This window comes from Coenobita brevimanus, chromosome 4 (genome assembly GCF_032717465.1).
Source record: "Coenobita brevimanus isolate Jiangsu-jjx chromosome 4, ASM3271746v2, whole genome shotgun sequence".
NCBI classification, from domain to species: domain Eukaryota; kingdom Metazoa; phylum Arthropoda; class Malacostraca; order Decapoda; family Coenobitidae; genus Coenobita; species Coenobita brevimanus.
Window position 1 is genome coordinate 9,160,944 of NC_136957.1, and position 72,089 is coordinate 9,233,032.

Genomic DNA, 72,089 nt, shown 5'->3' on the forward strand with positions numbered 1-72,089 from the left:
ATTATGTGTGGAGTGACGCGTATGGATCGAGTGAGATATGATGAAGTGCAAATGAGAACTGGATTTTTTTTTTATTTATGTGAGAAAGAAGGAAACAAGGGCCACGAGCCCGCAAAATTGCTCCTTCCAAGAGAAAAACAAAATACAAGAGAGAGCCAAATTCAAGATCCGATCATTTCGAAATGCCTGGACACACTGCGTTTGAAAGACTGGAGATCATAGGAACCAGGAAATACAGACAGAGGGAGACAGTTCCAGAGATGACTTGTTGCATAAATGAAGGACTGGGAGTAACGGTTAACTCTTGCATTGGGGAGTTGGACAGAAAAGATATGAGAGTTTGCTGCTAGACGGGTGCTACGCACCCCTCGTAGAGGTGGAGAAATGCATGCAGACAGTTCAGAATAGCGGTGACCATTGAAGTAGCGATAGAAAAGAGATAAAAATGCAATAGTGCAGTGAAGAGACAGAGATTGAAGGAAGTCGGTAAGAGGAGGAGAGTTAATGAGACGAAATGCCTTTGACTCCACCTTATTGAGAAGAGCTGTATGTGGGGAGCCTCCCCACACATGAGAGTTGTACTCCACACAGGGGCGGATAAAACCCCTGTATAGAGTCAACAATTGTGCTGGGGTAAAGAAGGAACGGAGTCGGTTTAGCACACCTTATCTCTTGAAAGCAGATTTTACAAGAGATGCAATATAATCTTTCCAAGATAAGTCCCGAGTAAATGAAACCCCATGCATGTTCAAGGATGTTGCAGCATTAAGCTGAATATTATTAAACATTAGTGGGTACTCCTGTGGAAGATTTTGACGGGTTGATAGGTGTAAAAACTGAGTCTTTGAAGCATTAAAAACAACAAGATTATTTTTACCCCAGTCAGAGATACGAACCAAGTCAGACATTAGGTGTGCCATAGCCTCATCCTTTGTTTGTTGAAGTAACTGCTGAGATGGACGTTGCGGGAACCGAATGGAAAGGTGAAGGGTGGAGTCATCAGCATATGAGTAGATAGGGTCAGATGTACAGCTTAGAAGGTCATTGATGAATAAAAGGAAGAGTTGGTGACAAGACAGAGCCCTGAGGAACACCACTCTACAACAGCAGCTATAGAATGACCAGAAAGGAAGCTAGAGATGAAGGCACAGGTAGTGGAATAGAAACCGTAAGAGGGCAGTTTGGAAATTAAAGATTTATGCCAGACTCGATCGAAAGCCTTTGTAATGTCAAGTGCAATGGCAAAGCCTTCGCCAAAGTCCCGAAAGGAGGATGACCAGGAGTCTGAAAGGTAGGTGAGAAGATCGTCACTGGAGCGTCCCTGACGGAACCCATACTGACGATCAGAGAGAAGGTTGTGATAGGAAAGATGCTTTAAAATTTTATTGTTAAGAATAGACTCGAAAACTTTTGAGATACAGGATGTTAAAGCAACTGGACGATACTTAGAGGGTTTGGAATGGTCACCCTTCTTTGGGACTGGCTGAATGAGAGCACACTTCCAGCAAGAAGGAAATGTACAAGTTGATAGACAAAGGCGAAAGAGTTTGCCTAGGTAGGGTGTAAGCACAGAAGCACAGTTTTTGAAAACAACAGGAGGGACTCCATCAGGCCCATACACCTTTTTAGTACTGAGGCCTGTGATGGCAAAAAATACATCAGCTGAAGAAATTTTAATGTCAGCCATGAGGGAGTCAGAGGGGGGAAGTGATGGAGGAACAGCACCGGAATCGTCTAAGGTGGAAGTGGAGGAGAAAGTCTGAGCGAAGAGATCTGCTTTATCAGTAGAAGAAATAGCTACAGAGCCATCAGAGTAGAAATGAAGAGAGAAGGATGATGAGGTAAAATTGTTAGAAATGTTTTTGGCAAGGTGCCAGAAGGAGCGGGAAGAATTCGAGTTAGAGAGTTGAGAGCATTTGGTATGGATGAAATTATATTTAGCAAAGAACAGAGTTAGCACGATTCCGGGCAGAAACCTATAAAAAATGTGATTCAGGGGTGGGTTGGCTCAGGATCCTTTTATAGGCCCTCTCCTTGTTGCGGACAGCATTAGAACAAGCGTGATTAAACCAAGGCTTTCAAAGGATATGAGAAAGGAATGTATGCTTCCATGCCTGAGAGAATAGCCTCCGTAATGTGCGGGAGATGGCTGGTCGAGTTGAGCAGCAGGTGTTGCAATGGTTTGGGTATATCGAGAGAATGGATAATGGACATTTGGTGAAAAATATAACTAGATCTGATGTGAGAGGTGTAAGGCTAAGAGGAAGACCAGAATAGGATAGATAGACAGTGTTAAGAGAGCGTTGGATGCGAGAGGGATGTCTGTTGAGCAAGGAAGAGTGGATGTGCGTGATAGAAATGACTGGAGAGAAAATGTGAATGAATAAATGATGACTCAGCCATGAGGGGATATTCTCCCTCATATGTCCCAATCAGCTGATCAGGTCAGGTGCGGGTATATATATATATATATATATATATATATATATATATATATATATATATATATATATATATATATATATATATATATATATATATGTTATACATACACAACTATGCTAGTACAATATACCACTGCAATATATTCCCGGTTATATTTCTACACAATTATTTCACAACAGCATTATGATGAATACCATGTATGTTTGTTTCGGATATTCATACCATTGTACCATGTTACTATATGCTTTGCAAAATTGTAATATAGACACACGTCATGGGTATGACAGTTTGGCGTGACCGAACGATATGTAGGCATTAATATGTAACTGTGTAACTATATAGTTATAGATAACAATGTGGAAAACAGGTAGTTATGTGTAGGAAGAGACAACTACACATCCCTTAGCCTAGACTAATGAAGAGTGCGAAACACCTGATCAGGTGCCAGAAACGTGACCAACACACACACACACACACACACACACGTATGCCCACACACTTTAACCGGAAGTAAGAGGGGGGATATAAGTCCGAAATCATATGTAAGAGTTTCAGAGAACCAGAGACAGCCAGGGAAGAAGGAAAGACAAGGAGAGTAAAAATTAGAGAGAGAGAGTGAGTGAGAGAGAGAGGGAAGGCATTAGCAAGCACAAACTGCTACTAACCATACTTGAGCCACGCCAAGCTCTAAACGTTTATTCAGGTAAATGTCTCACAGTAAACTCTATCGACCTCAATCTGCCTATTTCATCACCCTGCTTAAAATACCAAGAAGATAACGGATCAGAGAAGGCTTACGCTGACATCTCCTACAATGCCTCACCATTACTCTTTTTCCTGGTGTCACTCCCACCGGCAGTACACCCAGATAACCTTCTCTATCTAATTAAACCCCTCGGGTATGACTATCGACACTTTAATATAGAACATAAGTATAGACAATAACACATAATTCACTATAGGCATTCTTTCATTTTCGTGTTATTCTCATATGTTGTGGATAACAGCAGTCTTACATATTAAATACCGTTATATACTTACCCCTACTGGTTTCGATTGTCTATAAAAACAATATTGACACATTGTAGCATCACCAGCTTTAGCCGTTCCACATCTATCCAACAACGCTTACACTGAGGTTGAGGTAGGGGCCGTGGGTGTGGGGTGTTCGATCGCCCTGTAGTCTCTGGCCGCGAGTCCGGCAACTGTAGGGGAGGGGGGAGAAATTGGTGCTTTCGAGTGTACTTCATATTTACGATACCAAAGCTATATTAGTCTTCGTTTCATTTTTTTTTTTTTTTTTTCAGAATTTTAGTATGGCTACGGCTACCTGGGAGTCAAATGTCAAATATCCTATTGCCTTACCATGGGAAGGACCGAGATCTGACCTGGGGGTGGCGCTGTTTACCTCAAGGGAGCACCAGTTCCCAACCTGGTGTTTGTACTGTACTAGACATGAAGGACTGCACCACATAGGATGTTATTTTCTTGTGATCGACGGGTCTGCTCGGCTAGACAGACCGGGGTTATGTAACAACAAAAACAAATAGCAAAAATTGTATCTAAGTGCCTATCTATAGAATTATAGCTGTCAAATTTGCTGAGGGACAATGATAATCACCTCCATCTCTACTTAACACAAAATTACAGACATTTTTTAAAAAACACACACACACACACACATATATATATATAAATATATATATATATATATATATAAATATATATATATATATATATATATATATATATATATATATATATATATATATATATATATATATATATATATATATATATATATATATATATATATATATATATATATATATATATATATATATATATATATATATATATACACGTCTGCTGATTATCATCATTCTTTTCTCTTTGGAATATATCTCTTTATTTCATTAGCTTTCAATGACAGGATTTAAAACTATATTTTAGTTTTGCAATTTGCAGTACACAGCAGTATTTACCTTACACATTATTAACGCCACCTTATAGTAAATCTTTTGAAATCTTGTAGCTTGCCATCCCCCATATTTCTCTCTATCGATGCCGTCTCTTGAGTCCTTTTTAAAATGTGTTCTGGATGTATGCGTGGAAATATCGGTAAGCATTGGTGCCATATTTCTTGGTTGTCTGAGGTGCCGAGTCGCCTTGAAAATATTGCAGGTAAACATATTCTGGGCGTAGGATTATCCTCTTCTGATAAAACCCAGAAAATTTTTGTCAGCGCCTTAGGCTGTTCGACAGGTTTTGTATATTTTTCCTGGTTGAGACTATACAAGGGAATAAATGAGCTGTCGTTGATAAAGGATCAGAAGGCAAAGCTTAGAAGAAAAAAAATGATGAAGCAGGATACCCAGTAAAACTGAGGGTAATGTCAAACTTACCGTGTGCTTTGGGAGGATTTTCACAGTTCCCCGAGGCTGCTGTTAAGAAAAAAGTGTTACTAAAAATAGCTAAAAACTTTTTACCACGTTTTCCGTAATCATACGGATCAGTTACCCGGGGCAAATCTTGTTTCACTAAGCATCATCTTTCGCAGATAAGGACTGTGATTTTATACATACATCAAACAATTTTCTTCCCTTTCAGACGAAAAAACCTGTTTTTATGGTGGTCATCCCTGCTGTTTATTTACGCTATCTCACTTTTTTCTCTTGTGACAAGAGAAACGGAGGATCATTTGTCCTAATACATGGATGTGGGAAAGAAGAAGGAGTGTTAAAAAGAAAGAAAAGAGAGCGAGTTGCACCAAGAAAGGATGAGGAAAACAAGAGGGGAAATTGCGTGTGGGAGAGAGAGAGAGAGAGAGAGAGAGAGAGAGAATTGGAATAATTTTTTTTGTTGATTTGCTTCGGAAGAATAAATCAAAAGACATATTTGGACATAAATCATTCAAGTTATGACACATGTACTACAAATATTTATTCATCGTGTGCTCTTGACAGCTCAGTATGAGAGAGAGAGAGAGAGAGAGAGAGAGAGAGAGAGAGAGAGAGAGAGAGAGAGATTTTGACGCTAAAGGTTGTAATAAGCCGTAAAAGGAAAGAAATAATGATGAGCGAGAGAGAGAGAGAGAGAGAGAGGGGGGGGGAGGGAGCTGTAATAAATACAACAGATTGCAAATTAAAAAATATATATATAAGCGCTTTAGGATTTACGAACGTCTGGGCACAAGGGGACGGGGACCGAAGTGAGGGAAAGGAGGATCGTGAGACTGGGGAGAGACGATAGAGAGATGGAAGGTACAGTAAGCAAAGGGGAGGGCAGCAGAGAGAGAGATAAGGGAGTGAGGGGGGAAGAACGATGTGGAAATTAAGGAGAGATGACAGATAAGAGGTAGAATGTAACAGGGGAAACAAAAGTATGATCGGGATAAGGGATACAAAAAAAAAAAAAAATCCAAGGAGGAAAAATGAATAACTTAGCGAGAGGGATAATGGGAAAAAAAGGGAAATGAGAAACTGAGAAATGCGGATTTAGAGAAAGGAGAAGGAAGGAGGGACGATGAAAACTCGGAGGAATGGAAGAAATAAGGATGGGAAAAGGAGGGAAGGATGAAAACAAACTTGGAGGAATGGGAGCGATAGGGATGAGAAAGGGGACGGGGGAAGAGATGATGAACACTGGGCGGAATGGGAGGAATCGGGAACAGAGAGAGAGTGAGAGAACGAGAGAGAGATTGACGCTAAAGATTGTAATAAACCGTAGAAGGAAAGAAAAAAATAGTGAAATAGTGGGAGGGAGAGTGGCTGTAATTAAAACGACAGATTGCAAGTAAGAAAAATTATATATACAGCGCTTTAGGGCTAACGAATGTCTGGGCACAAGGGGACGGGGAGGAAGTGAGGGAAAGGTGGACGGTGAGACTGGGTAGATACGACAGAGAGATGAAGGAACAAATGTGGGAGAGACATAAGCAAAGGGGAGGACAATAGACAGAGAGGAGAGGGGGAAGAACGATGTGGAAAATAGGGAGATTAAAGAGAGATGACAGAGAAGAGGTAGAATGTAACAAGGAAGAAAAACAGTGACGGGGATGAGGTGTACAAAGAAAAAAAATATATAAGAAGGAACAATGAATAATATAGCGAGAGGGATGATGGGAAAAGAGGGAAATGAGAAGCTGGGAGAAATGGGGGATTTAGGGAAGGGAGAAGGAAGAAGGGACGATGGAAACTTGGAGGAATGGAAGAAATAGGGATGGGAGAAGAAGGGAAGGATAAAGACAAACTGAGAGGAATGGGAGAGACAGGGAAGTGAATGGATTGAGAGAGAGAGAGAGAGAGAGAGAGAGAGAGAGAGAGAGAGAGAGAGAGAGAGAGAGAGAGAGAGAGAGAGAGAGAGAGAGGTGATAAAAACTGTGCGGAATGGGAGAAATCGGTATTATGGAGAGAGAGAGAGAGAGAGAGAGAGAGAGAGAGAGAGAGAGAGAGAGAGAGAGGGTGATATAGGGAATGAAAAGTAACAAAAATAGATGAGAAAGAAAGAGAGAGAAGGATGGGAAAGACAGAAAGTGTGACGAAGAAAAGAAGGGAGGGAAGAGTTGGATGCTTAGGGAAAAGACAGAAAAACGAATGGGAGCGAGAGGAAAGTGCTGGATTGGGCAAGACAGGAAGGAACAGAAGTAAAATAAGAGAGAAAGAGCGGAGTGTCAGAAATGATAAAGCGAGAAAGAAAAAGAACAGAAAGTAGAATATAATAAAAATAATGGGAACAAATAGAACACAACAATAAATGACGCGAGGTAAAATTATGGAGAGAGAGAGAGAGAGAGAGAGAGAGAGAGAGAGAGAGAGAGAGAGAGAGAGAGAGAGAGAGAGAGAGAATGTTATTATTTTATGCGAGGAAGAAGGAACCAAAGGCTCAGCTCGAAAATAGTTCCTTCAAAAAAAAAAATAATAATAATAAAAATACAAAAGAGCCAAATTCAAGATCCATTCATTTCGAAATGCCTGGACACAGTGCTTTTGAGAAACTGAAGATCATAGGATGTAGGAAATACAGACGAAGGGAGACAGTCCCAGAGACGACCTGTTCCATAAATGAAGGACTGGGAGTAACGGTTAACTTTTGGATTAGAGAGTTGGACAGAAAAGGGATGAGAGTTTGTTGCTAGACGGGTGCTACGCACCCGTCGCAGAGATGGAGAGATCCAAGCAGACAGTTCAGAGGAGCAGTGATCAGTGAAGTAGCGATAGAAGAGAGATAAAGAGGCAACAATGCGACGAAGAGGCAGAGGTTGAAGGGAGCCATAAAGAGGAGCAGAGTTGATGAGACGAAAAGCCTTTGGTTCCACCCTATTGAGAAGAGCTGAATGTAGGGAGCCTTCTCACACATGAGAGTCGTACTCTAAACACGGGCGAATAAACCCGCTTATAAAGTCAACAACTGTGCAGGGGTAAAGAAGGTATGGAGTCGACTTAGCAAACCAAATCTCTTGGAAGCAAATTTTACAAGAGATCCAATATAATCTTTCCAAGATAAGTCCCGAGTGAATGAAACCCCAAGAATATTCAAGGATGATGCAGGATTGAGCTGGATATTATTATATATTAGTGGGTACTCCTGTGGAAGATTTTGACGGGTTGATAGGTGTAAAAACTGAGTCTTTAATGCATTAAAAACATCAAGATTATTTTTACCCCAGACAGAGATACGAGCCAAGTCAGACATTAGGTGTGCCATAGCCACATCCCTTGTTTTTTGAAGTAACTGCTGAGATGGATGTTGCAGAAACCAAATGGAAAGGTGAATGGTGGAATCATCAGCGTATGATTGGGTAGGGTTAGATGTACAGCTTAGAAGATCATTGACGAATAAAAGGAAGAGAGTTGGTGATAGGACAGAGTGCTGGGGAACACTACTGTTCATAGATCTATGAGAAAAACGATCCCGTCTACAACAGCAGCTATAGAACTACCAGAAAGGAAGCTATAGATGAAGGCACTGATAGAAGGATATAAACCGTAGGAGGGCAGTTTGGAAATTTAAGATTTATGCTAGACTCGAACGAAAGCCTTTGAGATGTCAAGTGCAATGTCAAAGCTTTCACCAAAGTCCCAAGAGGAGGATGACCAGGAGTCTGAAAGGTAGGTGAGAAGATCGCTAGTGGAGCCTCCCTAACGGAACCCATACTGACGATCAGAAAGAAGGTTGTGAAAGGAAAGATGCTTTAAAATTTTTCTGTTAAGAATAGACTCGAAAACTTTTGAGACACAGGATGTTAAAGCAACTGGACGATACTTAGAGGGTTGAGAATGGTCGCCCTTCTTTAGGACTTGCTGAATGAAAGCAAACTTCCAGCAAGAAGGAAATGTATAAATTAAAACACAAAGTTGAAAGAGTTTACCTAGGCAGGGTGTAAGCACACAAGCACGGTTCTTGAGGACTACATAGGGAATCCATCAGGCCCATATGGCTTATTAGTACTGAGGCCAGTGATGGCAGAAAATACATCAGGTGAAGAAATTTTAATGTCAGCCATGAGGAAGTTAGAGGGAGGAAGTGATGGAGGAACAGAACTGGAATCGTCTAAGATGGAATTGGAGGAGAAAGTCTGAGTAAAGAGATCTCCTTTATCAGTAGAAGAAATAGCTACTGAGACCATCAGAGCAGAAAAGAGGAGGGAAGGATGATGAGGTAAAGTTGTTAGAATGGTTTTTGGCAAGGTGCCAGAAGGAGAAGGAAAAAATCGAGTTGGAGAGTTGAGAGCATTTAGTACGGATGAAATTATTTTTAGCATAGCGAAAGAACAGACTTAGCACGATTCCTGGCAGAAACATAAACAAGATGTGATGCAAGGGTGGGTTGGCTCCGGTACCTTTTATAGGCCCTCTTCTTGTTGCAGACAGCATTAGAACAAGCGTGATTAAACCAAGTCTTTCTTGCATTAGTCAAAGGATATGAGAAAGGAATATATGCTAACATGCTCTAGAGGATAACCTCCGTAATGCACAAGGCACACTCAGATGGCTCCTGGCCATGGATGCAATAATCATTCCATGGAAAATCAAAGTACTGCCTGAGGGTCTCCCAATCCGCAGCTCCAAAGTGCCACAGACGACGTTTCTTTGGAGGGTCCACAGAGTGATAGGACAGGTTAGGGTAATAAGGTTATGATCAGAGAAGCACAAAGGAGAGAAAAGATTAATAGTGTAAGCAGAAGGATTAGTTGTAAGGTAGAGGTCAGGTATGTTGGAACTCTCCCCAAAGCGGTCAGGGATACGGGTAGGGTGCTGTACAAGCTGCTCTAGGTCATTAAGGTTAGAAAAAATGAAGGCTTGTTCACCAGGTGGATCAGTGAAAGGAGAGGAGAGCCAAAGGTGGTGGTGAACATTGAAATTTCCTGGAATGGAGATTTCAGTGAAAGAAGAAATGGATGGAATATGTTCCATCGTAGAAGTAAGATAGTCAAAGAATTTTTGATAGTCAGCAGAATTAGGGATAAGTAAACAGCGCAGATATACTTAGTCAGAGAGTGACAGGACAGCCGAAGCCAGAGAGTAGAGAATTCAAGAGAATCAAATTCAGGAACACGATAGCAAGATAGGGCATTGCGTACGTATACACAACAGCCACCTTTGGCTCTGAAATAAGTATTGAGAAAGTAGGAGGATACAGAAAAGAGTTTGCTGCCAGTTGCCTCAGACAGCTGAGTCTCGGTAAGGAAGAGAAGGTGAGGATTAGAGGAGGAGAGGTGGTGTTCAACAGATAGTTAGAGGAAAGGCCGCGAATGTTGCAGAAATGAAGAAGTGAGTCAGACAGCGGTTCCAGGCAGTTCATAGAGTCGTCACTGTCATGTAGGCTTTCATTTGGTACCAAGATCTTTGACCTTGAATGACCTTATAAAGCCAAACACAAGGCCACGGTTATTCAGAGGGCTAATCTCAATACTGGTTGCAGATAGATATTTACTATTATCAACATATACGAAGTCCCATATGGGCTTTTAATTGGTACTACGACTTTTGGCCTAAAGTGACCTAGAAAGGTCAAACTCAAGTTTTCACAGATATTCAGCGGGCTATAACTCGAAGCTGGTTGAAGGAGATCATCAAGATATGGGAAGTCTCAAATGGGCTTTCATTTGGCACCATGAATCTATGACATTGAGTGACCTTGAAAGGTGAAATGGAAGATCATGGATTTTCAGAGGGCTATAACTTGAAAACGGTTGAAAATAAAATAACCGCTGTCGGGCGAGGTTTGTTGTGCCTGGCACCACTTGCGGTTTTAATGATCTCCAAAAATAAATAGACATATATAGGTCATGTCAGTCAGACAAAAAGCACCCCCCCCTCACCTTCTGCCCCTCTCCCGGTGATGACTCAAGATGCCTGGAACCGCTGTCTGACTCACTTCTTCTTCATTTCTGCAACATTCGCGGCCTTTCCTCTAACTATCTGTTGAACACCACCTCTCCTCCTCTAATCCTCACCTCTTCCTTACCGAGACTCAGCTGTCTGAGGCAACTGACAGAAAACTCTTTTCTGTATCCTCCTACTTTCTCTATACTCGTTTCAGAGCCAAAGGTGGCTGTTGTGTATACGTACACAACGCCCTATCTAGCTATCGTGTTCCTGAATTTGATTCTCTTGAATTCTCTACTCTCTGGCTTCGGCTGTCCTGTCATTCTCTGACTAATTATATCTGCGCTGTTTACATAATTATCTCCTAATGCTGCTGACTATCAAAAAGTCTTTGACTACCTTACCTCTACGATGGAATACATTCCATCCATTTCTTCTTTCACTGAAATCTCCATTCCAGGAAATTTCAATGTTCACCACCACCTTTGGCTCTCCTCTCCTTTCACTGATCCACCTGGTGAACAAGCCTTCATCTTTTCTAACCTTAATGACCTAGAGCAGCTTGAACAGCACCCTACCCATATCCCTGACCGCCTTGGGGAGAGCTCCAACATACTTGACCTCTGCCTTACAACTAATCCTTCTGTTTACACTGTTAATCTTTTCTCTCCTTAGGGCTTCTCTGATCATAACCTTATTACCCTAACCTGTCCTATCATTCTGTGGAACCTCTAAAGAAACGTCGTCTGTGGGACTTTGGAGCTGCGGATTGGGAGGCCCTCAGGCAGTACTTTGATTTTCCATGGAATGATTACTGCTTCCATGGCCAGAAGCCATCTGAGTGTGCCTTGTGCATTACGGAGGTTATCCTCTCAAGCCTGTTAGCATATATTCCTTTCTCATATCCTTTGACTAATGCAAGAAAAACTTGGTTTAATCACGCTTGTTCTAATGCTGTCTGCAACAAGAAGAGGGCCTATAAAAGGTACCAGAGCCAACCCACCCTGGCATCACATCTTGTTTATGTTTCTGCCAGGAATCATGCTAAGTCTGTTCTTTCGCACTGCTAAAAAAAAATTCATCCGTACTAAATGCTCTCAATTCTCCAACTCGATTTTTTCCTTCTCCTTCTGGCACCTTGCCAAAAACCATTCTAACAATTTGACCTCATCATCCTTCTCTCGTCTTTTCTACTCTGATGGCTCAGTAGCTATTTCTTCTACTGATAAAGGATATCTCTTTACTCAGACTTTCTCCTCCAATTCCATCTTAGACGATTCCAGTTCTGTTCCTCCATCACTTCCCCCCTCTGACTACCTCATGGCTGACATTAAAATTTCTTCATCTGATGTATTTTCTGCCATCACTGGCCTCAATACTAATAAGGCATATGGGCATGATGGATTCCCTCCTGTAGTCCTCAAGAACCGTGCTTGTGTGCTTACACCCTGCCTAGGTAAACTCTTTCAACTTTGTGTTTAAATTTGTACATTTCCTTCTTGCTGGAAGTTTGCTTTCATTCAGCCAGTCCTAAAGAAGGGCGACCATTCTCAACCCTATAAGTATCGTCCAGTTGCTTTAACATCCTGTGTCTCAAAAGTTTTCGAGTCTATTCTTAACAGAAAAATTTTAAAGCATCTTTCCATTCACAACCTTCTTTCTGATCGTCAGTATGGGTTCCGTTAGGGAGGGTCCACTAGCGATCTTCTCACCTACCTTTCAGACTCCTGGTCATCCTCCTCTTGGGACTTTGGTGAAAGCTCTGCCATTGCACTCGACATCTCAAAGGCTTTCGATCAAGTCTAGCATAAATCTTAAATTTCCAAACTGCCCTCCTACGGTTTATATCCTTCTATCAGTGCCTTCATCTGTAGCTTCCATTCTGGTCGTTCTATAGCTGCTGTTGTAGACGGGATCGTTTTTCTCATAGATCTATCAAAAGTGGTGTTCCTCAGCACTCTGTCCTATCACCAACTCTCTTCCTTTTATTCGGCAATGATCTTCTAAGCTGTACATCTAACCCTATCCAATCGTACGCTGATGATTCCACCATTCACCTTTCCATTTGGTTTCTGCAACATCCATCTCAGCAGTTACTTCAAAAAACAAGGGATGTGGCTATGGCACACCTAATTTCTGACTTGGCTCGTATCTCTGTCTGGGGTAAAAATAATCTTGTTGTTTTTAATACATCAAAAACTCAGTTTTTACACCTATCAACCCGTCAAAATCTTCCACAGGAGTACCCACTAATGTTTAATAATATCCAGCTCAATCCTGCATCATCCTTGAATATTCTTGGGGTTTCATTCACTCGGGACTTATCTTGGAAAGATCATATTGGATCTCTTGTAAAATTTGCTTCCAAGAGATTTGGTTTGCTAAGTCGACTCCATACCTTCTTTACCCCTGCACAGTTGTTGACTTTATAAGAGGGTTTTATTCGCCCGTGTTTAGAGTATGACCCTCATGTGTGAGAAGGCTCCCTACATACAGCTCTTCTCAATAGGGTGGAGCCAAAGGCTTTTCGTCTCATCAACTCTGCTCCTCTTTATGGCTCCCTTCAACCTCTGCCTCTTCGTCGCATTGTTGCCTCTTTATCTCTCTTCTATCGCTACTTCACTGATCACTGCTCCTCTGAACTGTCTGCTTGGATCTCTCCATCTCTGCGACGGGTGCGTAGCACCCGTCTAGCAACAAACTCTCATCCCTTTTCTGTCCAACTCTCTAATCCAAAAGTTAACCGTTACTCCCAGTCCTTCATTTATGGAACAGGTCGTCTCTGGGACTGTCTCCCTTCGTCTGTATTTCCTACATCCTATGATCTTCAGTTTCTCAAAAGCACTGTGTCCAGGCATTTCGAAATGAATGGATCTTGAATTTGGCTCTTTTGTATTTTTATTATTATTTTTTTTTTGAAGGAACTGTTTTCGGGCTGAGCCTTTGGTTCCTTCTTCCTCGCATAAAATAATAACATTCTCTCTCTCTCTCTCTCTCTCTCTCTCTCTCTCTCTCTCTCTCTCTCTCTCCATAATTTTACCTCGCGTCATTTATTGTTGTGTTCTATTTGTTCCCATTATTTTTATTATATTCTACTTTCTGTTCTTTTTCTTTCTCGCTTTATCATTTCTGACACTCCGCTCTTTCTCTCTTATTTTACTTCTGTTCCTTCCTGTCTTGCCCAATCCAGCACTTTCCTCTCGCTCCCATTCGTTTTTCTGTCTTTTCCCTAAGCATCCAACTCTTCCCTCCCTTCTTTTCTTCGTCACACTTCCTGTCTTTCCCATCCTTCTCTCTCTTTCTTTCTCATCTATTTTTGTTACTTTTCATTCCCTATATCACCCTCTCTCTCTCTCTCTCTCTCTCTCTCTCTCTCTCTCTCTCTCTCCATAGTACCGATTTCTCCGATTCCGCACAGTTTTTATCACCTCTCTCTCTCTCTCTCTCTCTCTCTCTCTCTCTCTCTCTCTCTCTCTCTCCATTCACTTCCCTGTCTCTCCCATTCCTCTCAGTTTGTCTTTATCCTTCCCTTCTTCTCCCATCCCTATTTCTTTCATTCCTCCAAGTTTCCATCGTCCCTTCTTCCTTCTCCCTTCCCTAAATCCCCCATTTCTCCCAGCTTCTCATTTCCCTCTTTTCCCATCATCCCTCTCGCTATGTTATTCATTGTTCCTTCTTATATATTTTTTTCTTTGTACACCTCATCCCCGTCACTGTTTTTTCTTCCTTGTTACATTCTACCTCTTCTCTGTCATCTCTCTTTAATCTCCCTAATTTCCACATCGTTCTTCCCCCTCTCCTCTCTGTCTATTGTCCTCCCCTTTGCTTATGTCTCTCCCACATTTGTTCCTTCCATCTCTTTGTCGTATCTACCCTGTCTCACCGTCCACCTTTCCCTCACTTCCTCCCCGTCCCCTTGTGCCCAGACATTCGTTAGCCCTAAAGCGCTGTATATATAATTTTTCTTACTTGCAATCTGTCGTTTTAATTACAGCCACTCTCCCTCCCACTATTATACTATGTTTTTCTTTCCTTCTACGGTTTATTACAACCTTTAGCGTCAATCTCTCTCTCGTTCTCTCTCTCTCTCTCTGTTCCCGATTCCTCCCATTCCGCCCAGTGTTCATCATGTCTCCCTCCGTCTCCTTTCACATCCATATCGCTCCCATTCCTCCAAGTTTGTTTTCATCCTTCCCTCCTATTCCCATCCTTATTTCTTCCATTCCTCCGAGTTTTCATAGTCCCTTCTTCCTTCTCCTTTCCCTAAATCCCCCATTTCTCAGTTTCTCATTTCCCTTTCTTTCCTATCATCCCTCTAGCTAAGTTATTTATTTTTCCTCCTTGTAGTGTTTCTTTTTTTATTATTCTTTATATCCCTTATCCATATCATACTTTTGCGTCTCCTGTTACATTCTACCTCTTATCTGTCATCTCTCCTTAATTTCCACATCGTTCTTCCCCCTCACTCCCTTATCTCTCTCTCTGCTGCCCTCCCCTTTCCTTAATTGTACCTTCCATCTCTCTATCGTCTCTCCCAAGTCTCACGGTCCTCCTTTCCCTCACTTCGGTCCCCGTCCCCCTTGTGCCCAGATGTTCGTAAATCCTAAAGCGCTTATATATATATATTTTTTAATTGCAATCTGTTGTATTTATTACAGTTCCCTCCCCTCGCCCCCCCCCCTCTCTCTCTCTCTCTCTCTTTCTCTCTCTCTCTCTCACACCATTCTTTCTTTCCTTCTACGGCTTATTACAACCTTTAGCGTCAATCTCTCTCTCTCTCTCTCTCATACTGAGCTGTCAAGAGCACACAATGAAGAAATATTTATAGTACATGTGTCATAACTTGAATGCTTTATGTCCATCTATGTCTTTTGATTTATTCTTCCAAAGCAAATCAACAAAAAAAATTACTCCAATTCTCTCTCTCTCTCTCTCCCACACGCAATTTGCCCTCTGTTTTCCTCATCCTTTCTTGGTGCAACTCTCTCTCTTTTCTTTCTTTCTAACACTCCTTCATCTTTCCCACATCCTTGTATTAGGACAAATGATCCTCCGTTTCTCTTGTCACAAGAGAAAAAAATGAGATAGCGTAAATAAACAGCAGGGATGACCACCATAAAAACAGGTTCTTTCGCCTGAAATGAAAGAAAATTGTTTGATGTATGTATAAAATCACAGTCCTTATCTGCGAAAGATGATGCTTAGTGATACAAGATTTGCCGCGGGTAACTGATCCGTATGATTACGGAAAACGTGGTAAAAAGTTTTTAGCTAATTTTAATAACGCTTTTTTCTTAACAGCAGCCTTAGGGAACTGTGAAAACACTCCCAAAGCACACGGTAAGTTTGACATTACCTTCAGTTTTTGCTGGGTATCCTGCTTCATTTTTTTTCTTCTAAGCTTTGCCTTCTGATCCCATTCCTCCTTTATCAACGACAGCTCATTTATTCCCTTGCATAGTCTCAACCAGGAAAAATATACAAAACAGCCTAAGGCGCTGACAAAAATTTTCTGGGTTTTATCAGAAGAGGCTAATCCTACGCCCAGAATATGTTTACCTGCAATATTTTCAGGGAGACTCGGTACCTCAGACAACCGAGAAATATGGCACCAATGCTTTCCGATTTTTCCACGCATACATCCAGAACACATTTTAAAAAGGACTCAAGAGACGGCATCGATAGAGAGAAATATGGGGGATGGCAAGCTACAAGGTTTCAAAAGATTTACTATAAGGTGGCATTAATTATGTGTAAGGTAAATACTGCTGTATACTGCAAACTGCAAAACTAAAATATAGTTTTAAAACCTGTCATTGAAAGCTAATGAAATAAAGAGATATATTCAAAAGAGAAAAGAATGATGATAATCAGCAGACGTATATACTGTATATCTATCTATCTATCTATCTATATATATATTTCCAGATGCCTCAATCCCGTTCGGGGTGGCCACAACCAAATCGCCTACAAGTCGCCCTGTCCCCCGCCATTTCACTGCCCCACTCCCAACTCACACCCCTCTCTCTCATATACCTCTCCACCCCATCCCTCCATTTCATCCTCGGCCTCTCCCTCCCTCTTTCCCCCTCCACCTCACTCACATACACTCTCTTCATTAGTCTTTCACCCACCATCCTCTCCACATGGGCAAACCACCTCAGTGTATTCCTCCTAACGCTTCCTGTCACATCCACATCCACACCACAAAGCTCCTGTATATCCTCATTTGTCAGCCTGTCTCTCCAGGTGACTTCACAGGCTCCTCTTAAATAACTGATTTCCATTGCTCTCACTCTTGACTTGTGTCCTTCCAGCAACGTTCAAGGTTCACTTCCATACGGTAGAGTTGGTATCACAATACTGTCATGTAGTAACTTTTTCACTTCCATGCTCACTTCCCTGCTTCTTATCACTGCTTTCAAGGAACCAGTAACCTGTCTTCCCTGCTGTACCCTTTCAAGCGCTTCACCCTCCAAACCTCCATCCTTACTCATCACACTACCCAAGTACTTAAACTTACTCACATTTTCCAATTCCTCACCATCCAACCTCGCTGTACATTCACTAACTTCACCTCTCTCAAAGACAATCACTTTACTCTTCCCTCCATTCACCGTTAGATTCCGTTTCTTACACACTCTCCCAAACTCATCCTTGCAGCTCTCCTTCGTCTTCACTCAACAACACAGTATCATCTGCAAACAACAGTACAGGGAGTTTCCAAACACTACCCTCTCTCACCAGGGCCACTCCAACATCCACTACCCTACCTTCTACCTCGTTTATTACCCCATCGATGTACAGATTGAACAACCATGGAGACATGACACATCCCTGTTTCAACCCAACCTTCAAAGAGAAAAATTCACACAGTTCACCATCCACACGCACTGCAGCCTTAGCACCATTATGCATACTCTTCACAGCATTCAACAACTTCCCATCTACTCCATATGTTCTTAATACTTTCCACAATCCTTGTCTATCCACCCCGTAATATGCTTTCTCCAAATCCATGAAAGCCGCATACAACTTCTTTCTCTTCTCTAGAAATTTTTCCACTAAAGATCTAAGAATCAATATCTGATCTACACAACCTCTTCCCTTCCTAAAGCCTCCCTGTTCTTCTCCAACTAATTCCTCTGTTCTTTCTCTATCTCTGTCAATAAGTGTCCTACCATACACTTTTCCTATTATACGAAGAAGACAAATGCCCTTATGATTACCACACACTGTCTTCTACCCCTTTCCCTTGTACAAGGGAATAATTATACCTGATTTCCGATCCTCCGGGACTCTACCTTCCTCCCAGGCCAATCTGCACATTTTCCACATCCATTCTACTACTATCTCTCCCCCATGCTTCAGCATTTCACCATACATTCCATCAATTCCTGAGGCTTTCCCCAATTTAACTTTCTTCATTGCTTTCACAACTTCTAACTTACTGATTTCTTCCTGTCTTCTCTCCTCCCTCCTTCTCCCAGCCATTCCCCATCCACATATACTCGCATTACTTCCATCCTCTATGTTCAACAATTTTGAAGTGTTCTCTCCATCTGCTCACTTTTTCTCCCTTCTCCACTAGTAATCTACCATTCTTATCTTTCACTCCCCTGCCAACTTCACTTCCACCCTGTCTTACTCTTTTCACCTCTTTCCAGAACATTTTCTTACAGTCCCTCCACTTTACATTCAAGTTCCTTCCAAATTCCTCATCCACTCCCTTCTTACTCTCTTTTACTAATCTTTTCACCTCTCTCTTTCTTTCTACATATAACTCTCTCTTCCGCCTCTCAATTTCTTCCATGCCCCTATTTCTCATCGATTTATTGTATGCTTTCTTCTTTTGTGCCACAGCCTGTCTCACCTCTTCATTCCACCACGCTGTTCCTTGCACACCCCTCCGTCTTCTCTTCATCCCACACACCACATCACATGCTGCACATATTTCTTCTGTGAATATCCTGCACACACCTTCCACGTCCCCCATCTGCTCCAATTCATATTTGCCCAATTGTTCCTCCACTTCTCTCTTATACTCTGCCTTTTTCTCATCCTCTTGTAACCTTTCTACTCTCTTTACAAATACTCCTTCTTCCCGTCCTTCCCTTCGTCTATTTCTCCATCTTAATTGGATCTTGATTCTGGCCATCACCAAGTAGTGGTCAGAAAGTCCACTCCCCCAACCTCTATAAGCTCTTGCATCCATTACACATTTTCGCATCCTTTCATCCAGACACACGTAATCAATCATTGCCTTCCTTTCATTCAGTTCACCACCAACCCTTCTCATCACTCGCCATGTATACCTGTGGATCATTTTGTGCCTGAAGAGGGTATTGGCTATCACCAACCCCCTCCCAGCACAAATGTCCACTAACGCACTGCCATTCTCATCTATCTCAGCAGGCATACCCCACTCACCAACTATTCCATCCACCTTCACATTCCCTACTTTATCATTCATATCACCGATCAAAAACACTCTCTCATTCCTTCCAAACTTTTCCATGCACACTTCCACATTTGTCCAGAACTCTTCTCTCACTCTGCTTTCACGATCTTGCGTTGGTGCATACAGACACACAATCGCCGACCTCATTGTCGTTGAGTGTTAACTGTGAGCAGTGGTGGCCTCTTTAAATCATTTTCATTTGTCATCTACTTGCATGGTTTTGAACACATATATTTGTCCCATTGCTACTTTTCTGTTCCCTGACTTTTAAGGAAGAGGATACACCCACACAACTTTAAGAAGAATTAAGCTGCAAGGTCAGACAAAAAAGCAACATCATACATTCTTATTCTGTCCATCTATCTATTGCCAGACGCCTTAATCCCTTATACAGGGTGGCCACAAACAAATCGCCTCCACGTCACCCTGTCCCCCGCCATTAGACTGCCCTGCTCCCAATTCACCTCCTCCCCTCTCTCATATACCTCTCCACTCTACCCCTCCATCTCATCCTTGCCCTTCCCCTCCCTCTCTCCCTCTCCACCTCTCTCATATACACTCTCCTCGTCAGTCTCTCACACTCCATCCTCTCCGCATGGCCAAACAACCTCAATGTGTTTCTCCTAATGCTTCCTGTCACATCCACATCCACATCACAACGCTCCTTAACCTCCTCATTTGTCAGTCTGTCTCTCCATGTGACTCCACAGGCTTCGCTCAAATAACTCATTTCCACTGCTCTCACTCTTGACTTGTGTCCCTCCAACAACGTCCAATCTTCACTTCCATAAGTCAGAGGTGGTATCACAATACTGTCATATAATAACTTTTTCACATCCACGCTCACTTCCCTGTTTCTTATCACTGCATTCCAGGAACCAGCAACCTTTCTTCCTTGTTGTACCCTTCCAAGCACTTCACCCTCCAAACTTCCATCCTTACTCATCACACTATCAAAGTACTTAAACGTACTCACATTTTCCATTTCCTCATCATCCAGTTTCACTGTACATTCACTGGCTTCACCTCTTTCGAAGACCATAACTTTACTCTTCCCTAGATTCATCTATAAATTCCGTTTCTTACTCACTCTCCCAAACTCATCCACCAAGCCTTGCAGCTCTCCTTCGTCTTCACTTAATAACACAGTATCATCTGCAAACAACAGTACAGGGAGTTTCTAAACACTATCTTCTCTCACCAGGGCCTCTCCAACATCCACTGCCCTACCTTGTACCTCTTTTATTACCCCATCCATATACAGATTGAACAGCCATGGAGACATGACACATCCCTGGTTCAGCCCTACCTTCAAATAGAAAAATTCACTCAGTTCACTATCCACACGCGCTGCAGCCTTAACACCATCAAACATACTCTTCACAGCATTGAACAACTTCCCATCTACTCCATATATTCTTAATACTTTCTACAATTCTTGCCTATCCACCCTGTCATATGGTTTCTCCAAATCCATGAAGGCCACTTGCAGCTTCTTTCCCTTCTCTAAACACTTTTCCACTAAAGATATAAGAATAAATATCTGATCTATACAGCCCCTTCCCTTCGTAAAGCCTCCCTGTTCTTCTCCAACTGATTCCTCTGTTATTTCCCTAACTCTGTCAATAAGTATCCTACCGTATACTTTTCTTATTTCACTGGGAAGACAAATGCCCCCATGATTACCACACACTTCTTTTTCCCCTTTCCATTTGTGCAAGGAAATAATCATACCTGACTTCCAATCATCCGGGACTTTACCTTCCTCCCAGGCCAATCTGCACATCTTGCACATTCATTCTACTACTATCTTTCCCCCATGCTTCAGCATTTCACCACACTCTCCCTCAATTCCTGGGGCTTTCCTCATTTTGACTTTCTTCCTTGCTTCCACAACTTCCATCCTACTGATTTCTTCCAATCTTCTCACCTCCCTCCTTCTCCCAGCCATTCCCAGCCACTTATACTCGCATTACTTTCATTCTCTATGTTCAACAATTCCTTAAAGTGTTCCCTCCATTTGCTCACTTTCTCTCCCTTCTCCATTAGTAATCTACCATTTTTATCTTTCATTCCCCTACTAACTTCATTGCCACCCTGTCTGACTCTACCTCTTTCTAGAACATTTTCTTACTTTCCCTCCACTTGACACTCAGATTCCTTCCAAATTCCTCATCCACTCTCTTCTTACTCTCTCACACTTTTCTCTTCCTTTCTACATATAACTCTCTCTTCCGTCCCTCAACTTCTTTCATGCCCCTATTTCTCATCCATTCATTATAAGCTTTCTTCTTTTGTGCCACAGCCTGTCCCACCTCTTCATTCCACCACGCTGTTCCTTGCACCCCCCTCCGTCTTCTCTTCACCCTACACACCACCTCACATGCTGCACATATTTTCTCTGTGAATATCTTGTAGACACCTTTCACGTCCCCCATCTGCTCCAATTCATATTTACCCAATCGTTCCTCCACTTCTCCCTTATATTCTGCCTTTTTCTCATCCTCTTGTAACCTTTCCACTCTCCTTACATCTACTCCTTCCTCCCGTCCTTCCCTTCTTCTATTTCTCCATTTTACTTGGACCTTGATTCTGACCACCACTTGGTGGTGGTCAGAAAATCCACTCCCCCAGCCTCTATATGCTCCGGCATCCATTACACATCTTCGCATTCTTTCATCCACGCACAAATAATCAATCGTTGCCTTCCTTTCATTCAGTTCACCATCCACCCATCTCATCACTCGCCATGTATACCTGTGGATCATTTTGTGCCTGATGAAGGTATTAGCTATCACTAACCTCCTCCCATCACAAATGTACACTAAAGCTCTGCCATTCTCATCTATCTCAGTAGGCACACCCCACTCACCAACTACTCCATCCACCTTTACATTCCCTTCTTTACCATTCATATAACCAATCATAAGCACTCTCTTATTTCTTTCAGACTTTTCCATGCACACTTCCACATTTGTCCAGAATTCTTCTCTCACTCTGCTTGCACGATCTTGCGTTGGCGCATAGACACACACAATTGCCCACATTTGTAGTCCAACTTTCAGTCTTACCCACACAATCCTTGAACCAAGTGATCCATTCTGTCTAATATTCTCCTTCTATCCGTTACAACAATGTATTACCTTCCCTTTAAATAAGCAGTTTTGGAAACTCTTAGTCGTATGAGGATTTTATAGGTCAAACGATGTGTCACATTGAGAGGACTTTGAATACATGCCTACATGTTCAGTTCTTTCCATCCAGTAAAAGGTTGTCGGGCTTTGTCATTTTTCCTCGCAAGATCCCTATATATCTAACGATTTTGTAAAAAACCCTACCAATGCGCTTGCATGAGCCGAAATAATTAAAAAGAAGTTCAGAAACTAAAAAAATTATTTATTTGTTTTCTTCAAAACTAGGTCACCCTAGTATATAATGACGCATTGTGTTCCTGTGGTTACCGAAGATTATTGCAGAATTTTATGTTTCCCTCAAAATTTAAGTGTACACTGGAAGTAACATAAAAAAAAATGCGACTACTGTTGAGTGTAGCTGGTCTTTCCTAACCTGAACAAATTCGTCTGGCTGTAGCAGGATTTCAGGGAAAAAATATCATTGCATTGAAGATTTGACAGCATTACCTTTATCATGTAAACTTAAGGAATGTCAACTGAACAGTTTTCAGTAGAGAAACAAGCACTCCTCCTATAGCTTACCTTCGGAGGAAGTGCAACGAAATCAAAATGAAGTATTAGGATTATACCAGGAAGAAAAAGGTATCATAATAGAAGTTTCACAGGTGTTTATTGATATTAATTGACACATGATAACTCCCTTTTTTCAATCCAGTGATGCTTTTCACAGCTTCAAAGAGTGAAGGGGGTACAAACAGTCTTATGCATTGTTTTCATATCTTTCCTTCCTGTTATAAGCCGGTTATATTCGGCTTAGGGTATGCCGTGTTTGGGAAGGAGAGAATATTTAGGAAAATATTAATAGGCCGTATCTCTCGTCTTTCTGCTGAACAACAGAATAAGGAAATGTGAGTAATAATCAAGTATACACAGAGTGTATTGGAGACGTATTATTGCCCTTGAGGTATTCCTGTTTTGGTATCTCATACCTCACAGTGTACTGAAGTGGTTAAGCCAGAGGGACAGGTGGGATAAGAAAGAGCCTTTGGAGTACTTTTGATTAAAATCTATGAAAATTTATGTATAGCCTGAACAATTCACCATTGACAAGATCCTTCTCCTCCTCCTCCTCTCTCTCTCTCTCTCTCTCTCTCTCGGTAGTTTATTTTGCCCAGCCATTTCCTCTCTCTCTTTCAACAACTTCATTGTTAATTCCTTCTCTCACTCTTTAGCTTTTCGCGCTCTCCCTCATCTCCCATTTGGTCCCCACTCCCTCACCTCCCATTTGGTCCCCACTCCCTCACCTCCCATTTGCTCCCCAATCCCTCACCTCCCATTTGCTCCCCACTCCCTCACCTCGCGGTTGCTCCCCATTCCCTCTCCATTCCTTCCTTTTTACTTCCCTGCCCCTGTATAACCTACCTACCTTCAAGCCTACCGTGGATCCTACTGCCCTAGTCGTCCCTCTGACCTACGAACCCATCAGCCTGCCTATTTTACAACCTCCCTACGCTGTCTGCCTACCCATGTACCTCCTGCTCTAACTTACTCTATACTACCCTGCATTATTTTCAGACCTGCCAACTTACCACTGTTTCCATCCACTAATTACCTTCCACGAACTCTCTTCTGCTCCTTTTTGACCTACGTCGCTATACAATCTAACAAACGACAACCAACTGCCACCCTACCCACCCGCTTTCCTATCCACCTGACTCCCTACCCACCGGCGTTCTTTACTCCCTACCTACACCAACGCACCTCACATTTTACGGAACTAAAAACAATTCTGCCTTTTCTTCCGACCCACCCACCTACGGTACAAGTCTACCTATTAACCTACTCACCTACCCCGAATTTTTCCGAAGTCTTTGTTACCCCACATCTTTCAACTACCGTCTACTGACCTGCCATACAACCTATCTACCTACCTACCTTTCGACTTCCCCTCCTTTCAAAGTACATGCCTACAAACCTACCTGCCAACTTAGATTCCTCCATACTACGCAAACATCTACGCCACACTGCCTTCTGTCCTACTAACCTACCACCATACCTACCCATCTGCATACTTTTCATCCTAGCCAGCTCTATACAACATTACATTTGCCTTACAAGAGTTCTGCCTTCCTGCCTATTTACTACCTACTGTACCTACATACCTACTTATGTACCCATCTACTTGCCACTCTTCTTATTACCATTTATTACAGTTCAGCTGATTAACCCACGTACCTACCTACCTGCACGCCAGAATACCTACCTACCCACCTACCTCCATCCTATCAAGTACAGTATTATACTGTGCTACCATACGACACATCCACCAGCCTGCAAAATTGCCTAACTCAACCTCTTTCCCATCATACCTAAGTTACTTCTAACCCCTTTTGACCCTACCCACCCACTCGCCCACCCGCACACCCACCTGCCAGCCTTGTTACCTCACTGCCTACTATCATGTATACCTGGCTACCAAGTTACTCAGGGCAATATTACCCTACTTTCCTATTTATATTACATACCGTCTACTGCTTTACTTCCCTATCTATCATATTGCCTTTCTGTCTACCTACTAATCAACTTGCTTCTCTACCTACTGTACATACAAGTCAACCTACCTCTCTGCCTACGTACCTACCAGTCAACCTACCTCCATTCCTTCCCACTCTATCAATCAATCAGCTTCTTTGCCCAACTACCAGGCAACCTGCTTCTCTACTCACTTACCAGTTAAGCTGCACCTCTACCTGCCTACCAGTCATCATGCCTCACATTCTACCTGACAGCCAACTTGGCTTTCTGTTTACCTACCTCTCAACCTTCCATTCTACCTACTTATCTAACAACGCGCCTCTCTGTCAGCCTATCTATCAACTATCACTCTACCTACCAACCTATAAAACTATCTCTCTGCCTACATTCTCAGTATCAACTGACTCTCTTGTCTTTTTTTCTAATTACAGGTCGACATGCATCCACGGCTACCTATCTGCTTATCTAGCTACTTCCTACTGGCTCGTGCTCCTTTCCTTTTTTTCTGCTTACTTTTTTATCTTTACCTGTTTACATATGGTCCTTACCCTTTTTGCCTTCACATACACCTACATACCTACTGATCTACCACTCTGATTCCCATTTGTTACTTATCCTCAAACCAGTTGTCATTCCTACCTGGCTGTCAATCAACCTGCTAACATATTTCCTTACCTTCATAAATTTCCACCTACACTACCAAGCTCTCAACTACAGGGCCATCCTACCTAATCTCTCTCTCTCTCTCTCTCTCTCTCTCTCTCTGTATATGTGTTGTTTCGTGCGTCTCAATTTGCTTTTCGTAGGTTAATAATCCGCCCTCTCCTTTTATTACTTTTCTCTATTCTCTTCTTTCCCTCCCTGTTCTCTTTCCTCACTGTCCTATTCGCTCTCGTCCTCCCTGCCTCCTCTACTGCACTCTTCCCTTCCATTTCTCCTATCTTTAATTCTCCTCCCCCCTTTCTTTTTTCTCCTTTAGTCTTCACTTTCCTCCTCCTTTCCTTCATTTAATGTTACCTATTACGTCCTCTCCCTTACTCTTCCCTTCTTTCTCTCTCCATCCTCTATTTTCACACTTTCTCCCCTTCCGTTTACTTTATTCTCCCTTCTTTTTTTCTTCTAGTTCCTCCTACCTTCTCATCTTTTTTTCGCTTTTCCAGTCGTTGTCTCCTCTCACCATTGTTCCCACTTTCATATACTTCCTTTACTCCTCCCTCGCTTTTTGTTTCCTACCTTTATTCTCTCTTTTTTTTTTTTTCCCTCTCCACCGCCTCCTGTCCTGACTTTCGCACTTTTTCTCTTGTATTGTCTCGTTCTGGACGTCACCCCCTCTCCCTCCCCTTCTCCCTCTCCATACATGTACCTTTCCCCACGGTAATCAACGTCCATTCCTTGCATTTGCCCCTTTCATCGCTTTCTCCACGTCGTTCAACCTTTCATAATTTTAATATATGGTCGTGTGAATTGTTTTATATCGACATATAGATTATATCGACATACAGTATGCATGTTATATGCAAGTTCCAGTCATGTAAAGTTTCGGGCAAGTGTTCGTTTGTACCCGCTCAAAACTGTCAGAGCCAAATGTTATTCGGACATGTTGCATTCAGCCAATTATCACCAACCTGTGAAGCGCATCTTCGCCTGAATAATAATATTAATAATAATAATAATAATAATATTAATAATAATAAAAAAGCTGGGCATAGTGTTAATATTCATTCTCTGAACCCCCCATTTAATTAATTTAAAGTTTCCTTAAGTTTACAACCAAAAACAATTTTCTGAAATTCATTCCTAAAATAGGCTACCCTGGGTAATGCTCTTGATTGTTCGTTAATTTTAATTTTACAATATTTTCGGTATATTTGCATACACCATTCACACTTCTTTTTTTTACTAATATAAATTGAATTCGATGGTTGTAACTAGATCTAGTTCAGAAATATGGTTGGTTGGTCAGCCATTGGCTGAGATCTCCAGAGTGAACAGAGGTCTTACGATTCTTGTACCTTCATCTTGAAGAAGGAGCATCCTTGGAGGCTTTTGTGACTTTCACAGTGAAACATGTGGCAAAAATCTGGGATAAAGCCAAGATTCCATTTATTAATTTGCTGTCATCTTCTAGCAGAAATTAGGCAGTTACACATTCAACACACGAAGTTGAAGAAAAGCAAAACAAGAAGTTTTGGAAATGCACTAGAAGACAGGGAATGGTTCCAAAAACATCTAGATGAGCATTTTATATCTTCCATTGTGACACACACTGCTTGTTGCAGATTGAAGATGATCGGGATTTTCTCCTTGTTCAGCGGCAACCTGGCTGATCAGGAATCATGGCCGTAATTGACAAAAGCTGGTGGTGCAAGCGGGAAAGACCAAAGAAATACCACAGGAGCAAAAAAAAAAAAAAAAAAAGGAAGACGTGATCCATAGAAGAAGCTGCTGTGGCTGCAAAGGTGAAGCTTGAACCTTTGTCTAGCTCTAGCAGTTTTGAATCAGACAGTAAAGATTCATTCGTGCCATTACCTGTCCACAAATCAAGACCATCTTCCAAATGGCACCAGCGTATTGCGATTGTCAGTGGCCGAGTGTCTTCAGCTATTGACAGGACTCAGGTCAGTGACTGGAGAGCAGCTCATATCCTTATATCTTTTGCATCCCATCTTGGCCACTATGTGACTAAGTTGACTATTAACCCAAACACTATCAGGAGGGAACGGAATGCTCATCGTACAGCTTTGACTGCAGAACTGAGGCTAAAATTTTGTCTCACTGTTCCTCTCACTCTTCACTGGGACGATAAACTTATGTCTGACTTGACTGGTTGGGATGTCATTTATCGTTTACTGATTTTGGTCTCTGGAGAAGCAGTAACGAAACTTTTGGCAGTCCCCAAATTCGTTTATGGGAAAGCAGAGCCGACGGCAGAAGTTATTAGAGCAGTCTTAAAAGAATGGTACATTGAAGATTGTATCAACTCCCTGTGCCTCGATACAACAACAGTGAATACTGGGAGGAAATCAGGAGTGTGCCTTAGGATTGAATAGATCCAGCAAAGGAATCTTCTACATCTTGCTAGTAGACATCCATTTTTGAAATTGTGTTGGGGATATTGTTCAGTTGCTTGGCTCTAGAAAAAGACAGAAACCAGCCATTTCTTTCTTTGCTGAATATGGGGAGTTCTGGCCAAAGGATCGACAGAATGAGTTTCAACTGTTTTGAAAGATGAAAACATGAGATTGGCGGTTGAGCCATGATGAGATGACGTCTTAACATTCGCCCAGCAACAGCTCCACATCCAGCAGTCTCGAGATGATTACAAGGAACTGCTCGAGTTATGGCAACAATGGTGTTTTTGGGAGAAAAGCCTAGTGGACACCCCGCTGCTTCATTCAAGGCTCCAGGAGTAATCCATCAAGCCAGATGGATGGCGAAGGCCATTTATGCTTTAAAGCTGTGGGTATTCAGGCACCTTTTTACTGAAGCGAGAGACCATTGCCACTCCGCCAGTCGCAGACAAAACCAGACAGACAATTTATGAAACAGTATCAGTGACCCGTGTTTGTTTGTCGTCCAGCACTACATTCGAGCTTGGTTCAGTGCTGACAGACCTTCTGCTGCTCCATGTAAAGACCGTACTTTATTGTAGAAATTCCCGTTTCAACAAAACTCTGTAATCGGAGATGCAGCCATTAAGGCGTTTGGAAAACACCTGTGGTATTTGCTGGAAATGACAGTTGGCTTGTCAGTTTTTGTCGAAGGTGATTCAATTGATGATAAAAGGAAAATGGATACAAATATTGGCACAGTGCAGAGTCAAGATGGAACTTGCCATCTTGTTGTTCCTGCAGATACAACTGGAAAAACCCTATCAGAGCTGTTCACCATCAAGGCCAAGGAAATATTCACAGTACTAGAAAGTGGCTATGAATTCCTATTGAACTATCCAGAGCGATGACCGGAATCGAACTCCTACATGGCTGGAAAGGAACACGCGGATAACCTCGTGGTAATGAACATTGCTGAGTGTGGCGTTTCGATGATCACAGAACTCACTAGCTATCTTTTTTTTTCTTTTCTCTCATGTTGTGCTTCATTTCCCTTCCTGCAATCTCTCTCTCTCTCTCTCTCTCTCTGTCTCTCTCTGTCTCTCTCTCTCTCTCTCATTCATCCCCTCTTTCTTGCTCTTGCTTCTGCGTAGTAATTCCTCTCTCCTCGAATATTCTATCCTCTCCACATCACTACTCTTCTAACATTTGCTTGTCTTCCCTTTCCTCCTTCTTTATGACCTCCGCCGACGAAGTTGGAGGATGTTGGGTAATCGCCTGTTTTTTTTTTTTGTTTTTTTTTTTGTCCACATGATATCCCCAAAAGTTGCCAATGAATTTCAATGAAATTTTGTGGAAGGGTGGGCCATGGACCTAGACAGAATTGATTAAATTTGGGGGCGGATCGGAATCCGGACCCATTGTATCCCGAGCAATATCTCCAAGACTTCCCAATGAACTTCAATAAAATTTTGTGGAGAGTGGGCCATGGGTCAAGGAATAATTGATTAAATTTGGGGGCGGATCCGGATCCTATGTATTCCACACAATTTCTTCATGAATCCAGATCTGGATTCTTTTTAATGGCAATGGCATTGGTGGAGCTATGCGCTGCTTGTGTGCTTTCTAGTCCCACTCCTTTCAATCCTCCTAATCCGCTCCCCCTAGTCCCATATCTTCACCCTATTTCTCACCTCGGTTCATCTCCTTCAACTCTCTCTCTCTCTCTCTCTCTCTCTCTCTTTAATCTTCTTTGGTATCTGTACTCTGCATCATTAATTCCTTCCATTTTTTAATTATCTCTCCGTTTCTTTCAATCTCAACAGCTACTTTTTAAGTATCTCTACTCTTCTCTCCCGTTCCCCTCGCCTGGACTAAGTAATTATGCTTTGATTCGCTTTCTCTCTGTTATTAACCTCTGCCAAAGAAACTTGGAAGATGATTTATATTCACCTCTGTTTTTCCGTTTGTCCATCCACAAGGTCTTATATGTTACCGATGGATTCCAATCAAATATTGTGGATACGTGGGTCATGGGCCAAAGCATGTGTTGATTAAGTTTTGGTGGTGATCTTAGTTCTAGTTCCGGTTCAGGACTTTTTTTTTATTGTCCACAAGATAGCCTAAAAAAAAAAAAAAAAAAAAAAAACGAATTTCATTTTTTCTATTTGGAACACAGGTGAAGAAAAAACTGATAAAATTTTGGTGGTGATATGATTTGTCTGGTATAGGCTCTTGGGTGGTATGCACGCTCCGAGTAATTCTTTTTTTTTTTTTACTCCAATCGTCACTTATCTTCAACTCCTCATATCGTGTCATTCCGATTTCTGTTTTTTCCTATTGTATTTTTTTCTGGCTCTCTACATTACCAATCTCCTGCATCTCCTGCCTCATTATTCCTTCCTTCTACCTCCTCTTCTCCTACCCTGGCCATGCGTGCCGCCGCCTCTGCCAGTCGTATTAGCTCCTCGTGATTAACGCCGTTTTGATAGCTGCCTCACACGGTGCGACGTGGGTGCAGGCCAGGAGGTGAGAGCTTTTTCTTGAGCGCTTACATACGTTTGTATGTATTTCAGTCTCTGCTGACTTGTGTTTCTCTCTCTCTCTCTCTCTCTCTCTCTCTGTATGTGTGTGTGTGTGTGTGTGTGTGTGTGTGTGTGTGTGTGTGTGTGTGTGTGCAGTACTGCAACATAACCCTGTGTGGACAGATAACCGCCAGCTTGAATCAGCCTATGATGAATACAGAGCGGACCAGTTTATGAATGTGTTGGCAGAAGCTGTGAAGGGGTTCCTCCAGCTGTTGGACTGACAGTGACTACCAACACGCAGAATCGTGTTCTTGATAAATTTAGAATGTTTCCAAAGCCTCTTCCGTAGCTATAAGCTTTTCCTAATACATCCTGCAAACCATGGACATGCTACTATTGCAAGCTATGTCGTTTCAAGGAATCAGTGTTCAAAAGAGTATTCAGACAATAAGTAAACTGAAGGCTATGGAAAAGATGGTACGACGTTTCCTATACAGGTATCAAGACGGACCCAGCCAAGTGATAATTGAGGCAGCGTTCCATCCATATTGAGTCAGGAAGGTTGTGGGTGAGAGGGTGTATGATGGGGTGAGTGGTGGTGCATGGAACAGTGTGTGTGTGTGTGTGTGTCTGTGTGTGTGTTGTGTATGTGTGTTCTTACCTAATTGTTCTTTCCTAATTGTATCTTTACAGGAATGAGTCAAGCTTGTACTGTCTCCTGTATTAAACCATTTTTATCATACATATCCTAAAGTTTATGAATAATTTTGGCACATACTATTTCATTTGGTAGTGCATTCCACTGAGCAATTGCCCTGTTTGGGAAATTGAATTTCTTTACGTCTTTATAGCGTCTCTTTTTATGTAGTTTTTTGCAGTCTCCTCTTATTGATGCTTCCCCATAGGTTACATATTCATTTTTGCATATTTTTTCTTTCCCTGAGATGCAAATATATAGCATAATAATGTCTCCTCTCTTCCATTTCTCCTGCAATGTTGGCAGATTCAGTTTTTCTAATCTTTCTTCATAGCTTAGATCCTTTGAGCTTGGTACCCATCTTGTAGTGGCCCTTTGTCTTTTCAATCTTATAAATGTGTTTTTCGCGATGAGGTCTCCAGACTACTGATGCGTACTCCAGGGTTGGTCTGATGAATGATGTTATTATCTATCTCAGCATGTCTTCATTTATAAATGTGAATGCTATTCTCATATTAGCAAGCAATGTATACATGTTACGTACCTTCTCACTGTTGTGGTCAGCCGGAGATAGTCTGTTATTGATAATCACTCACTTTCTGGTATATATAGTGTTGAACTTCAAAACTCATAATCCCAATCTAGTCTTCTGTTCACTTTTAACAAACTTTATTACATGACACTTGTCCAAATTAAATTTCATTTGCCATTTATTGCTCCATTCATGAAGTTTACTTAATTCTTCTTGTAGCTCTCTGCAAGAATCTTTTAGTAATTTTTCTTTGAATATTTGCAGCATCAACAAACATATTTAGACAGCTTCCATTTCCAGTGTGACTGTCAATGTCATTTATATATACTAAAAGCATAACTGGTGCCAGTACAGTCCTGTGGAATTCGTCTAGTCACTTCCCTCCAGCAATTTCCCCTTAGTACTGTTCTCAGTTCCCTTTTTTTTTTTTTTTTTTTTTTTTTTGAGAAAATCCTGTATCCAACAGTACAGATTGCCTTGCATACCTCCTTGATGGTACAGTTTCCATAAAAGTCTTTGGTGCAGTACTCTGTCAAACGCATTCTTGAAATCTAAATAGATACTGTCCACCCATCCTTCTCTTTTCTGTAATGTTTCCGTAACTCTATCATAGTAGATTATTAGATTAGTAACACATGATTTTCCCATTCTAAAACCAAACTGCTTTTCTGTTATCATACTGTGTTCTGCTAGATGGTTTATTCAAACTTTTCTTATCAGCTTATCTAGTATCTTACTTACAACACTGGTCAGTGATGCTTGTCAGTAGCTGAGTGGATTCTATCGTTTCCCTTTCTTGAATAGGGGAGCAATTTTTGCATTCTTCCAAATATCAGGTAGTTCACCTTGACCTATTTAATATCATGGTCTACTTAACTCTTCTGCACATTCATGTAGCATCCAACCTTAAATTTCGTCAGGACCACATGCTTTTCCTTTGACTAATTTACTTAACTCTCCTGTACTTCTTTTTCTGACATTTGTATATCTTGTAGTATGTGTGGGTATGCATGTTCCATATTATCTCTTTGAAAATTATCTTTCCTTTAAAAACTTATTGGATATTTTTATTTAGTGCTTCACAAACATATTTCTCTTGTCAGTAATGGACTGAATTTTTTCTTTAACTTTGGTTTTACTTCGGATGTAGCTGTAAAATAGCTTTGGTTGATCACTACTTCTATTTATAATGTTTTTCCCAAAATGTCTTTGAGCTTCTCTCCTTATCCTTGTACAGGTATAATAATTCCTGTCTGTTTATAGTTGTTATAGGCCCTCTCACTATTGTGTCTCTTGTATCTATTCCACAGCAAAACTCTTTTTTCTTTTGATTTTATACATGCTGTATTAAACAATTTATTTTTATTTCTGATTCTTTGCACTGAAGGATGTAATTTTTTACTCCTATTTAATTAAAATCACAATTTTTTATGTATAACATTTAATTCTTGTTCCCTAAGCTTCTTTTCCCAATCTGTTTCTAAGAAGTACTGTCCTTCTTCAGGTCATAGTTGTTGCCCCTTTTGTAGTTTAGGCTCTTTTTGTAAGTCCCATTACTGGTAACTGTGCTAACTGTAATCCTGAAGTTGCATTTTAATACTGCATGGTCGCTTTAGCCTAGTGGATGGTGATACATTATATTGTCAATATCATTTTCTCGTTTAGGAAATATAAGATCTTTTTGTGGTGTTTTCCTTTACATGCTGTTAGGAAAAACTCCTGCAGTATCTTTTGATCCCAACAGTTTTCATGGCATCTTACATTTAGAGTATTCAAATTTATATTTGTACTGAAATCTCCAGTTATTATAATTCTTTTAGATTCCTCTTCCATTCTATGCAGTATCTATGTAGTAATGATCTTAAACACTGAATTGCACTTTCTGCCAGGTCTTCATATTTGCCTCTTTCCCAAGTGTTTGTTTCGGGTGGCATGTATAAATTTGCCACAATTACTTTCCCCTCAGATGTGTTAAGCTCTACTGCATTCAGTTCTACTTGTGAGAGTATATCTAGTTCTATTTCTTTGATTTGTAGATTTTTCTTTGTTAAGATTGTAAATTCTCCTCCGTTTCTTAAATTTCTGTCTCTTCTTCATACATTGTATCCCTCTAAGTTTAGGGTATCTTTTGATATCTCTGAGGTTAATTTTGTTTGTGTTAGGGAAACAATGTCATTCCATTTCTTTGGTATAATCTTTCGTCTCTAATAATTTAGACATTTGAGTACATCAACTTAATCATCTTGTTTACACACTTGTCATAGCTTGAGTCTACTACCTTTCTTCATTTTATTCCCTATTGGTTATGTACCACTTTCTTACCTGCAATCCAATTACTTTGTAAAAAAAAATTATCCTTCTCTTCCTCTGATCTTTCCTCTTTCTTTGTTTTAGCTTCCTCCCTCCCTCAATTGTGTGTGTGTGTGTGTGTGTGTGTGTGTGTGTGTGTGTGTGTGTGTGTGTGTGTGTGTGTGTGTGTGTACGTGAATAAAATAACTCAGGCAGTTTTAACCCGATTTGGACCAGGCTTGGTGGATAAGTTGGGTGTCTTCGCACGAGCTGATTTTCTTTATTTTTTTAACAATAGGTCAAGCTTACATTTCAGGGCTAACTTTATCAGCTTTCACCAGATTTAAACCAAACTTGGGGAAAGGGTGAAGGGAAGGCGAGGACGAAGTAATTCAACTTGGACTACATTCAGACAAAGGCCATGGGAAAAGACACAGAATCAACTCTACAACCATAACAGGTTTAAGTGCACATGAATCAATACTGGTGGAGGAACATCAGACAAAGATGAAGATATTCGATGTTAAGAAAAAAGGATAACAGGTCATAGTAATATAAGAATGTTAATTCAAACAGTTCTTATCAAATTTAAACCAAACTTGAGAGAATTGTTGAGGATCGTGCAAGGGTTCACTGATCTAATTTCGAAAACAATTGGTCGAAGAACATGGCACAGGGCAATGTCAAATGTTCGGACCTTTGGCGAACTGTAACGTGCTGCAGTTTTGTTCATTGTTTTCTCTCTCTCTCTCTCTCTCTCTCTCTCTCTCTTGGTGGGGGGTGTCTCATTTTTTTATTCCTCTTGTAATTCCAGGAGTCTGAACGGTTCTAAAAGGGTTAAGTTACCAGCTCCTTACCCCGCATCTCTCTCTCTCTCTCTCTCTCTCTCTCTCTCTCTCTCTCTCTCTCTCTCTCTCGTAATTACAGCGTTAGGTCTGTCTCATTTCTCGCTTTGTCACGCTACCGGGCTGAACGAGAGAGGGTGTATCAGGAGAGGGGGAGGGGGCAGGGAGTGAGGTATGCCTGGGAAATGGTAAAGAGAGAGAGAAAACACACACACACACACACACACACACACACACACACACACACACACAGACTCAGGTAGCAATACAGGGAGGCAAAAGGTCAAAAAAGTAGAGGGAGGGGAGGAAGAGGAGTGAAAGGAAGGGCGAGATGGTCAGTTGGTGGGAGGAGGGCAGACAGCCTGAAATTTGGTGAGAAAGCGAGAAGGAAAGATAAGTAGAAAGAAGAAGCTGGGTAATAAGAGAGGGAGGAAAATATGGAAGAGAGAGGAAAATAGACGGAAATGAAACCAAATACTGTTGCGAGTGACTGAGTACAAAGGAGTACAAAGGAAAGCATACAGCAACAGACCCATTAGTCCTTTCAAAGCTGTTTGTTACAAAGAAGACATCATTACGATATCTGATGCTAGAAGTTGAAGGTAAGGATAGTTAAACAAGAAGGCTCTTCCCCACCCACCAAACCCTCCGGTCGAACCCGGCAGGAAAATAGTGAGAAGGACCACCATGCAGCATGGAAGAGATGACATGGAATTTTCATAGGAGAGACTGAAAAGTGGTCAACTATATTCTGTCTTGCTATATCTATACATTACAAGTGTCAGTAATCTACATTTATCATTTATTTCATAGTATTTCCCTGCTATAGTTTCATCACAATCTGAAATAGAGAAAAACAGCTTACGTTATTATTCGGTCATGAAGGAGTTTAGATGGGGATTTCAGGTGAGATACTTATCCATGCGATTTGTAAATGTCACCACAGTACTGTAATCATCGACATCCCTGGGCAGTTTATTATAGATGTTAACAACCCTGTTCAAGAAAAAATATTTGGCTTCATTAGACTGGAAATGCTTTCCAATAATCATATACCCATTACCTCTACTATAGTTCGAACGATCAATTGCAAAGTACTTGTCAACATCCACATAATCAATTCGTTTAATAATCTTGAATACTTGAATCATATCCCCTCATAGTCTGCGATTTGATAGGATAAATAACTTTAGGTCTTTTAATCGCTCCTCGTACGATTTGTTCCTCAGTATGAGTATCATTTTTGTTACTCGTCGCTGCATTCTCTCTAATTTCTCTATATCTTTCCTGTAATACGGTGACCAGAACAGCACACAGTACTCTCTAGATGTGGACGCACTAAGGAATTATACAGGGTAAGAATTACGTTTTCTGATTTTAACTCAAAAGATCTACCTATAAATCCAACTGCTGTAGTTTGTTAGCTTTCTTAATAGCTTGTGCGCACTGTTTACTTGGCTTCAGATCATCTGATACATTTATTCCTAGATCCTGTTCACGGTTTACATTCATGAGTTGAGATTGATTCATAGTATAACTCAATTTTTCATTTTTACTTCCAGTATTTAGAACTGAGAATGGGTGAGCCGAAGTAAGGGAATCAGGTAAAAAACAAGAAAAAGTAGAAGGAAGACGGGGAGGGAGGCAGTGGGACAGGGAGGGAGGTAGAAGAAGAGGGAAGGAGACGGGTAATAAGAAGGGATGAAAGGGGGATAGGCAGGTAGAAAAAGAAGGGAGGCAGGAAGCAAAGAAGGAGGCAGGTAGAAAGAGAGGGAGAACGCCAGAAGGGGAGGGAGGCAGGTAATGAAATGAGAGGTAGGTAGAAACAGAAATAAATTATGCAAATGAGGGAGAGATTTATGTGTGAAGCAAGATAAATGAGGAGAACAATACATAGGATGGAAAGTATTGGAGAGGTAAATGGGGAGCAAAGAGAGTGGTGAAGGAAGTGAAGTGGAAGAAGAGGCGGTGTGAAACGATAATTGACTTCTGAAGGATGATTGACGCACAAATTATCAGTTCATTAAGTCAGCCAGTACACCATCCACTGATCCATTCACCTATTCACCTTACTTTTATCCTCACGTTTTATCCATCCATCAAGCGAACCTACGAATCATCAACTTAGAGTCTTCTAGCCTTCTTAATTTCACGACCAGTCATTTATCTATCCATTCATCCACCACCGTTCCAATCACCTAGCCAGTCATTCCCTCACCAACACTGCTATCCAACATATCTTCATTTTCAGTCCTACATTAATCCAGCCAGCAGCCAGCTAATCTGTCATAGAGAGAACCATGACTGCCACATTCATCAATCAAAACAATTTCCTTAATCATCTATTCATCCACCCTTTCATCCATCATATCACCCACGGTTCTAAAAAGGAATCGAAGTTCCTATCATCCATTTAATACATCCCTTTTCTTCGATTCACCAATTTAGACACCTCACTATCCTTGCATCGACCGAGATCAAACAATTCGTTACCTTATTTCCTCAGACAACAAAGTTGGAGTTTATGTATTCACTTATGTTTGTCTCTTTGTTACTTTGTTTGTCCACACAATATCTCCAAAAGTTATCATTGAATTTCAGTGAAGTTTTGTGGAAGGATGGACCATTGGCCAAGAAATAAATAAATGAATTTGGGGTTGAATCGGGAACCGGATCCGGATTCTATGTATCCCGCACAATATCTCTAAAAGTCCTCAATGAAATTCAATAAAATTTTGTGGAAAAGTGGGCCATGAGTCAAGGAACAATTGATTAAACTTTGCGATAGATCCGGATCCTATGTATTCCACGCAATTTCTCCACGGATCCGGATCCGTATCCTTTTAATTGGCAATGACATTGGCGGAGGTATATATGCGGTCTCTGAGTGCTTTCTAGTTGTATATTCATCCATCTATCCATCCATCTATCCATCTGCCAATACATGCAACCCTTATTCCTTGAATTCATCCAGTCATTTTCGTTATGCTCCTATCCATTAATCCATAACTGTTTTAATAACAATCGACCTAGACATCCACAAATTCCTTCAATCAGCCATCCTTCAATCCACTACCAATAAACCATCTGTCTTTAACTCATCTTAAATATGCAGAAATTTTCGCCCTTTTATAGCCTATTTTCCGAAACTCGGTGACAGAATAAGACAATACCACAGCTCAACATGTTTTCCACAGGACTTCTTCATGACAAACACCATAATACTATAGTGTCAATATCGTGTTAAGCTCAAAATACAAGATGGAGATTTGGCACTTTTATGCCTAGTTAAAAAGAAAAGAGGGCAGTCATCCATTAAATACTAATTATAATTATCTTTTTGCCATTTTACATACAAACTACCCAACCATTCGTCAGCCAGAATGTCACAGTCTTGCCATCCTAGTATTCAAACGACAATTGAGTTATTTAATTATTTGCCCAATTGACAATCTTACGGGGTTATCATTTACCAGCAAAGTGAGCTTTCTGAGCACGTGACGAGCAAGCGGGAGTTTGCACATACGTCTATCATCATAATTTCATGTTGGTGTAAACTTTCAGCATATCTGGTGAGAGCTGCGTCAGAAAACCCTTAGCTATGATCGAATGATAAAACCAAGAAATGGGGCGATTACCCTTGTTAATTTCACTTTTTAGACATGGAGAAAAAGTTCATGTAAAATCATAAGCTAATATACGATATTTAATTGTTAGAATTCGTGCAAGAAAACAGTGTTACAACAGGAAATCTTTTTAAATTTGATATCATCATGTCAACTGTAGCCCTCGGTACATTCCTTTGGAAAGCAGGAATTCCAAGGGGTTTCTTTGGTCTCACGAGTAAATACACTGCTAAATTCACATTTTTTTGAATATATCTACTACCTGCTGGAAGAATCTTTTCTCTTACTCACATAGTAGAAAAGTTATTAGCCTCTGGAAATCATCGCGGTCGGGCCTTGTCATGTCGGGCCTGGCAGGGTCGTGTCAGTCCGCTCACCTCTCACCTGAACGCAGAGTAAACATCTCTTCGCTACGTTTGTGCGCCGAGCTCGCTCGCTCGTAATCAGATCACCAGTGGAATCATCCACCATGCAGTTTTTAAACCACACATCCTGCTGGCTTACTATCCATGGTTCTCATTCGACCAGATCATGGTACCTTGCCATCCTTCAAAGTGAAATGGGTAGTTTTAAACAGCAGGGGAAAAACTTGTAAGACGATTTTTTACGTAAGAACGGCCGAAGGAATGCTTTTGTTTTATTGTTGTTGATGTTATTGTTGTTATTGTTGCTATTCTTATTCTTATTTTATTATTATTATTACCGATATTAATGTTTCATTATAATAGTTAATGCACTGATATATTTGTATGTGTGGGTCATACTATTATCATCATAATCGTCATCATCCGGACGTCCTTTCCCACCCTAGGGCAGGGTGAGGAGTAGCAATGTCCAGACAGCCCAAATCTGCCCAATCCAATGAGCCACGCATCCATTCACTCATCATTCAAGCCCCTGGAATCCTGGCTCTATCGGATACGCCAGAAACATTCACCACGTTCTGTAGCTTCACATAAACGTATCCGATAGAGTCAGTCCGGATGTTGCCACATTAAAAAGGGGGGTCAAATCCCTAATCATGCACTTCTCACAACATTCATCCAGCCAGCTCTGTCTCTTGACAGTTCCCTAAACTCACCGACTTACAAACCTTTCCTCACATACTCATCCACCATATGTCTCCACCTTCTCCTTGGCCTACCTAGCCTCCTTCCTCCATCAGATTCGCTCAGATATACCTTTTTCTCCACTTCATTGTTATCCATTCTCTCCACATGACCATACCATCTCAGTACACACTCTTCGATTCTGGTGTCCACAAACTTCCTCACTCCACATCTTTCACGAATCACATTATTTCGTATCCAATCCACACTCTGTACTCCACATACATTCCTCAGCAGTCCCATCTCCATTGCTCTTACTCTTGACTTTTCATTTTCATGCCTCACCTATAGTCTCACATCCATATGTTAAAGCTGGCACTAACACTCCTTCATGTAAGCCTCGTGCAACTGCAACACTGAAGCCTCTGTTTCTTTTTAAGACCTTCATTGCACCAGCTACTTTTCTTCCTTGTGTCACTCTACTTTCAACTTCTTTTGCACAGTTTCCTCTCTTTTCTATCACTGTACCCAGGTATTTGAACTCTCTCACCAATTCCAGTCTCTCTCCATTCACTGTAACATCGCACTGGGAGTCACCTTCTCTGTCATTAACCATCACTTTACTCTTTTCTACATTTACTCTCAAGGCACGAAGCTCACAGACATCAGCAAAACTCTGCACTAGCCTACCAAATTCTTGTCCGGTATTTGCAAGTACAATAATACTGCATCATCAGCGTATAACAAATCTGAGATATTCCATCCATCATCACTCATTACCAACGCCATCCCCCTCTCCATTACTCGTGTTTTTACTTCTCTCATCAACTCATCTATAAATATATTGAACAACCTTGGGGACATCATACAACCCTGTCGCACGACCACACCGATCGTGAACCATTCACTTAGATGCCCATTAACTCCTATACATGCTTCACTACGATCATAATAACTCTTGACGGCACCTAGTAGCTTACCATCTGCATTCCTCCACTTCTACGACGGGCGCGTAGCACCCGTCTAGCAGCAAACTCTCACCCCTTTTCTGTCCAACTCTCTAATGCAAGAGTTAACCGTTACTCCCAGTCCTTCATTTATGCAGCAGGTCGACTCTGGAACTGTCTCCCTCTGTCTGTATTTCCTGCTTCCTATGATCTCCAGTCTTTCAAACGCAGTGTGTCCAGGCATCTCGAAATGAATGGATCTTGAATTTGGCTCTCTCTTGTATTTTGTTTTTCTCTTGGAAGGAACAGTTTTGCGGGCTCATGGCCTTTGGTTCCTTCTTCCTCACATAAAAAAAAAAAAAAAAAACGTGCATGAGCAAAACTTTCCACAATCCTTCTCTGTCCACTTTGTCTTATTCTTTTTCCAAATCCATGACTGCCATAAACACCTTATAGTCCTTCTCACAAACCTTCTCGGCTATCTGTCTCACTGCAAATTTTTGATCCACATATCCTCTGCCACTCCAAAAGCCACCCTGTTCATCAATTACTAGGACTTCTGATATCTCTCTTACTTTCTCTATAATACTGTTATTCTTCCATATACCTTCCCTACCACTCTCAATAAACTTATGCCACGATAATTCTTCCACTCCCCCTGTGACAGGGGGGACACAATCTGGCCGCACTATGGGGTGGTACTACTACTCTGCGGCCGGGTTGTGTTAGAAAGAATACTGCCACCATACTCTCTGCATGTCATAAAAGGCGACTAATAGGGGTGGGGTGAAGGGACTAGTGACCACCTCCTCTATTTTTTAGTTCCTAAAAAGAGACAGGCCGGAGAAAGCGATGGGGGATTGAGTTATCCCCGTACCCTGAAGATTGGGTCTATGAATGTGTGTGGATGTAGTATGATTGCGGCTTAAAGGGAGGAGATTGGGAGAATATTTGTGAGAAGAAAGTTGGATGTGTTAGCTTTGAGTGAAACGAAGATGAAAGGGAAAGGTGAGTCTATGTTTGGAAGTGTGAATGGAAGGTAGTCAGCTGTTGATAGAGGAAGAGCAAGAGAGGTGTGGCCTTGTTGGTGAGTCCGGAAGTACAGCAGTGGGTTTGAATGGAAGGAGGTGTCATCGAGACACCTTCCATTGTGGGTGAAAGCGAAATTTGAACGTGAGTTGTGGGTGTTTGTGAATGCATATGGGCCTGGTAGTGAAAGGGATGAAGAAGAGAGGGAGTCTTCCTGGAACGATGTTGATGAGTGTCTGCAGAGTTTTTGAGCGAATGTGAATGTGGTAATGATGGGAGATCTGAATGCTAGAGTGGGAAATGTAGCAGTTGAAGGTGTAATTGGTATGAATGGTGTGCCTGGAAGAAATGAAAATGAATGATAGGGACGTGCATTGAACGAGAGATGGTGATTAGAAATACCTTGTTTGAGAAGAAAGACATAAGTATACATGGGTGAGACAGGAGGGTGGAATGGTTGTTGACAGAGCATTGATGGACTACGTGGTTGTGCCCAGGAATGTAATAGGAAGATTGTTGGATGTGAGAGTTCTGAGAGGGGAGGGTGGAGGTATGTCTGACCACTACCTGGTGGAGGGAAGGTTAAGAGTAGGTAAAAGATGGGTGAGAACTAGGAGAGTTAGGTGTGGCAGGGAGGTTTTGAAAGTGAGTGAGTTGAATAAATGAGAGAAAATGACAGAGTATCAGGAAAAATTGAAAGATGAGTGGAACGCAGTGAAAGATCAGGAAAATGGCAGTGCGGAGAGGAATGGCAGTTGCTTAAGAGTGCTGTGGTGAGGCATGCGGAAGAATTGTGCGGTGTAAGATGAGTCGGTGGTGGTGTGAGAAAAGGAAGTGAATGGTGGTGCGAGGAAGTAAGTATGCCTGTGGCTGAGAAGAAACGTGCATATGAAGTATGGCTGCAGAGGAAGGATGAGGAATCATATGATAGGTATAAGGAAAAGAGAAGCAGGGTGAGAAGAGCTGTGCATGATGCTAAAGTGGCAGCAGGTGAGAGGTGGGGTAGGTGGTTGACTGAGAATTTTCAACAAAATAAGAAAATGTTTTGAACGGAGGTGAAAAGGGTGCGAAAGGGAGAACGTGAGATGGAAGAGCGATTAAAAGCAGAGGATGGAAGGCTGTTAATTGAGATGGATGCAGTAAGGAAGAGATGGGCGGAATATTTGGAAAGATCGTTAAATGTAGAAGAGGAAAGGAAGGCTGAGATTGTGGCAGATGGACGGGTGCAAGGCATAAATGTGTTGGGAGAGTTGAATGATTCTTAGATCACGAAGAAGGAAGTGCAGGAGGCAGTAAAAGAGATGAAAACAGGGAAAGCTGCAGGTATGGATGGGTGTATTGTGGAATGCCTGAAAGGTGGTGGAGTGACTATTGTTGCCTGGTTAGTAAGACTGTTGAATGTGTGCTTTGTGAAAGGTATGGTGCCAATTGACTGGACAAGTGCTTGTGTGGTCCCACTGTATACAAGTAAGGGTGATAAGTATGAATGTACTAGCTTTAGGAGCATAAGTCTGTTGAATGTTGTAGATAGGGTGTATGGTAGTGTTAATTAAGAGAATTAGAGAGGGTACAGAGGGAGTGATTGGTGATGAGCAGTGTGCCTTTAGGAGAGGGAGGGGATGCATGGATCAGGTGTTTGATGCGAGACAGGTGTGTGAAAAGTATTTAACGAAAGGTAAGGATGTGTTTTGGGCGTTCATGGATTTAGAGAAAGCATATGATAGAACTGATAGGGAAGCTTTGTGGACTGTTTAAGATTGTATGGACTTGATGGTAGATTACTAAAAGGAGTGAAAAGTTTTTATGTACATAGTAGAGCGTGTGTAAGAGCGGGAAATACTGTGAGTGATTGGTTTTCCATAAGAGTAGGGCTGCGGCAGGGATATGTGATGTCGTCTTGGTTGTTTAATATTTATACGGATGGTGTTGTAAGGGAGGTGAATGCAAGAATGTTAGGTGGAGGTCTGAGTCTGCTGAATGTTGATGGTAGTAAATGGAATCTGAAGTAGCTGCTGTTTGCAGATGATACTGCACTGGTGGCTGATTCAGAGAGATTGAGACAGTTGGTAGAGGAGTCTGGAAGGGTGTGTGAAAGGAGGAAATTGAAAGTAAATAAGAATAAGAGTAAAGTGATGAAGTGTACGAGTTTGGTAAATGGTAGGAGGATGAATATAGTTTTGAATGGTGAGTTGCTTGAGGAGGTAGAGTGTTTTAAGTATTTAGGATCACATGTTGCTGTGGTTGGAAGGATAGATACAGAAGTGAAGTTTAGAATGAATGAAGTAGGAAAGGTGCTAGGAGGAATGAAAAAAGGGTTTAGATGTCGTTTGTTTAGAATGAATGTAAAGAGAAGGCTGTATTAGGGTGTTGTGGTACCGACTGCATTATATGGGGATGAAAAATGGAATATGTTTGTGGCAGAGAGGAAAAGTTTGAATGTAATGGAGATGAGGTGTGTGTGGAGTGACGCATATGGATCGAGTGAGAAATGATGAAGTGCGAAGGAGAACCGGAGTTGTGCGGGAGATGGCTGATCGAGTTGAGCAGAGGGTGTCGCGATGGTCTGGGCACATGGGGAGAAGGGATAATGAGCAATTGGTGATAGAGACAACGAGGTCTGATGTGAAAGGTGTAAGGCTGAGAGGAAGACCACAAATAGGATGGATGGACAGCGTGAAGAGAGCGTTGGATGCGAGAGGGATGTCTGTTGAGCAAGGAAGAGTGGCTGTGCATGATGGAAATGAATGAAGAGAAATTGTGAATGAATAAATGATGATGCAGCCCTGAGAGGATATTCTCCCGCATTTGTCTGATCAGCTGATCAGGTCAGGTGCGGGTAAGGGGATAGGTCTATTATGATGTGGCAGGGGTAAACCAGCTCTGCTGTCGGGCCCTGCTGCAGATGTCACTGTTTGCACTGTGCAGTTGACCCTTATGCGGTGTGGTGCGGTGAGGATCTGTCCCTTCTCCCCTTTGGGGCTAAGAGGCAAATGAATGTGTTTGAGTGGATGAGTAAATTGGGAGTGTGTCGTCCATTCTCAGCTACTCCCTTTCTTTGGGGGAAGCAGCCTAGGTATATAGATAGACAGACAGACTTTGCTCACATTTAAATTTGTACAGGAGTACAATCACAGCCTTTTTCCATTCTGCTTGTACAGTTTCACTCATCCATGCCTTCTTCCATATATCCAACAAGCATTTCATTCACTACATCCACTACAATTAATCCACTACAATTAATCATCTCTGCATACACCTCATCAACACCAGCTGGTTTCCCATTTTTCAGCCGCTTCACAGCACTCTTCACCTGTGTGAGTGTCATGTCTCCTGGCACTGCATTCCTTCTCTGCACACCCCCAAACCAATCATGTTTACAGCCACTCTACTCTCTCTATTCCCATCCATCAGGCTTTCAAATTTTTTTTTCCATCTATTCCTTACTTCATCCCCATGGTTTAATAATCTGCTACCTACATCCTTTACACCATCACATTTCCTTCCGCTTTCACTTCTACATTTTCGCACCTCTTTTCAGAATAACTTCCTATTTTCAGAGTAGTTTGCATTCATTTTTCTTCCTAGATCATCATTTACCTCTTTTTTTCTCTTCGCTAGTCTCTTTATGAGCTTCTTGCACATATTATATTCAGTTCTTATTTCAGCTGAGCCCCTGTCCTGTAACCACTTTAGCCACGTCTTCCTCTTTTCCTCCACTGCTCCCTTAACCTCACCATTCCCCCACGCTATACCTTTCTTTTTTGTTACTCTTGCCACACCACACACCGTTTTAGCATTTCTAACTAAGCAATCCCTATATGAATTCCACAGGCTGTCCAGATCCATTTCATTCCAATTCACTGATTCTACTGTAACTCCTCCCCTACTCTGGTCCTTAATCATCTGCCATTTCTTTGGTCCTCAGCTTCTCAACTTTCAGTCTTTCTCCCCGACTTCTCCTCTCTCTCCTGATCCATCTCTCTCCTCTCAGCCTGATCTTGCATACCACAACCATATGATCTGACAGACCTCCACATCGTCCTCTCACAGCCCTCGTATCAGCAACCTCTCTATGAGAACGTAATCAATCAGGCTTCTTTCAACACGATCCCCGTTCCCTCTATACCATGTATATTTATGTGCATCTTTTAGTTTGAAATACGAGTTACAAATGTACAACCTCCCCTCCTGACACATATCCTTCAGTCGTTTTCCATTATCATTTTCTCCCAGCACTCCTTTACAACTCATTATATTATCAGGACCATTGCCTACTCTTCCATTCATATCACCCATTACGATCACTTTATAGCTCCTGGGCATTTCTCCCACTACTTCATCCAGCTCATCCCAAAACCTGTCTTTCTCTCTGTCACTTCTGTCCTCAAACGGTGCATACACTACAATCACCGCCACTTTCACCTTCTCACACTTGAATTTGACATACATACACCTCGAGCTGACACATTTGTAGTTTCTCATTTCACTCTGCCACACCTCATTCGTCAACAAAGCAACTCCTTCCTTGCATCTTCCTAACCTATTCATGCCCATTCTTATACATTTCACACCCTCCCACTCCACTTCACACCCTTTCATCTTTGTTTCACACATTGCCATAATGGCATATCTCACCCACTTGAACACATTCCCCATTTCCACCATCTTGCTGTCCTCATTCACACCTCTAACATTTCACATGACCATGTGAATCTGCTCATTTGGTTGGGGCCCGGGCGTGTATTGGATCCTACAAAGGCTCTCTGAAACAAATGGATTTTGGATACGGGATCTGGGGGGCACTTAACCCTGCCCCAAAAAACGGTTATATGGTTAACACCCAGCACAGTTAATGGTTTCTTGGGTACAGGAAACCATTTGGCTCGTCACTCAGTGTGATTATAAGGCATTTCTATATTGAGTGAGTGGATGATAGGTGCCCTCATCCACTAATAATGTCTATAATTATATCACGATCTCATCATGTAAACGACCATTGTTGACGTATTATACACAGTAATAATACAAAAACTCTGATATAAATATTCATATCACTAACAATATTATCATGTTCGAGGATAATGTTATTTTATATTTTACTGAAAACTATGGGAAATGACAATTTATGCACGGAAAAGTTCTTCTTCTCCTTCTTTCCTTCCCTTTTTCCTGCTCTCCTTCTCCTTCTCTCCTTTTCCTTCTCTCCTTTTCCTTCTCTCCTTCTCCTTCTCTCCTTCTCCTTCTCTCCTTCTCCCTTTCCTTCTCTCCTTCTCCCTTTCCTTCTCTCCTTCTCCCTTTCCTTCTCTCCTTCTCCCTTTCCTTCTCTCCTTCTCCTTTTCCTTCTCTCCTTCTCCTTCTCTCCTTCTCCCTTTCCTTCTCTCCTTCTCCCTTTCCTTCTCTCCTTCTCCCTTTCCTTCTCTCCTTCTCCCTTTCCTTCTCTCCTTCTCCTTTTCCTTCTCTCCTTCTCCCTTTCCTTCTCTCCTTCTCCTTTTCCTTCTCTCCTTCTCCTTTTCCTTCTCTCCTTCTCCTTTTCCTTCTCTCCTTCTCCTTTTCCTTCTCTCCTTCTCCCTTTCCTTCTCTCCTTCTCCTTTTCCTTCTCTCCTTCTCCTTTTCCTTCTCTCCTTCTCCCTTTCCTTCTCTCCTTCTCCCTTTCCTTCTCTCCTTCTCCTTTTCCTTCTCTCCTTCTCCCTTTCCTTCTCTCCTTCTCCCTTTCCTTCTCTCCTTCTCCTTTTCCTTCTCTCCTTCTCCTTTTCCTTCTCTCCTTCTCCTTTTCCTTCTCTCCTTCTCCTTTTCCTTCTCTCCTTCTCCTTTTCCTTCTCTCCTTCTCCTTAGGAGTGTACATGGACAGCTACCTTATATTTGACACCCACGTGAACGAGATAAGCAAAAAGGTTGCAGGGGCCTTAATGTATATTAACAGAATAAAAAATAGTTTTGATAGTTCAGCTCGGCAAGTCATTGTTCAGTCACTTGTACTAAGCCTTCTAAACTACTGTATTACAATATGGGGCTCAACAAACGACATTTTACTCAGTCACGTCCAAAAACTACAAAATTTTGCTGCTAAAATAGTAGATGGGAGAGCTAGAAAATATGATCATGTTACCCCTATCTTAAAGGAACTAAAGTGGTTAAATATTCCTAATATAATAACCTTCAACCTAGCCGTCAAAATTTTCAAACAACTACACAATCAATACCCAGATTATCTTCTATCTCTCCCTACTGTAAATCGTGTAACTCAAAGTACTACCAGACAACACAATGACCTGTATGTCCCCAAAGTAAACTCTAACACTGGTGCCAGATCCATCTCTGTAATGGGACCTAAGATATGGAACCAACTCCCATTAAATATCAAAGAAGCCAGTAATATATATTCATTCAAAGCAAAACTAAAGGAATTCCTTCTGACTTAGGCACATCAATTTATGTAGACAACTTTACACTATTGTATATACCATTGTCAATACTATGTATGAAGAATAACCACTCATGTGGAAATAAAGTTTATTACTATTATTATTATTATTATTATTCTCCTTTTCCTTCTCTCCTTCTCCTTTTCTTTCTCTCCTTTTCCCTTTCCTTCTCTCCTTTTCCCTTTCCATCTCTCCTTTTCCCTTTCCTTCTCTCCTTTTCCTTTTCCTTCTCTCCTTTTCCCTTTCCTTCTCTCCTTCTCCTTTTCTTTCTCTCCTTCTCCTTTTCCTTCTCTCCTTCTCCTTCTCTCCTTTTCTTTTTCTCCTGCTCTCCTCCTTCTCTCCTTCTCCTTCTCTCCTTTTCTTTTTCTCCTGCTCTCCTCCTTCTCTCCTTCTCCTTCTCTCCTTCTCCTTCTTTCCTTCTCCTTCTCCTTCTTCTCTCCTTCTCCTTCTCCTTCTCCTTCTCCTCTCCTTCTCCTTCTCCTCTCCTTCTCCTTCTTCTCTCCTTCTCCTTCTCCTCTCCTTCTCCTTCTCCTCTCCTTCTCCTTCTCCTCTCCTTCTCCTTCTCCTCTCCTTCTCTCCTTCTTTCTTTCTCTCCTTCTCCTCTCCTTTTCCTTCTCCTTTTCCTTCTTTTCCTTCTTCTTCTCCTTTTCCTTTTCCTTCTTCTTCTTCTTCTTCTTCTTCTTCTTATGATGATGATGATGATCATGATGATGGTTGTTGTTGTTGTTATTATCATTATATGTTGTGGTTGGTGGGGACGCTCATCATCCACTCACCCGATGTAATGCTGCTCTGGGATGGCTTCCCTTTCCTCTCTTATTTTTTTTTCCTTCCTTCTTCTTATGTCCTTTCCTTCCTTTTCCTTCTGTATACTGGTAACTCTACACTGAGTGACAAGCCAAATGGTTTCCTGTAAACCAGGAAACCATTAATACTGTGAGTGGTAACCATATAACCAAATTATGGCGCCTGATGGTGTAGTGGGTAATTAAGGCGGTCCAATCGGATTAAGCCGGTGCAGGTTTATATCCAAGGGGTGTTGGGGTTTATTGGTCACGTAATGCCACTCAGGGTTGAGTGAGGCTGGTCACTCTCATCATACAAGTCAGGACTAACTTGCCTAGCCCCGGGCTCCTACGCTTCTCATGGGGCAACACAGGATTAAATGATGTATGTATGTATGTATGTCTATCTATCTATTTATTGCCAGATGCCTTAATCCCATAAGGGATGGCCACATGCAAATCGCCTCCATGTCACCCTGTCCCTTACCATTTCATTGCCCAGCTCTCAGCTCACACCCCCCTTTCTCATATACCTCTCCACTAGATCCCTCCATCTCATCCTTGGCCTCCCCCCCCCTTCACCTCACTCACATACACTCTCCTCGTCAATCTCTCACTCTCCATATGGCCAAACCATCTCAGTGTGTTTCTCCTACCGCTTCCTATCACATCCACATCCACACCACTATGCTCCTTCTCTTCCTCATTTGTCAGTCTGTCTCTCCATGTGACTCCACATGCTTCTCTCAAATAACTTATTTCCACTGATCTCACTCTTGACTTCTGTCCCTCCAATAAGGTCCAAGCTTCACTTCTATACGTTAGATTTGGTAACACAATACAGTCATGCAGTAGCTTTTTCACTTCCATGCTCACTTCCCTGTTTCTTATCACTGCTGTCAAGGAACCAGCAACCTTTCTTCCCTGTTGTATGTACGTATATATTTATTATTATTATCATTATTTGTACTCGTATATGAGTGGTGTAGAGAAACACGAGTGTGAGACAAGTTTATTCCAGACTAGTTTCACACAAAGACTTCTTCAGAGGAATGAACTTTTCCCGTTGTTGTTGATTTACCTCCCTTAGGAGGACCGGGCCAAATAAGGGGCCCACGTGACAAAAGCGTGGAATAACAAGTTGGCTCTTAGGAGGGTGGCCGTGTTACTTTATAATCAAGCACAGCAGTGTGAGGAGGGTCTAGGGCCAAAGCAGCAAACAGGCAGGACTCCAGATCGGCAGAGATGTTCTGATCTATGTATGTCTCCCTTTGGTTGACATACAGCTGCCGATAGAGAGGAGCTGAAGGGTCGTTGGGGTCAGCAGGAGTGAAAAACTCGAGTAGCATCTCCTGGAGGTCGGCGTCGTTGAGCGAGGCAAGGTGGGCAGCCGTTGCAGTGTCAATGGGTGGCAGGGCATTAGCAATGTGCTGGGCAATGGATGGAGAATTGCCCTTGTGCTTGCCCTTCCGCCTCTTCTTTCTCACCCGTGGTGGAGGTGGAGAGGAAGACACAAGTGCCTCAGAAGGAAATGTAGCAAGTCTTGTGATGTCCACCAAGCTCCTGGCAGCAGAGGGAGTGACAGAGGAGGGAGGCCCCTCAATGTTCAGATAGACGGAAGGGACAGGAGAAGCAGGCCGTCCCCCCTCGGCTGCTGATGGCGGAGGGTGGACCTCGACAATTGTTTCACCAAACTCTACTTCCATGTTCAGATACGGTGCTGGGTTGGTGATCGTAGTGCCAGTTGCCCAGTTGAGGGGAGCATCCAACTGCAGCCATTTTCGCAGTGTACTGTGGGGTCGTGTTGCTGCAGCCGCCGGGCCTGACACTTCCGATGAAGGGCAGAACATGCATCGAGGGCAAAACTCTGAGGGATGGCAAGGCATGGCAGCCCATTCTCTTCAAAGATTTGAGGGAGGAGAATGCACAGAACCACCTTGTCACCCCTACAAAAAGCTTGTGCCATCGCAATGCATATTGCAATGATGGTGTTAATCTCCCCAGAGCACCCAGGACCCTTAGGCCGGCGTCACTGGGCCGTGGGGCATCACTGTGCATGGGCAGAGCCCTGCACAGCAACACCCCCCCTGGCCCAGTGACATTCATAGCCTCAGGACCCTTGGGAGACTGAAGGAGATGAAACTCCTTTGTCTTACCCTCGCCCGGAGAGAGCTGAAGGTGCCGTGAATTCGGGGGAACGATCCCAAGCCTGTGAACGGAAACATCAGCACCAGTGTCCTGGCACTTGATGAAACCATACCTAGCCTTCAAGTTGAACCAATTCACAGCCCCCATGATCTTCTTGGCTCTCAGTGGCTCTGATCTGCTACTAGATGCCCCCCTCAACAGGTTGAAGGAAGGAGCAGAAGTGGTGGTGGCTGTTTGCCGGTTGGGCATAGTAATGACAAGCCTGGCCAAGAGCTGGACTGGAAATCCACTTATCCTGGATCAGTCTGGCTTATATGACTGGCTACTGGATCACACTCTTCGTATTCCTTAGTCTGCAGGTCACTGATTGGTCCGTGACCTTTCCCTCTCTGACCTAATCATCTGCTCTGCTATGTGAGACCACACCACGTCACCTATACTCTTTTGTTGTTAGTATTTTTATTGTTTGTGTGGTAGGGTGCTTCCAAAGCTTTTCTTTGTGCCTTTGTTAGATTTTTCTCTAATATTTCTGTTTCACTCCATTATGGCAGATGATGTTTTTCATCTACAGTATGTGGTTGACCAGGGCACTAGTAATCTGATAATGTCTTACATCAGCTTTATGCTCCCTCAGCCTCATTTCTATGCCCCTACTGGTTTCTCTGTAGTAGGCTGCTTCACAACCACTACAGGGTATCTTGTATACTATACTATTTTCATTTTGAGCGCCTTCTTTTTCCTCCCTTATGTCACTTATTTTCTTACCTGATGATCTCAGTATGTTTATGTTGGTGCTTTTCTAAGACTCATAACTATATCCAAGTTTGGTACCATTAGGTACTTAACCTGTCTTTTTATCTGACCTTCCACTTTCCATTATTTGCTTTGATTTTTCTTTCAGTGTGACTAAAAGGCCCTTGGGGTATCCAAGTTTTAGAAAGGCACTTAATGTGTAGTCTAGTTCACGTTGGAGATAATCTACACTACAAATCCTAAATGCACTTAGAAAAATCCAATTAACACTCCTGACTTTGTTCCGTTATCAAGAGTGCTGAAGTAGTGAATGAAGTCAACTTTGTTGGTTGGTTTCCTGTACACATTGAATTTTGCTTGATTGCTGGACCTTATAATTAGAGTGTCCAGGAAAGGTATTTTACCATCATTTTCTTCTTCCACTGTAAACTTTGTCAATTCACTTACATTATTTAGTGTAAAAAGTAAATTGTCAATGTTGGTGTTTCTGTGTGTAACCAGAAGTGCGTTATCCACGTATCTATACCATTTTGTACTTTTCGGCACTATCATTTAGTAATGATCCTTTTCATGCATTTCCATATATAGAAACGCCATCACTGGACTAAGTGCTGACCCCACTGCCAGGCCCTTGTGCTGGCGATATTCTTCGTTGTTGAATTTGAAAGCACCAAATTTTACGCACATGGAAACGAGGATCCTATTATTGCCTTTCCTTACTGGTACATCCTCCTTACTGATAAGGTCTAACACTTTCTCCACTGCACTTCTCGTGAGTAGTGACTTCACATCAAAGCTCGCCATCTTTTTCCTGCGAAAACTCACTTCCTGCAGCCTTCCCTTCAGGTCGGACGAGTTCTTCAAGTGGGAATCACTGATATTCCCCAAGGCTTAGGAGAATGGCATAGTCATTTAGCTAGCCTGTGAGGAGCACTTCCAGTGCCTGAGGTGATGGGTCTTTGAGGATTGCCAGACATGTGTTTTTGATGAACCCCTCATGATAGGGATCTTCATTGTCTCCTCCAGTAGGTGTAATAGCTTCTTGCCGTTCTCCCTTCTGTTGAAAATCGTCCTGGCTTCTTTGCTGAACCTTCTTGATTGCACCTTCCCTTGTTCAGGTATTTCTTTGCTGTAGGTGTTGACATCTGAGGAAAAGAAGCTATTCAGCAATGCAGCGAAATAATACCTAAAAGAAACTTGTGACAAACTCCATTACGAAGGAGTAGAGACCTTAGACAAACTGATACATATACATCTACTACACTACAAGGTGGAGAAATTTTGGGAGAAAGATGACCAACAAAAGGAATAACTGAACAGCAAAGTGAAGGATCTGTTTAACAACACCAGATGGAAGACCAGAACTGATAAACAACATTTCTGTGCATGTTTTGACAGACATGCAGAAGGAACCACTATCGTTAGGACTCAAATTCAGCACAGGGTTAAACAAAAGAACTCCTTAGATTACGTCCTAAACAACACCAAATGGAACGATAACAACATCGATAAGGGCTTCAAGCAGGATGTGACTCTAAGATGCACAGCTGCAGTGACCACAACTACACCTTCCATCCCTCGTAGGTACATTATAGTCCTGAAGGAACTAAGGGAAAATAGAAATATTACCATAACTTCCACAGATAAAGGAGGGAGAACAGTCATCATAAACACCAGTGAATAAGTGAAGATGGAAGCCCTGCTGTCAGATGCCACCACCCACAGCAAAGAAATGGATAAGGGGAGATATAATCAAGAAGGTTCAGCAAAGAAGCCAGGATGATTCTCAACAGAAGGGAGAAGGGGAAGAAGCTACTACACCTACTGGAGGAGACACCAAAGATCCTGATCATGAGAGGCTCATCAAAAACACACAAACCTGGGAATCCCCTAAGACCCATCACCTCAGGCACTGGAAGTGCTCCTCACAGGCTAGCTAAATGTCTGATTAAGCCATTCTCCTCAGTCTTGGGGAATATCAGCAATTCCCACTTGAAGAACTCGTCCGACCTGAAGGGAAGGCTGCAGGAAGTGAGTTTTTGCACGAAAAAGATGGTGAGATTTGATGTGAAGTCACTATTCATAAATGTCCTGTTGGATGGTTCGGTAAGTGCAATGGAGAAAATGTTAGACCTTATCAGTGAGGAGGATGTACCAGTAAGGAAAGGCGATTACAGGATCCTCGTTTCCATGTGTAAAATTTGGTGCTTTCAAATTCAACAACGAAGAATATCGCCAACACAGGGGCCTGGCAATGGGCTCAGCACTCAGTTCAGTGATGGCATCCCTATATATGGAAATGCTTGAAAGGGATCATTACAGAAAGATACTGCCGAAAAATACAAAGTGGTATAGATACGTAGATGATGTACTGGTGATTACACAGAAACACCAACACTGATAATTTACTTCTTAAACTGAATAATGTAAGTGAATTGACAAAGTTTACAGTGGAAGAAGAAAATGATGGTAAAATACCTTTCCTGGACACTCTAATTATAAGGTCCAACAATCAAGCAAAATTCCCTGTGTACAGGAAACCAATCAACAAAGAGGACTTCATTCAGTACTTCAGCGCTCATGATAACGGAACAAAGTCAGGAGTGGTAACTGGATTTTTCTAAGTGCATTTAGGATTTGAAGTGTAGAGTATCTCCAAGGTGAACCAGAGTACATCATAAGTGCCTTTCTAAAACTTGGATACCCCAAGGGCCTTTTAGTTACACTGAAAGAAAAATCAAAGCAAATAATGGAAAGTGGAAAGTCGGATACCAAACTTGGACATAGTTATGAGTCTTAGAAAAGCACTATGCTATACCAACAAACATATTGAGATCATCCAGTATAAAAATAAGTGACATAAACAAGGCAAAAGTGGGCCTTCAAAACGGAAATACCATAATATAAAAATAGCATATTATACAAGATACCCTGTAGTGGTTGCGATGCAGCCTACTACAGAGAAACAAGTAGGGGAATAGAAATGAGGCTGAGGAAGCATAAAGCTGACGTAAGACATTATCAGATAACTAGTGCCCTGGTTAACCACACAGATGAAAAACATCATTTGCCAAGATCGAGTGAAACAGAACTATCAAAGAAAATCTAATAATGGCACAAACAAAGAAAAGCTTTGGAGGCACTCTACATAAAGAAGAATAAAAATACTAACATGAAAAGAGTAAGTGATGTGGTGTGGTGTCACATAGCAAAGCAGTTGATCAGGTCAGAGAGGGAGTCACAGACCAATCAGTGACCTGCAGACTAAGGATTAACAAAGAGTGTGATCCAGCTGCCGGCCATATAAGTCAGACTAACACGTGAAAAGTCACTCCTTGCCTCGACACAGTTCGAAGCAGAGCTCTGGCCAGTCTTTTTCCTACACTGGACATAGTCCCAGTTATAGAGGAACGATTTTCACCTGTTTTCCTCATTTTTGCCACTTTTGAGACTTAGTCTCAGGCATAGAGAGTGATTTTCTCCCACTTTCTGAACTCTTGGCTGGACTCTGTTTCTGCAGTGATAGACATTGACTGACTGTGTGTGTGTGTGTGTGTGTGTGTGTGTGTGTGTGTGTGTGTGTGTGTGTGTGTGTGTGTGTGTAGGTGTGTGTGTGTAGGTGTGTGTGTGTGTGTGTGTGTGTGTGTTCTTACTTAATTGTTCTTACCTAATTGTATCTTTACAGGAATGAGTCAAGCTCGTACTGTCCCGTGTCTTAAACCATATTTATCGTACATATCCTTAAATTTGTGAATTGTTTTGGCAAACACTATTTCATTCAGTAGTGCATTCCATTGATCAATTGCTCTGTTTGGGAAACTGAATTTCCTTACGTCTTTATCACCTCTCTTCTTATGCAGTTTTTTGCAGTGTCCTCTTGCTGATGCTTCTCCATATGTAAAGTAATCATTTATGTCTATTTTCTCCTTTCCTGATATGCATTTATATAGCATTATCATGTCACCTCTTTTCCTTCTCTCCTGTAGTGTTGGTAGATTCAGTTTATTTAGTCTTTCTTCGTAGCTTAGGTCCCTTAAGCTTGGTATCCATCTCGTAGCGGCCCTTTGAACTTTTTCAATCTTGTCTATGTGCTTTTTGAGATGAGGACTCCACTCTACTGATGCATATTCCAGGGTTGGTCTAATGAATGATGTTATTATCCTTCTTAGCATGTCTTCATTTATGTATGTGAATGCTATTCTCATATTTGCAAGCAGTGTATACATGTTCTGCACCTTCTCGCTGATGTGGTCAGCCGGAGATAGACCGTTATTGATAATCACACCTAGGTCTTTCTCTCTTTCTGATGTGTATAGGGTTTTATTTCCTAACTTATAATCCCAATCAGGTCTTTTTCCACTTTTACCAAACTTGATTACATGACACTTGTCCACATTGAATTCCATTTGCCATGTACTACTCCATTCATGAAGTTTATTTAATTCTTCTTGTAGCTCTTTACAAGAGTCTGTGTTAGTAATTCTCCTTTGTATTTTTGCATCATCTGCAAACATATTCAGATAGCTCTCATTTCCAGTGTTACTGTTTATATCATTTATATACACTAAAAACATGATTGGTGCCAGCACTGAACCCTGTGGTACTCCACTAGCCACTTCTTTCCATGATGAGTAGTTTCCTCTTAGTACTGTCCTCATTTCCCTTTTTATGAGAAAGTCTTGCATCCAACAAAACAGTTTGCCTCGAATTCCTCCTTGATGGTACAGTTTCCATAAAAGTCTTTGGTGTGGTACTGTGTCAAAAGCTTTCTTGAAATCTAAATTGATACTGTCCACCCATCCTTCCCTTTCCTGTATTGTGTTTGTTACTCTGTCATAGTAGCTCAACAGATTAGTAACACAAGATTTTCCTTTTCTGAAACCAAACTGTTTTTCTGTTATCATACTGTGTTCTTCTAGATGATTTACCCAAGCTTTTCTTATAATTTTTTCTAATACCTTGCTTACAACACTGGTCAGTGATACTGGTCGGTAGTTGAGTGGATTTTGCCTATTTCCTTTCTTGAATAAGGGGACAATATTTGCTTTTTTCCAAATATCAGGTAATTTACCTTGACTCAAGGATTTCTTGAAAATTAAAAATAATGGTTTACATAACTCCTTTGCACATTCTCGTAATACCCAACATGAAATTTCATCAGGACCACTTGCTTTTCCTCTGTCTAATCTACTTAACTCCTCCTGTATTACTTTTTCTGCTATTTGTATATCTGGTAGTATGTGTGGACATGCGTGTTCCACATAGTCCCTCTCAAAATTTTTTTCTTCTGTAAAAACTATTTGGAAATTCTTATTTAGTGCTTCACAAATATCTTTCTCTTGTGTATAAGTGATTCCCTCGTCCGTAATGGATTGTATTATATCTTTTACTTTAGTTTTGCTTCTGATATAGCTGTAAAACAGCTTTGGTTGATCACTACTTTTATTTATTATATCCTCCTCAAACTGTTTTTGGGCTTCCCTCCTTATTCTTGTATAGTCGTTTCTTGCCTGTTTGTAATTATTATAAGCCCTTTCACTATTGTGTCTTCTGTATCTATTCCACAACAAATCTCTTCTTTCTTTTGATTTTTTACATTCTGTATGTGTGTGTGTGTGTGTGTGTGTGTGTGTGTGTGTGTGTGTGTGTGTGTGTGTGTGTGTGTGTGTGTAGTGTGTGTGCGTGTGTGTGTGTGTGTGTGTGTGTGTGTGTGTGTTTTACGGCTAGGTGTTAGTGTCCCCTAGCGTGGTATGATGCCAGACCCTGAAGGGGTGCTGTTAGGGCACTTCCATGAGGGGAGTGCCTTTAGGGCCTGGTTATAGGAAGCATTGGGGGTCGGTTTTTCTGGTAGATTAGGGTAAGTTCCCCACGAGGCAGTAGTGGGTCTCCTACATCGCCCTTTAGAGTGTGGGGAGGATAGGTCCCCGTTATGGTAGGGCCTTCTTTTTTTGGCAGTCTTTGTTTTGTTTCTTCTTTTGTGGTCGTGAGTGTCTCTGTCTCTGTTTGTGTGATATATGTGTCCTGTGTGTGTGCCTGTCTGTCTGTGCGATGAAGAGATCCAGCATCCCTAGGCCCCCGGGGCCTGCTCGCCCCCCTCTCCCTCTTGCTAAGCCCTCTGCCGCCAAGTCCACTACTAGAGCGAAGCGTGAGTGGTGACTCTCCTCAGGGAGCTCGCGCTTGTCGCTAGGAAAGTCCCCTACCCCATCCTCTGGGCCTAAGGGGACTGCTCACCGACCCCATTATGCCGCCTCCACTGCTTTCTCTTTGGCCAGATCAGTAAAGGTGGCCCAAGTTCATAAGGCAGTGGAAGAAGCACCTCCAACCACGTCCTCTCCTACCTCCGCCCCTGGCACCCATGCTCCTGTCAACGCCACGCATGGCACCGCCTCTCACTCTAGGGCATCCCAATACTCCACATCGACCATCGTCATGCCATCTCCCGCTGCCACCTGCGCTGATGGCTTAGGTGCTCACACCACCAGGGCGCCCCCGACCTCTGCTCCGCCTGCTCAGGCTATTGCCACTGCAACTCCCACTGCTACTGATGATGATGATGGCTGGGTCTCGATGTTGCGCAATACACTGCGAGTGACACCGGGAAACGCTCCACCACCAGTGCCATGCCCAGCGGTTCCTCGGAGACCACCAGTGCCATGCCCAGTGGTTCCTCGGAGACCACCAGCTCCTCACCCTTCCATCTGTGTCGCGGTTCCTCAACCGCCCCATTCTGCCTTCCCTGTCTTCCATGTCCCTCCTCAGCCAAGTTTCAGTGCGAGCTATGAAGTGGTTGTAGCCCAGGAATGCCACCTGCCAGGTCCCGCAGTGATGAACCACTACGGTTGTGACGACAGCTGCGTGCTGCTCCCAATGGAGGAGGACGCTTACCAGTGCTTGAAGGTGATTGCAGAGGAGGAGTCCCTGATAGTGAAGCTCGTGGAACTGCATCCAGGGGGACAGCTCACCAAGGAGACAGTGATGTGATATCCTTGTTGCATGCCTGTCGAGATCCTGCTCAAACACGACCTCGTCAAGGAGGTGACAATGTGTCAAAATATGCATACGAGGGAGGAAACACAGCAAGTCTGTGTTACCCTGTGGGGTCCGCATGTGGAGAAGCTCGACCTGGGGAACAGAAGGGCCAATTGGCACCGTCCCTTCACGCCTGAGCCGCTGCAGTGCTACTGCTGCCAGAGGTATGGCCACCACCGGGCCAGTTGCCATCATCCTGTGGTTTGCGGCATTTGCAGCAGCAGGGACGACATGGAGATATACCTCCGGAAAATCAAGGCGAAGGAGCCTGTGACCTCCCAGTGCCCCAGCTGTGCAGGGTCACACCATGCCTGGCACCCCTGCTGTCCTGCACGAGTGAAGTGGGTGAAACAGGGATGAGAGCAGCAAGTTGCGTGGGTGAGGGATCGGCAGAAAGTGCTCCCCCTGCTCCCCCAGGCACTTTCGTCTGGGGCCAGCAACACCACCCCACTGCACCGAGTTTGCCCCCACTCGACGAGACCACCTTTCTGCCCCTGCCATCAACTATAGTATGGGGAAAGAAAGACCACCGTTGAGGTTCACCACCTGGCACCACCAGCTTGTCGGTTCCACAATCACAGCTCCAACCATTTCTCCCCCTCCTGGCGCCTACCCAGATGTCCCTGCTTTTCTTGATGAAGGAGTTGAGGACGATCGGACAGCAAATGGCCGTGGGGATAGTCACGATGATTGCCCAACTGACGGGATTATCGCCAGACACGATCCCAGCTATGGCCATGGTGGACCAGATCCTCGACAATGTGTTCGAGGAGAAGTGAAGGATCATCTCCCCTGCCACTTCTCTACCTCACGAACGGCCTAACCGGGCTCAGGGAGTGGACAATCAGGCTTCCCCTGTCCTGCCTCCAGCTGATCGAGCGCTCCACCCTCCATTGCCAACTGCGACACCCCCATTGTCAGCGGCAGAACGGTGCAAGTGACCCAGCTTCCACTGGAGGTTGCCTTGAGGCGGGTTCTGCCTGCGTGCGGAATGTCAACACCCACCTATGAATCCTTCATTGGAACTGCGTAGGGGCCAGGCGGAAGCTCCCCCTCTTACTGGAGGCAGCTCTGAGGGTTCGCCCTCATGTCTTCCTACTTCAGGAAACGCTACTGCCTAAGTGGGCAGCTTTCCGCCTTCCAGGTTACACCACCCACTTCCTCCCGTATGTTTGTGGCATCACACGGGGCTGTCCTGTCCTAGTTCAGGATCACATCGAGTGCACAGATTGTGACCCACCTCCCTTCTGTGGACCTGATGTGGAGGTGCAGGGCATGATTCTCCACCTGGCAACATCGCCCCCACACGGTGTACAATGTATACTGGAGCCACAGGGGCACCCTGGAGTTGGGAAACCTGTTCTCCCAGGCTGCCAGGGAAGCCAAGTATATAGGGGGCAACTATAATGCCATCCATGCCCTTCTCTCATTGCCTCTTCGGTGTAATGATGCAGGACGGCACATCTCCATAGTACTGGAGGAGAAGGGTGGTGTCTCCCTACTGAATAACACTGCCGAGACCACACACATTGATGGGGGGGCACCTAGATTTGGTGTTTGTGTCCTCCCCCCTCGTGGGCTTGGCAACGTGGTGGCTGCACCCTTACCTTGCAAGTGACCATTTTGCCCTGGAGGTCACTCTGCCGGTGACTCCACTTCCCATCCACCACCCCCTCCGCCACAGTGAGACCTCAGCAGGGCTGTCTGGGTGGCATTTGGCTGTACTCTAGCTGCGGCATTTGAGGCGTCTCCTCTTACCTTAGACCTCGAGAGTAGAGCAGATCAGGTGGTCAGGGCCTTCTCTCAGGCTGCCTCCCTCACTATTCCGCTGCGGAACCGATCCACGAAGTGCTATCGGGATGGCTGGATCTACTGTATTGTGACAGGGTCGGGGAGTTGAACCACCAGCTCAATGCAGCGTGCAAGCAGTACCGACTGTGCTGAACATCCCTGCTCTGTCAGTACCTGGTTGCAGTTACACGCCATATGACATCGGAGAAGCACCGCATTAAAGAGGTGTGGATACGGTGGTGCAGAACCTTAGATTCTCACTCCACTCTTCATGAGATGTGGAGGAGAATCCGGTCCATATCCAATCCCCGTCCTCCTCGCCCGCCTTCTCATCCTGATCTTGTTGCTAAAGACAGCCGCTTGTTGCTAAAGACCCACAATCTCCCGCAGCCCGTCCGGGCCCTTCAGGAACAGCTGTCTGCTTCCAGCATCATGATGATGATGGCCGCCTGTGCTTGGCCGGACCCCACCAATTGTCCCATCACCATCAGGGAACTTTACAAAGCGCTGTGCCATGGGGAGGACACTGTTTCTGGGCTCAACAGGCTCACCTACTCAGTTCTCTCTCATGCTGGAGATTGTGGTAGCATGAGGCTGCTTGATCTCCTTAATCTCTCATGGTCCGAGGGTCGATTGCCTGGCTCGTGCAAGACAGCTGTTATCCACCTGACTCCCAAACCCCTCGATCCCACCACCATGCACCTTATCTCCTTTCTTAGCTGTGTTGTTAGGATGGTAGAAAGGGATGTGTGTGCTCGCCTTGCCTGGCGTCTGGGACTGCTGCACCCAAGAAATTTGGGCTACCGTCAGGACAGGAGTGCTACCCACTGCCTTGCATCCCTCCATGGGGTGCTTCAGGGTGGAAGGGGGGATGGCTGTCTTCCTCGACCTGGAGAAGGCCTTTGAGCTGGCTAACCCTCTTGCCATTCAGGCAGCCGTTGCAGCCCAGGGTATTGGAGGTCGGCTGCTGTCGTGGGTGGGAGACTTCTTTGTTAATTGAATGGCAGGGGTCAGGCTTCAGGGGCATCTTTCTTCCTTTTACCATCATAGTAACGGCACCCCCACAGGAGTTGTTAAGCCCCCTGCTTTTTAACGTGCTGGTGGAGGCGTTATTGGACATGGACTATTGTCCGGGTGCAACACTGCTGTGCAATGCAGACGACTTGACACTTGTCTTCTCGAGGAGGGACTGCTTCACTCTGGCACCCATTGCTCTTTCCAGGCTGCAGGCTAAGTGCAGCGAACTTAGGTTAAAGGTCAACCTTGAGAAGAATAAGTGCCTCCTGTTCGGTCTCTGCCCTCTGGACTTTTCTCCGAGGCTTGGCAGCCATGAGCTTGCAATGATGATGCTCCACCAATACCTAGGGGTCTTGTTTTGATAGCAGGCTCATCTTCACCAAGTACACCAGGTATTTACGAGAGGGAGCCGCCACACGCATCTCCGCACTATGTTACCTATACAAAAGCAGCCTCGGGGCATCCTACACAGTCTTGTGCACGTTTAACACGCATGCAATCTGCTCTCTGGTTGATAACAGTCCGATCTGCCTCACCAATCTTGCCCCACCTGTAGCTCGTTTTCTAGAGGTGCTTCAGAATCAAGTGTTGTGGGCTATTTTAGGGCTCCCCGCTGGACACACCTGGATAACTTGCATGTGGAGAGTGGATTTTCCTCCCTTACTCATCGTGTGGCATTGCATGCGACAGCAGTCACTCTACAACTGGAGCACCGCTTGCCCCTCTTACAGGTCTCTGTTTTCTTAAGGCAGCTAGCAGGTCGGCCTCCGGACTCTCTGCCCCACTATGATTAGGGTAGGGCCACCGCTGCTACTGTACATGACTTGGGTGTTGCACCGGAGGTGTCACAAACCTGACCTGCCTTGCCCGGGATTTTCTTCTCCATCTCCCTGGACATCCCCCCTTTTACCATTTTGTTTCCCATGGAGACACCTCCTCGCCACTCCTTTCCAACCGTCCTCCGGCAGAAGGGACTCAGTAGGATTGCTCCCTTGCGCTCCACCGCTTCAGTGGCGTATTACACTGACGGGTCAGTTAGCTCTGATGAGTCTGCAGAGGTGGTGTTTGCCTGTGGGACCTTTACAGAATCCTGGCGTATCTCCTCAGGGGTCTCTGCTTTTCAGGCAGAGCTGGTGGCATTACTCTGTGCAATGCGCCATGCCCATCACCATCGTCTTTGGCATGTGGTTATACATACAGACTCCCTCTCCTCCCTTCACCGCTTGCAATCATTTTCCATCATGGAGCACATGGCTTTACTGACCGAAATTTACACTGTGTCTTCCCTCATACAGGAGCAAGGTGGCTTGGTGACTTTTCATTGTGTCCCCGGGCATGTCAGTATCGCAGGCAATGAGCTTGCAGATGCAGCTGCATGAGTGGCTAGCTCATTCCCAAATTTGACTTTCCAGCTCTGCCCTAGTGTCTCGATTATTCTCTCAGGGGTGGCCAACATTATTGGCAGGTGCACCAGGGAGGATCATCAACTACGTATCACCGAGGGCTCTCGGTCGGCTGCCTTGCATGCTGCAACTTCGGCCTACACTCCTCTTTCGATTCTGCCGGGTATGCCTAATTATCTCCTTGTGAGGGTCCAACGATTGCATATGGGGTTCCTATGCTATAGGCGGATTGCTGGCTTAAAGCCTGACCCATGTCCCCACTGCCTGTTATGATCTGCTGAGCCCCTTTGCCGCTACATTCTAGATTGCCCAGTCACTGCTCTGCTCCATGTTCAACTGGACAAGAGTTTTGCTTGATCCAGCGATGACATTGGAGATGCGGCCCGGGTTTGGGCAGCACACCCTTCCCAGTCTTCTTACAAACGGTCAGGGATTACTCTTCTCCTCGTTAACTGGTACTCCACCACTGACATTGTCTTAGACTCTTCTACTTTTTTTTTTTTTTTTTTTGCTTGCGTGGTTACATTACCATAATTGTCTCTGACGAGCTTTTCATTTGTACGTGACCCACCTTGTGGGGCGAATATTAAACAAACAAACAAACGGGAAAAGTTCATTCCTCTGAAGAAGTCTTTGTGCAAAACTAGTCAGGAATAAGCTTCTGTCTCAGACTCGTGTATCTCCACACCACTCATATATATATAATGATAATATACGTACATACATACATTATCTAATTCTGTGTTGCCCCATGAGGAGTGCAGGAGACCCGGGCTAGGCAAGTTGGTCCTGATATTTAAGATGAAAGAGACTAGCCTCACTCATCCCTGAATGGTATTACGTGAGCAATAAACCCCAACCATCCCTTGGATATAAACCTGAACAGGGTCAATCCGACTGGAGCCCTTAGTTACAAACTAAACCACCAGGTGCCATAATTTGGTTAGATGATTACCACCCACCATAATAATAGTTTCCTGGTGTACAGGAAACCATTTGGCTTGTCACTCTGTGTAGCGTTACCAGCAGACCGAAGGAAGAGGAACGAAAGAAAGAAGGAAGAACATAAGAGCAAGGAAGGAAAGAAAGAAAAAAGAGAGGAAAGGACAACCATCTTTCAAATCAAGGGAATGGATTGTGGGTGCTCCCACCAACCACAATATAGTAATAATAATAATAATAATAATAATAATAATAATAAAAATAACAATAATAACAGCAATAATAATAATAATAATAATAATAATAATAATAATAATATAATAACAACAACAACAACAATAATAATAATAATAATAATAATAATAATAATATCAGCAATAATAATAATAATAATAATAATAATAATGATAATAATAATAATAATAATAATAAATAATAATGATGATAATAAAAAAAATAATCATAATCCACAGTCCATCATCCAATCCTATGATGCCCCATGAGGAGCAGAGGAGCCCGGCGATAGGCAAGTTGGTCCTGACATTTAAGATGAGAGTGACCAGCCTCACTAATCCCTTAGTGGCATTACGTGAGCCATAAGCCCTAACCACCCCATGGATGAAAACCTACACAGGGTCAATCCGATTGGAATGCCTTAATTACCCACTAAACCTCCAGGCGCCATAATTTGGTTATATGGTTACCACCCAGCATAGTAAATGGTTTCCTGGTTTACAGGAAGCCATTTGACTTGTGACTCAGTGTAGAGTCACCCATAGGCAAAAGGAAAGGGAAAGAATGAAGGAAAGAGAGATAGAAGAGGGAGTGTTGAGTCACCCGTAGGCAGAAGGAAGTGGAAAGAATGAAGGGAACAAAGACAGAAAAGGAAGGAAGGACTAGAGCAGGGGTTGGTAACGTCCGGCCTCCGGGCCGTATAAGGCCCGCAAGACCATCTGATCAGGCCCACGAGGCAATTCATAAATGCAATTTCAGAAACTCATGAACGAATGTATATACAGTATATATATATATATATATATATATATATATATATATAAAGTTGATAATTTTGTGTGGACCGCAAATGATGTTAATAACATCCTAATGAAATTAACCCCTAAAACGCAGGGCGTCACGTTTGTGACACTCGCCGAAAAGGACCTAATGGCGGAGCGTCGCGTTTGCGATTCGAGTTAATTTTGAATAAACATGGGCAAGGATGTTCCAGCTGGTATTGTCTATCAGTACCACCACCCTTTAGCTACCATTACCATACTTTATCTTTGTACTACTGACCTCCGTTGTTGCCAAGTATCGCGTTTTTCCCCCCTCCCCCCCCCCACCACTGCCCGGCCAGCCTGGCTGTGATACATGGCAGCGCTCTGACTGCTCAGAACTGTAAATCTGAGCTCTCCCCTCACAAGCAGTTTATGCTAATAGGAAACGCTTGTTTCCCCAGTTGTAACACTAGCTTTTTTTCGCACGGTTTGCCCCTGTTTAGCGTCAGTTTACCGCAGGCTTTCAAAGTGACATGATGGCGAGTTCTAGCTCTTCCAAGTCAGTGCGAGAGGCCGACAGGAACGAGAATAAAGTGACGGGCGTAAGGCAGAATAAAAAGCGCGTTGCGGTGATCTTTTGGGAAGTAATATGATTGAAAATAATGTAGTAAAAATGGAAATGTTTGTTAAGTGACGGGAAGACTGCCGCCGCACTGCATGTTGGCCGTACGCTTCGTTGATTTTAGCCTTATTTTCAGTGCTTATTGTACAAATACGGATTCCAAACTACCTGTACGTTGTAGTATAAAGTTTACTGTGACAGAATGAGGCTGTGGTAGAAGGGAAACCGGGTTGCTGGAGGTGTGAAAGTGAAGATTTTGTTACCCAACTTTGCAAGTCTCCACAAGTCCTTGGGTAGTCCAAGAAGGCTCAACACCTGTCTCTGGAGAAAGCTGAATGTAAGTATTATCTGCCATACCAAGTATAATGTTCTAGGGTGAATCTCTGATTTTTGGCTAATGTTTTCCTACAGGTACTCAAACTGCGATCGAACGCCGCCACCCGGGGGGGGGTCGGCTGTCGATGGCAGCGCATTAGGGGTTAATAGGAGAAAGGATCCCCTCCCTTTGACTAGAGGAAAGAGTAGACGTCCAAAGCAGCACTACATCGATTGAGTGGATTGTGAGTGCCCCCACCAATAATAATAATAATAATAATAATAATAATAATAATAATCCATCCATCCATCCATCAGCTAATCCTACGTTGCCACACGAGGAGCGTAGGAGCCCGGGGCTAGGCAGTTGGTCCTGACATTTAAGATGAGAGTGACCAGCCTCACTCATCCCTGAGTGGCATTACGTGAGCAATAAACCCCAACCATCCCTTGGATAGAAACCTTCACCGGGTCCATCCGATTGGAGCGCAATAATTACCCACTAAACCACCAGGCGCCAAAATTTGGTTATATGGTTACCACCCAGCGTAGTAAATGGTTTCCTGGTGTACAGGAAACCATTTGGCTTATCACTAAGTGTAGAGTCACCCACAAGCAGAAGGAAGAGGAAAGAATGAAGGAAAGAAAGGCACAAGAGGGAGTGTAAAGTCACCCGTAGGCAGAAGGACGAGGAAAGACTGAAGGAAAGAAAGACAGAGGAGGATGAAAGGAAAGAAGGATGGAGGAAAGGAAAGGACAGACACCCGAGAGCAGCACTACATTGAGTGAGTGGATGGTGGGCGCCCCCACCTACCACAAAATAATAATAATAATAATAATAATAATAATAATAATAATAATAATAACCATTCCGTGCATAAACTGTAATTCCTCATAGTTTTCAGTAAAGTATTAAATAAGAGTATCCTCAGATATGATAATAGTGTTAGTAATATGAATATTTATATCAGAATTTTTTTATTATTATTGTATATAATACGTCAACAATGGTCGTTTACATGATGAGATCGTGATATAATTATCGACAGTGTTAGTAAGGGCTCGCCCACATGTGTGCTCAAACAAGTGCTGGCAGCATGTATGCAGCACAATAACGAACAGACAGCAAACCTCTTGGGAACAGCAGCATCCATATCATGTTGGCAACATCATAAAGAAGTCTCAGCTGCCTGGTATGTATACACTTATCCCATCACCTCTGCTGCCAGTGTTCGAAGCTGCACTGAAACATGTTTATATACATCTGTCCAAATACTGCTGCATACATGTACCCAAACATGCTGCCAGCTGTGTTGCCAACATATATTCCAGGGCACGTGTGGACACGCACTTAGACTCACAAATTATAAGTCAGTGCTTTAACTAATATAGTGGAAGATTAATACTGGTAATAATAATAATAATAATAATAATAACAATAATTATAATAATAATAATAATAATAATAACAACAACAACAACAACAACAATAATAATAATGAAACAAAAGCATTCCTTCGGCTCTTCCTACATAAATAATCGTTTTACAAGTTTTTCTCCTGACGTTTAAAACTATCCATTTCCCTCTGAAGGATGGTCCTCAGAAGGGTAAGGGAAGGACGTCAAACAATACATTTCTTTTCTTTTTACCCAAGCAGGACAGAAAGCTGGGGGAACGACTCTGATATATAAGGGAGCCCTAAAGATTATCGATTGGGGAATAATTAATGACTGAATTGTCGTTTGGATACTAGGATGGCAAGACGGTGACATAATGGTTGACAAATGGTTGGGTAGTTTGTATGTAAAATGGCAAAAAGGCCATTAAAATTAGTGTCTAATGGATGCCTATCCTTTGTTCACTTTAACTAGGCATTAAATTGCCAAAGCTCCACCTTGTATTATGAGCTTAACACAAGGTTAACACTATAATATGGTGCCTGTCATGAATATGTCCTCTGGAAAACATGTTGAGCCGAGGTATTGTCTTTTTCTGCCACTGAGATTCGGAAAATAAGCTACAGAATAAAAGGGCGAACATTTCTGCATATTTAAAAAGAGTTAAAGATAGATGGATTAATAGCAGTGGATTCAAGGATGACTGATTGAAGGAATCTGTGGATGTCTCGGTAGATGGTTAATGGATCAGGTATGAATGAATGGACAGGAGGGTTAAGGAAATAGATGGATGAAGGGATGGATGTATTGGTTAGTGGATGGATGGATTGACAGATCAGAGAGCACAGACCTCCGCCAATCCCATTGCCGTTAAAAAGAATCTGGAGTGGGATCCTTGGAGAAATTGTGTGTAATACATAGGATCCAGATCCACCCCAAAGATTAATCAATTGTTTCTTAACCCATGGCCAACTCTTCCACAGAATTTTTGTTGAAATTAATGGAGAACTTTTGGAGATACTGTGTGAGATATACCGTGAAATTATTAGTGTATACAAGTCGGTATCCTCACTCAGGGCACCACAATGTAAGAAATTTTTGGAGGTTCTGGTAAACGAATCAGGGCTCCTCACTCGGAGCTCGCTATATAATAAATGTCAAGTATTTTCTAATAAACAACTCGTAGGTCGTTACTCGTCCCTAAAGTTGTCCTTGAGTAAATTCCAACAAGTCTCATAGGGTTAGGTGAAACGTAACTTAACCTTAACTCACCTATTTCTCTTCTAGCTCCAACTAATCCCTTCTTGAATTGGCCAATTCGTAATGGTTACTTAGCTAGTGAAGAGGGAGTGTCGGACAACCAATGACGATGAGGCTGCTTTTCTGTAGTTGCTTGAGCAATCAAGCGTCCTTGAGTGTGTATGTACAACGTGCTACTTGAACCTTGTCCAGGAGCAGAGTGCTTAAAGTGCTTAGGTACAAACGTGCTAGCTAGATGATGTCTACGAGCAGAGTGAAGAATATGACGGGCCCTATTTCCTCATAGAATTGTAGGGGTGCCAGCTATTAATAAATTGCAGTACTAGATACAGTTAGGTTACATCATGATATATACAGGGCGAATGTAACAAATTAATCCTAGTATTAATGAAATTAAATTTAAACCAAATATTCCTCTTAACCATGTGAAAATCTTAAATCCACATCTGCTTTACATGAAGACCTTTTCAGCCTCGCCAAGTCCTCTAACGTGCAGACGCAGTTTAGCCCTGTGGAAATTTCCATATAATTACATGTATTTACAATACAGTCGTCCACGAGGGTTAAACGCAGTAGCATTTATCAATAATAAGAATTATTAGAGATGGTAATTTATGGGTTATATAAACCGCTTGAATAAGTGACAACGGTCTTTAGTTTTCCTCTGCTTCTAACCAGGAACGACTATTATAAAAAGTAGAGAGTGCAACTGCTCTGGGGGAAAATATTTTCCACAGTTTTGGGGCTGGGCGGAAAATGATATGCTGTATCATGTAATGTGACCCTTAGCCAGGAGTTCCCTCCATAGATCTCAAGAGCCCTGTGCTACGGCCCTTCTAGGTCGCGCATCCTGACCTGTTTGATCCTCACCATCCCCTGTATCCGGAGTAGCTGCTAACTCAAGGGGTATCAGTTTATCAATAGTTTTTATACTGGTATGTCCCCTACATTTTATTTTCACGAGACTCAGCACCCCTTCTGAATATGGGTGTATGGAGATCACCTTAGCTAATGGCAACTGGGATTATAGTTGTTTGGTTTTCACTTAGAGCACATCCCGTATGTTTATAACAAATTTGTTGCTGGCAGCCTAAGCCCCATAAAATCTTTTTCGTAGGCTCAAAAGATATTCCTCACTCCAATGTCTATTCCAAGTATCCAACACCCTTTTAAGACGTTGATATCCCTCCTCCAGATGTTGTCCTAAATCATTATTTTCTGTGGCAGGATCATATACTTCTTCCTGGATATCCACACAAGGCACCGGATGGAGTTTCCTGCCATATAACATATGAGCTGGTGTTAAGGCCTCTAGCAAGACGCTAGTGTCATCTAGATAAGTCAGGGGTCTATTATTAATCCTGGTTTCAAATTCAGTTATTACTGTTCTTAATTCTTCTCTTTTGGTCTTAGTTCTGTGTAATGTTTTCCTCAGGCAATTCTTGACAATACCAATCATTCGTTCGGTAAATCCATTTTGTCATGGTGCTCTTGGAGCTGTGAACTGCCAGGTACAATTTCGAATTCCCAGCACCGACTTAGCCCTCTGGTCATTCTTTATGTTCAACAGTAGAGGTGCTGCTCCAACAAAATTAGTTCCGTTCTTGCTTATTAACTTGCCAGGGCAAGACCTTCTAGCGGGAAATCTTCAAAAGACATTGAGGAATGTCTCTGAGCTCAGATCTTCCGCTATTCCTAGATGGACTGCCCTTGTGTAGGCACAGGTAAATAGACAAATGTAATCTTTATGGGGATTTCCCTCACCCGTAACAGTTATAGCCCCTGTATAGTCCACTCCTGTTACTTAGAAGGGCCAACTTACATTTACCCTATCCCTTGGTAGGGCAGGTGGTCCTGGATAGTCATATGGTCGTTGTTCATACCTCCCATAAATGATGCAGTCTTTGACATATTTTTTAATGACCTGTCTACCCGTAGGAATCCAATACCTTTCCCGAATTTGGGCCAAAGTCTGCGGCACACCTCCATGGAGAGTGGAATCATGGGCTTCCTTTATAATTAATTGTACAAAGCATCTGCTCTTGGGTAAAAACAAAATGGGGTGTTTGGTTTGGAGGGGCAAATCAGCCTTTACTAATCTGCCCCAACATCTAATCAGACCTTTTCCATCTAAGAACAAGCCAAAATCCTTTATCAGCTTATTCCTGTTTCCAGTGCCTTGGCCTAAAAGGTTATATATTTCCCCATAATAGTTCTTTTGTATTCTTTTCAGCCAATATTCTAGGGGATCTAACTTCTGAAACCCCATTTTCTTAATCAAAAATTCAACAACCAATTTAGTAATGTTTATAAGTTGTCTTATTGATGAGAATCGGCTGACGTCAATTACTCCTGGTTCAGGTACTACAGGATCCAAGTTCACTATATTTACCTCAGCAACACTGTACTGTTTCTGCTCAGGCCAGTCCATAGTGAGTAACCATTTAGGACCATTAAACCAAAAGTTATCTTTCATCGGTCTCCTTACGGTCGAACCTCTCGAGAGCAGACAGCTGGATTTTGTTTGGAGGATACATGCATGAAATTAAATATGGAAGACAGCTCTTTAATAGTCTTCACTCTATTATGGACGAAATGAATTTTACTGTCTTCCTTTCCTATCCAGTAAAGACAAATCTCATTGTCAGTCCATATGTAAAAATCCTCAAACTGAGTATCAAGAGTAGTGGTTATATACCTGGCCAATTTAGTTCCTACTTCTATGGAAGCTAATTCCATTTGAGGTAGGGTTCTTCCTTTAATTGGCGCAACACTGGCTTTGAACATAATAATTTTACTATCCTCTTCTGTTGTGCAATAAGCTACTGTTCCATAGGCCCTTTGAGAAGCATCACAAAAGATGTGTAAGTGCGACTTCTCGTTACTGTTTATTTCCCTGGTAAGACATATGCTTGATGTGGTTTCAAAGTCCTTTCTAATCTGTTCCCATTGTTCCACGTATGTCTTACCCAATTCAGTGTCCCAGTCTATTTTTTCTCGCCAAGCCTCCTGTACTGAACATTTGCCCCTAATAACTATAGGACTGACCAACCCTAATGGGTCAAATAACATGGAGACCTGACTTAACAAGGACCTTTTGGTGAGAGTGACATCAGAGAACTTAACTGGTTTCAAACTTATTACATCAGCTGTTGTATCCCAGTTGAGAACTAACACATTTTGAATTTTGGGAATGTCAGAATTTGGATAGTCCTCTTGTATTTTATTTCTCAAAAGCGGTGAATTTGTATTCCAGCTCTGCAACGACAAATTTGCTTCCCACATTCGGAATTGGCTACTTCATAAGCCTTCAGTGCTTCCGACCCTGTATCAGTAACACCTTGCAAATTATCCATGTAAAATCCCTGCCCTATTTCTGGGCATTTGGCATTTTCAAAATGATGTTTTAAAGTGTTGCAATGTAGGAAAGGACTAGCACAAGAGCCAAAGAACACCGACCGGAAACAGTAAATTTTCAATGGACTCTCCTCATTTTGAGGATCATGAGACCAGAGAAATTTTGTAATTTTCCTACCCCCTGCTCTCAGTCCTAGTCTGAGAAAAACCTTACTAATGTCTGCTCTTTAAGCATAAGGTTTCTCTCTAAATCTTAGTAACACATTCCCTAACGTCTCTGTTAGTGTAGGTCCAGAGTATAGGAAATCGTTCAAGCTAACTGATCCCTTGGACGCATTACTACAACAATTGA